This window comes from Populus euphratica, unplaced genomic scaffold, assembly GCF_000495115.2.
Source record: "Populus euphratica unplaced genomic scaffold, PopEup_1.0 scaffold565.1, whole genome shotgun sequence".
Taxonomy (NCBI): Eukaryota; Viridiplantae; Streptophyta; class Magnoliopsida; order Malpighiales; family Salicaceae; genus Populus; species Populus euphratica.
This window is the reverse complement of record NW_011500437.1, coordinates 91,634-157,609: the sequence shown is the minus strand read 5'-3', so window position 1 is coordinate 157,609 and position 65,976 is coordinate 91,634. Positions and strand designations below refer to the sequence as shown.

The following is a 65,976-nucleotide window of genomic DNA, read 5'->3' as shown; positions in this document are numbered from 1 at the left end:
TGAATAAACTGAGATAAATAAATGTTAATTTCGGTTGATAACATTAGAATGAATGATCGGGAAAAATAGTTGATTGATGACATTTAAAGTAGATAGCCCAGGTGAGTGAATGATTAACCTCGACAAACGATGTATTAAGAGAATGGTTGGATTTAAATGAGATAAATAAATGTTAATTTCGGTTGATGATATCAGAATAGATGATTGAGAAAAATAGTTGATTAGCTTTGACTGATGACATTTAAAGTAGATAGCCGGGGTGAGTGAATGATTAACCTCGACAAATGATGCATTAAGAGGATGGTTGGATTTAAAATTATGGATTTAAGAATTGGTGTATTTATATACACTGCAAGTTGTTTATACCAAGAACATGAAGGAACTACAAATATCATGCTTCAAACATGAAATAATATTAATGTTTCATTAAATTGCCAAATCAATGATTAACCTCGACAAATGATGCATTAAGAGGATGGTTGGATTTAACATTATGGATTTAAGAATTGGTGTATTTATATACACTGCAAGTTGTTTATACCAAGAACATGAAGGAACTGCAAATATCATGCTTCAAACATGAAATAATGTTAATGTTTCATTAAACTGCCAAATTGTTTTCTTATTCTTCTTCTTCTTATTATTAAGTAATTGCATTTTTGTAAATGTTTTATACTGCAGTAGGGATGTCACACCAAGAAGATGTCTAGAAAACCGAATACACAGGAACCTACTTTTATAGAGAATCATGTAGTTAAATTCTAATTCATGATATGTTTTTTTATAAATCAATGTACTTAATGTATAGCTATTATTAGATCCTTTTAGTTTAATTTGTGATGACAATTTGTAGGATATAATACAAACTCATATTTATGCATGTCTATTTTTAATATGAATTTTTAATCATGTAAACATAATATTATGAGTTTATGTAAGATTTACTTTTAAATAAAATGTTGATCATTGTTGTTGTATGGATTATATGTTGATGATGTGTGACAATATAGTCATCGATTACTGACATGATGCATGTTAAGTATAAAAATAAAATAAAATTTATTATTATTTTGGACTTGAAAAGCCAGGTTGTTATACTATTAGCTAAAACTAATTACATTGTTTAATCTTGATCATCCATTGTAAATTACTTTTAAATGAAATGTTGATTATTGTTGTTGTATGGATTATATATTGATGATGTGTGACAATATAGTCATCGATTACTGACATGATGCATGTTAAGTATAAAAATAAAATAAAATTTACTATTATTTTGGGCTTGAAAAGCCAATTTGTTATACTATTAGCTAAAATTAATTACATTGCTTAATCTTGATCATCTATTGTAAACATTATTAGCTAAAACTAAGTCATTTTTTATATTGAAAATCGTTAATAAAAATCAAGTCATTTCTAACACTAAAAATAAACAGCGAAAATTAAGCTATTTTAGACATTAAAAATCATTAGTGAAAAGCAAATCATTTCTAACACTACTTTTTCTTAGATTATGTATAAGATTTATGATAAGCCTTTTTTTTTTTAACATACTTGATCCTAGTTTTGATATAAACCTGAACCAAGCCACATCTAAATTTTCGAAGCGAAAACGATAAGAAATATTCCTATCCAATGATAGCTTGCATTCATCAACATTATTAAAGACAACCTTTTAACTATCTCTGGCCGTAAACCTTAATACTTTCCTTTTTGGTATGCTATGGTTTCCTCAAATGTTGGCATCAATTCTCATTCACCGTAACATGGTGAAACGTGTTCTAAGCATTCTAGTTCACTATGTACTTCCTAACATGGACAAGAGTAGGAACTATATACATTCCATAATCTCATCAAGTTTATGACAAGGTTATCAAATAATATACAATCAAGTCTTAACATGTACATTTTCCAAAGGTTCTCCTAACCATTATTCCATGACCGAACATAGTGTTGTCATCAATCATTCATTCCATATTCTCAGTTGTATTATTCCAATTTATCAACACAAATTAATAGCAAATCTACATTACGCAAGATCGAGTTTCATTTCCCGTTATATCCTGTTTCTCTAAGGGTATAAAGTTTCCTTTCATGGTTCTTCCTCTTGGCCGGACATTGAGCTCATTTTTTTTCCTAATTTACATATACAATTCATCATTTCTATCATAAATATTTTCACAGTATCATGCTATAATCACATATTCATTCACCTGGATCATAATCACACAAGTTCATTATATTCACCTAAGCAAAAATCAAGGCATTAAAATAACATAAATTCAGTTTCAGCTCAAACATATTTCTAGTTGCTTAGCAAGATCACTTAGGGTTTGTTTATCCCCTTCATTTCTGAAATTGTGTCCCCTTCATTTTCTATTTCAACTTTTTCATTTAGCTTTTCTGAATTTATATGTGTAATAACCCTAAGTCTTTTACTTTGAGGTTTCTCTCTCTCCCTTGTCCTGAAATCTTAAAGCAACAAACAAAGAAGTGATATGACTCTTACCACACGATTTTAAACAAGCTTTAGGGAAGGTTTTAGTGATTTTCTTTTTCTTTTTCTCTCGGTTTTTCTCCCCTTCTTCTGTTGTCCCAGCTAGCCCTATAAGTTCTTCTTTCTTTTGTGTTTTCGGTTCTCTTTCCTTTCTCTAACTCTCCTTTCACTTAAGCATTCAAAAAAGGTGGCATGCAAGTTGTTTTGGATGATTTTCTTTGCAAGAGAGAAAGCAGCTGCAGATAGGGTTGCTGCTGGCTTTGGGGGAGAGGAAAAATCATTTTTTTCCCTCCCCTTGCATTTATACCCTCTTTTAAATATGATGAGAGTGTACCCTCTTTTAAATATGATGAGAGTGTTTAGGTGTGGGTTGATCATATTCTTGTACACTTTTTTGGTTAACTTAGGACCGATTTGATTCTCATAATTCTTAGCTAGAATAGACGGCCTATACTATTTTTTTTATTTTGGGTTTTAGATAGCAAGTTTCAGAAAAAATAAACCTGGAATCAGTCTTGGTATCAATGGATGACTCCTTGAACAAAAACCCATTTTTTGTAGCTGGCTGCACATTCATTTGGCTTGTTGTTATACCTCTAACTGAAGAGCACTTGAGAAAGTACAAGTTTATCTCTGCCATTGATGCATTTAGGAAACTCCGGGATAACCCCGATGCGCAGCTTTTGGATATTCGGGAGGAGGAGCGTCTTCGCTTTGGGGTCTCCCAATCTTAAGATGTTCATTAAGAGTGTGGACGAGATTGAATTCTTTGAGAGAGACGAAGATGGGTTTTTCAAGAATGTTTTGGAGATTTTTCGAGACCCTGCAAATACCATCTTGTGTATTTTGACAAGTGCCACGCCTATAATCAATACTCTACAATTTTTTGCTTTATGTAGCTACAAGCTTTAAGCACTGCTTGCTTATTTATTTTTCTGTCATGTCAATTACAGAGTGAATCAGTACGAGTTTAATGTGTTTTTCTGCTTCTTGCGTGTAAGGTTGTTTTGATGGTGATTCCATGCGATTGGCTGAGTTGTTGCTCAAAAAAGGATTCAACGAGTCTTATGCAATCAGGGGCGGAGTCGGGCAAATAGTTCTTTTATTATTTTTCACGCTAAAATTTTTGTTTTATTAGCAATGAATGCTTGCATCTTAATTTCTGCTCATAGAGCACTGTTTTTATGTAGACTGGACGATTTAAGATTTGTTTACCCGTAATTATAGATTTCTTGTAGCCATTGCAACACTAACTAGGAGGAATATTGGATAACATGCATCTGCATGGCATGAACAGGCTTTCAACTCTCTGAGACAGCACTCAGAAAATACCACGGGTTTTGTTGATTGAATTTATTGCATCAATTTCCACCAAATCAAAATAGCAGTTTGTGAGCATGAGAAGGAAACAATTCCCAGTTTGAATCCTGCGTGGCTGCCCCCTTGAGGTAAACGTAAGGCATACAATATTACAATGTGTGTACTGAGGCCTCTCTTTTCTCATTGTATGAGCACATTTGTGTGTTTACACTGCACGTGTATTTCTTTAGTTAACTTGTAGCCTGTTCATTCTTATTTATGTGGAGGAGGATCAAGAGAAGGATCGAGAAATCTGCCTGCGGCAATTGCTTTTATTCATGGGTTTGTGTTGGTTTATACAGGAAACTCTTTTGCCACCTTCTGTGGATATGAAGCCTAAGAAGAAGAAGAAGAAAGCCAAAGTGTGGGCAATGGGCACCTTGTATGGAAATTGATTTCAGATCTCCTTACCGTACAGTGCATTTCTGACACCATGGAAATAAATATGATCCTGTAAAATAGCTGTGAAGCAAAGATGTCTGAATAAGGTGTTTTTATTGTTCTTAATAAGCAGTTCTCTAAGATTGCGATTCATACTGCAGTCCAGTTTTATACATTTCGATCCTCACAAGCGTGTATTTAGAAGTTGGGTGGTTTAAAATAATATGTTAAAATAATATTTTTTTAGTTTGTAAAATTATTTTTAATATCAAAATAATATAAAAATATAAAAAATTTAAATAAATAAAAAAAATTGATTTTTTATTGCATCGTGTTCCTAACCAATCACTAAAAATTAATTTAATTATTTTTCAAAATAATTTTTTATAAATTAATCAAAATTATATTAAAAAAAATTATTTCTAGATTTTAAAAACATAAAAAAATATTATTTTACTCAAAATGATTCTCTGTAATTAACTGCACTATGTTCGCTCCATTGCCTGGCACCAAGAATTTTAGTAGCTTTCATTGTCCTTTTGATACAGCAATGGCAATGGGTTCGCGTCCTCTTCTTCTTAAATAGACTCCTCAATTTTACAAATTAAAATCATGATTTAACAACTCATGTTTTTTCTTATTATTTTTCTTAATTTTTTTTTCCCTGTAACCGTGGATTTCCTGATATTTTTTTTTAAATATTTTTTTTGATCAAAAAATATTTAATATTACTGGTTGTTAGAGAAAAAAAAATAAATCAAGTCTTTGATTGATTGTCGCCTGCCTATTCTATCAATGGTCGTTTGTTTATATATTGCAAAAACATCTTCTCAAGTGGGCAAAATCATGAGTTGTTTTTCTTCGTCTTGGGATGGAACCCTCTCGCCGAATGATTTCTCTGTTGCTGCTCGCGTTTTTACCGAGAGATGGGAGAGGAATAACTCTTCTTCCCCTTCATGGTTTTGGGTCAATTCTCCAAAAGGACCTCCTTTCCTTGCTTCTTCTCAACATGTTGCTATTCTTTCTTTCTTATCGATTTCTTTTTAACCTTCAATTCCTCCTTTGCTTCTCTTACTTTTTGTTTGTTTTGTCTTTCCTTTCTTTTCCCAGGTGGATGGATACTTGTCTTTGGAGAACATGTGTGTTCTTGTCTCAGCTGAGGTCTGCTCTGGTCTTCATCATGTAATGAACCTCTAATTCCTGAAGTTTAACCCCAGAAATTGTTATTGATTTTTTTTTTTTACAGGATAATAATGAAGAAGTAAGTTGCACTGTGGAAGAGGAGGCTGGTTTCTCTGAGATAGAAGGGGCAGCTGATAGTGCCACACTTGTATTTCCTTCCTCCTTCCTCAGATAGTCAATGTCTATGTTACTGTTTCTTCATACAGGCTTAAGCTTGTGTATCTAGAAACTTGCTCTTGTGGAAGTTATGTGTTACAATTATCCCCCTTTTCACTCTCATCTTCTTGCCATTATCGATGTTGTTCTTGTCCTTTGCTGCCAGGTTCAAAGCAATCATCATGAAGCGCATTACTATGATTTTCATATAGTATATAGCGCTTCATACAGGGTTCCTGTGCTATATTTCCGTGCATACTGCAGTGGTATGTGCTTCTCTCTTTCTTTATGCTGATGGACATACATGTATATGCACGCACACCTCTTAAATTTTGTGAACATCTTGGTATCTGGAGTTATGTCTTCCATCTGACTCTTTACCAAACTATTCTTACGGTCACTGATCTTAAATGATCCAACGTAATCTAATTAAAGCTAATTCAACGAACTGATCAAGTCTAAATGTTGGGCTGATATTATTCTAGGCTTCAAGCTGTAAATTACAGAGGAATTAAGCCATTGTGTCCATGCTTGTTTTCACAGTGATGTCCATGAGTTGTTTGAACATGCTGATTTTTGTTGAGTGTATAGATGGAAGGCCGTTGCTGTTGAATGAAATTGAAAAGGACCTTCCAGCTTGCTCCTCGAAGGTGTTGTTGGAAACAAAGTGGACTTTCATAACTCAGGAGGTGCATTTTCTTCTTCTTTTTTCTTCTCAATTATCTTATCATAACTCTGCATTTGTGTTCTGATTTTCTCTAATTTTGTTTGTTTGTTAAATTGCTGCAAAACCATTAGATAGATATGATCCTTGTTTCTGGTAGGATGAACGAGGAGACCCTTTTTTAAGAGAGATTCCATGTTTGCACGGGTTGGGGGTACCACACATGATTTTGTATAATCAAGGAATGCATCAGTTGATTCACAGAAATCTTTGAAATTTTTTAGCTCTATCAAACTGGCAGCATTTTTATTTCATGGATATATCGCAAGTGGTTATATGATGAAATCTACACTTGTCTGGTGTCCCACGATGCGAACATTGAAGGAATAATACACATGGATTCGACGACTTTGGGCACTGACTGCATACAGTTTGCCTCTCCTGATAATGAGGAATAACATACTAAGTTTATTCAGTAGCTGCTTCTGTATATATTTTGGATATTGATCAAGCATTACATGACAATTCTTCTTGAGAAAGACTTGTGTTTAATTGTTGAATTCATGCAAGGGACTTGGAAATGGTAACTCGTTGAATGTTATCAATTCAGGAGCATCCATTCTTGAATAGGCCATGGTACAAATTACATCCATGCGGGACCCGTGAATGGATGAAGTTGCTTTGCCTTGGCGATGAGGTTGCAGCTAAGAATGGACTGGCCATTGAACTATATCTGGTGTCATGGTTCTCGGTCGTTGGGCAGGTGGTTGGTCTCAAGACCCCCCTAGAAATGGTGAAAAAATCAGTGTAATCACGGCAATGCTTCGGACAAAAAATGAACTCATAAGTACATGGCTTAAAGAAGTGCATTACTACTCTTGCAGTGAGCTTTGATCCAATTTTGACGATTCCTATGTCCCATGTGAGGCTGTTTTTCTTGTGTTCCATAGTTTAAATTCTTCATCGACATCCTAGAAATCGTTTTTTAGTGTTTGTCTATCTTGGTGACTGCTATGGATGATTGAAAGATGGCAGACCTGTAAACCTCAATTCATAAACAAAATATTTCTGTAAAGGTTTATTCAAGAATTGTCTTTTACAACTGTAAGGCTGTAGTTTTTCTACAAGAGATTACATGCATTAAGTTGTAAATCGAACACATTGTCAGTTGTCTCAGACGCAGGAGAGCAAGATTTACATCAGAAAGGTGGAGAATTCATAGAGCTTGACAAACTGGACTCCTCACCAGCAGTAGGCAAAAAACAAAAACAAATCAACTGTACCATGTGCGAGAAAATCACATAATTAAGGTCATAGGAGATGGAGTGATAGCATCACGTCTTGCATTTCTTGTGCTTTCAATAAATAGTTGGGATGTAATTTACATACATTAGAAGCCATGGATTCTTGTTTCTGTAAGGTGAGAGTGAACGAACTTCACATGGAAAATAATTCATCCATAGGGTCCTGGCATAATGCGAGGTCTTTCTTTTCATGCTAGTAGTAATCATTCTGCACTATTTTCATGTATTCGACTGAAGTGCACAAGAAATTCGATGTTACCCTCAGCACCCTTTAGAGGAGACTCAATACAACCATTGCTACGGAATCCAAAGCCCTCCACGCCTTTTGTTATCTTCTCAAGAACCTACACATTAGAAGCAAATTCATTCCATATTTTTGCTTAGCACTATCATGTAATTTCTACTCTTGTTTATTTTGTGAATTATCTCAATTGTCCAGTGAGTCTAGAAGCAAATTTATTAGAGTTTTGGCCATATAAATCATAGACAATATCATATAAGATATTACTCCAAATACATTCTGCCAACTTTTGCCATGTATATAGAAGGCCAGTAGTGATCATTCTTGTCATACAATACACTCAATGTAAGTTGGATAAAAAAAATATTGAAGACAAAAATGATATTCAGCTGACAAAAACATGTTTTAAAAAGGAAATTTTTTTTGGCTAATTATGAAAACAAAGAAAATAAAAAACAAATGATATCAACCTATGTTCACCCATTAAACCCATGATTGAATGACTAAATTATTTTTAAAAAAAAAATCAAACATACAAAAACAAAAAAAAAAATAGCAATTATAAGTTGGAAAACAGCTCCATTTTTCATTGCTAAAAAAAAGAAAAAGAAAATATGTTCGTATCCCTACCAAAAATGAGAGTGAAAAATGGATCACATAGAAAAGACTATATTACCCCTGGACTTAGTTTTCTGACCTGATTTGAGGAAAGGGATAAACATCATTTTACTATTACAATCCATGGTAAATTGAAAATCTTGAGATATATTTTTGGAAAATATATATGTTGTGAATTGAAAATCTTGAGAATCATGTTGCCAAACCCAAGCAAATGAAAGATTCAGTGATGGCCTGAGGGATGCATACCTCTTGGTGGACTTGAGAATCTCTTACTATCCCGCCACTTCCTACCTGAGAAGGGACTATGAATTATTTATTCTGGAGATGATAATTAAACTGTGTTTCCCAAGAAAGAACAATGGCTAACTCGCAAAATACAATGAAAAGACCATTTGTATCAACTCAAGCCTAAGAAAAAGGCACACTACGAGTCCACATATAGCCAGTCATTCGTAAAAGCAACTAAAGTTATTGGAAAGTGTTATTCAAACATAAAACAGCCGGCTCATTGTATATCATGTACACTACTAGTACTACTAACCGATGTAGACCGGCGGTCATGACATAAAAAAAACTAAGGAAAAAAAATTAGGATACTACTACTCCACCACCAAGGCATGTTTAATACTTCCTTCCACTTAAGTCTGCTGTAATGTTTATTACATTATGTGGCAAATTCTAGTAAAAAAATAAAAGATAAAAAAAGGGCATAAATTGGGCTATGCAAAAGGCTGCTATGCTAGTGCTCTTGCTTGATTGGAATTTGAAATCTTAAGCCAAAGCCTAAACTTCTCACCTTTATTGTAAATGGTTCTCCAAGAAAAAATAACCAGATTTAACTAATTTGAAACATCTTTCTTTAGCCATAATTGAATGGTGAAGACAATTATGAACAAAGGTAAACCTAAAGAAGTCTTTAAAAGTATTTTTTAGAGAAAAAAAGGCAAACCTAAAGCATTATTACCAAAAAAAATTAGAAAGGTTTTCTTTCAAGTGTGTCATAGATTCAATTTTCAACAATAATCTGGATTACAATTGGATAGCAGTTAAAATTTAAAAGACAGGAATATTAAAATTCTACTTTTGTTACTTGAGATCTGCGAGCTTCAAATTGAGGTTTAACCAAGGTCACTAACGTTGCCTCTTCCTTCATGACATTGACTACAGCAGGCATGACCTGAAAAAATAACTAAAGTCTTTGAAGCACCACAAGAAGGTATAACACAACATTGGACTAAAGAGGCCTCTCCCATGAAAGGAGAAAAAAAGTGTGGTTGAATGAAACCAGTCAAAAATCTGTAAATATAGCAAGAAAATATTTTACCAATGTTTGAAGGCTTACCAGGAGAATAGAGATGAATGAGAGGTCCAGAGTCACCAAATCAACTTTTTGGGGGAGTTCAGAGAGGTATCTTAAGTTTGTTCTTTCTATCACACAAACACGTTCATCTCGACGTATCTTGTCTGCCACCTGATGTGGAAGTCACTGTAAATATTTATCAACAGCCACTAAGAAACCACCAACAAGACTTTGATGTCTAAAGGTTGCATACACCATCATTTATAGAGCAACAAAAGTCATGATCTTACCATTAAGAGTTCCCTGTTTAAAGGTCAGCTACGCCATCATTTCAAGAACAAAAGTCCATATAAATTTGCTATAATGAAAAATAAAGGTTTTCATACCTGTCCATAACCTACATCAACTCCATAAACAAATGATGCACCATACTGAAGCAAGCAATCAGTAAATCCTCCGGTGGACAATCCTGAATCCAGAGCTACTTTGCCAGCTACATCAACATCCAGTTGTTCAATGGCAGCTTCTAGTTTATATCCTGCCCTGGATTAGCAAACCAAAAAGTAAAGCTCAAGACTTCAAGCCTCACAACCCTGACCAAATTTACTGCAGACTGGAATTTCATGTATTCAAATTGCATTACGAGTTGTTTCAGGGGGGGGTTAATCACCTACATACATATTTTGGAACTTCAGCAATTATCTCAACAACAGATTTCTCAGACACAGGTGTGCCAGCTTTGTTCACTACCTTTCCATCCACAAATACTTTACCTACACCAAAACATATCAAACTGTTAAACTCAAACTCCCAACATCAACTATGCTTAATATTACGATGATAAATGAAAATTGAGTTTACAAAGCAGGCTATCTCTCAGACATGACACTGTTACACGTAGTTTAGAACAAACTCAGCTATTAAGCAACACAAATTGCCATGCTCATACAGAGGGAACTAGTAATGTGCAACAATAACAACACTTTGCAGCAGACTTACATTAGCTAAAATCCATACCAGGTATTTGTTTCCCATAATATTCATGGGAGAAAAACTGGATTTATAACATCTTCCTTGTCAAAGTAACTAAATCATAGGGCTAGAGAATGTTGATAATACAATTAAGTTATTTCACCAGTTAATGAAAAAGGTTATTCGATTGCTTAGCTTGCAGCGGACTAAAAACTTGAGGTGATCACCAATTCAAGAATATGGCTAACCTTGTAATATCCATGATTGTATAAATGTTCGGCTGTATTGCTGGAACCTTTCAAGACATATTTCATCCAGCCTCCGTTTCCTGAAATTGTCAAAAGTAAAAAAAGTGAAACAATGAAAAGAATATATAAAAGAACTTTTGAGACAAGTTCCGACACTAATTGCACAACTTACTGTCCTTTCTTGATTCCTGAATACATGGTGTTTAAATTAGAAAAAAATCGTAGTTTAATGCTATTTCCTGTTTCTTATAAGCACTTAATATGATGGATAAAAGCATGAATAAAATTAACAAGCTGAGCAAGCAAGCGAAAGCAATGGGAAGTAAGCATGGAAATGCATGTATAGTATAACATGGGAAACACAATGAGAAGAGGAAGGATGGCTTAGCTTACTTTTTAGGTAGTTGAAGCTTTCCAGCCTTAGCAGGAGCAGCAGCAAAGCTTCTAATTGGACTACAGTGCATTTCTGGTTTGACCCATCTAACTGAAAGTTCAAGAAAGGAAATAACAACAACAATAATGATAATGCATGTTAAGAAGCTGCAGCTCAGAAATGAACAAGTCTGTTATTTTAGTTTTCTTTTCATCAATTAGCGAAATCAATTTGAAGAAAATCAAACACCCGTCCCATAAATAATCATCATCATCATCAACAGCAACAACATTAAGGAAAAGACTAATGGGTCATCATGATAAAAGAAAAACTCCCTTTCTTATGATGTTAATTTATGAAGCCTCCAAGTGTTTGTGAAAATTACTGACTGCATGGAAAGATGCAAATGAGTAATGCATGGGGAAAGAGCGAAAGAGAAGAAAACCTGGAGGAAATTTAGAAGCGTAGTAGTGATGGAAGTGGTAGGATCTGGATAAGAGAAGCAAGCTTGAATTTTCAGTACTACAGGCGGAGCGTGAGAAAATAATGGGAAGCTTGAGATACTGCGCCATTTTTTGCCTTCGCTGCTCCTTTCTGGCTCCAGCCACACTCTAATATCTGCGTCCTATAAGTCAGAGATGACATGTCGTAAATATTTATAAACGACGTGTAGCCTTGCAGGTAGATTTTAAAAACAGAATAAAATCGCAATATCCGCTTTCATTATATTATTTGTTTCGTAACGTATTTTTGATTTAAAATAAGTTATTTTATATAATTGAAATTAAGGTTAAATAAAAATTAATGCCACCTATTTAGTTAAAAGAATTATATATATAAATAAATAAATAAATAAATAATACTATTATTTCATTAAATGATTTATAATTTTATCATGTATAAAATAGATCATTTAATGAAATAATAAAAAAATATTTGATATCAGTATTATTTATTTTATTATGTAGTAACAGTAGTTAAATTTATAATATTTAAATTAAAAAATATTTGATGGTTTTTAATTTTAATTATTATAGATTTAACTACTGTTACTACATAATGAAATAAATAATACTGATAACAAATATTTTTATTATTATTTAATTAAATGATCTATTTTGTACATGATGAAATTATAGATCATTTAATGAAATAATAATAAAAATATTTGATAACATTATTATTTATTTTATTATGTAGTTGAATCTATAATAATTGAAATTAAAAACCATCAAATATTTTTTTGTTATTTCATTAAATGATCTATAATTTCATTACGTATAAAATCCATCCGACAAGGATTACAGTTTTCTTAGTTTTTTAAGCACGCAACAATATCAAGTAAAATATTATCAAAAACAAAATTAGAATTGCGATCAAATTCTGCAAATACTACTTCATCAAGCAATATGCTTCTAATTTTTTAAATAAAAAACAATTAAAAGAATAAAAATTAATTTTTTTACTGAGTCAGACCCGGTTCAATGCATTTAACTTTAAACTGAACTCGGTCTAACCAAAACAATAAAGAGTGACTTCACTGTTCACGTGAATAGTGGGGTCATACTCTACTAGACACTGCAGGTTTGAGAGAAGTAGTTGAAAATTGCTTTTCATAAACCTGCAGTTTAAATAAAATTTATATGGTTCTAAATGCATAATAAACTATGTTTTAGCATTACTAAACAAGTTGCTCATATATTTTGTTTCAAAGGTATATGCAATATCCTAAACAAACAATCTCTAAAATAGGTCAAGCAAATCTAATTATCCATTTTTAACTAATTATGGATCAAATTAGATAATACAAATATTATAAATAAATTAATTTTTTAAACATATTTTTATAATTAATTATCAAATATATTAAAAAAAATACTTGAAAAAAGGAACAGTTATATTAAGCATTATCTCCGGACCCACTTCAATTATTCATTGCTATTGAATAACACAACTTGATCATCAAAATTTTTTTATTTGTAATTTTATTATCTCAAGTTATATGATTTTATACATTTATTTATATTTTTATTTGCATTTGCATGCATATGAAAAAAATAACATTGAGAAATATTTTAATAATGAATTAAAAATTGAATTTTTCAAAATACAACTTTATTGATAGTTAAAATAAATAAATAAAGAATGATATTTTTTTTAAAAAAAAAGACTCCAATTGGATATTATCACCAAAAACTTCAATTTACTCCCTAAAGGTTTAGTTTACCTATTTATTTGGTAACTATTATTTTAGAATTTTACATTTTATTTCTAAACTTTATTTATTTATTTTATTTAAGCCCATGTAAGCTAAGAGAGAAGAGAGAACAATTTCAAAAAATATTGTGGAGAGAAAGTGAATGGATGTCGACATTCTATCTATTAACAAAACTTATCTTAATATAAATGGGTTTGTCTTTTCAATAAGAGTTCAATAAAGATAGTATTGTCCTTTAATCATCATGCTTGAAAAAGTAGATTGAAATCCTTAAATGTTTTTCATTTTTTTATATATAAAGATTAGAGGCTGTTTTGAGGTTTAAAATGAGTTTGTCAAGGTTTCTAGTTTTTTTTTTTTTAATGTTTTCAAGTGAAAAAAAATTAAAAATAAATTTTTAATATTCAAAAACATGATGCGATTTTTTGGTTATTGGAGGTAACCTATGATTAGTGCAAAAGATAATAAGTCAATTTATTATAGAAGTTGATTTGTCATCGATTGAAAAAACAAGTGTAAATAATGAGTAATCCACTCTTTTAAAAATCAAAAGGAAAAAAGGAAAATAGCTAAATGTGTAGTCTTATCCTCCGAGTCATAAAAACATCTCACTTTTTTAGTTTTTTATTAACTTTTTATTTAAATTTTAATTAATACATTCTCGATTATTTTTTATGTTATTTATTTTACATTATTTTTTTATTTAAATCTTGATCAATACATTTTATATTCTTCTTTAAATAAATTTTTTCACTTTTTATTAAAATAGTAATTGATCTTTTTATTTAGTTTTGTTTCATAATACTTCAAAGAGAATATTGTGATTTATCTTTAAATTTTTCCTTCTATATTTTATATAAATAAATTGTGTTCACGTGATATATTTATAAAAATAAAAATTGTTTGATTTTAGTGACTAAAATTAACTTTTAAGGTGAAATAAATAACAACAAATAAAATAAAAAGGAAAACTAAAGTTAAATACTTTCTCGAGGATTTCAGCAACAACCCAATTCTTATATTTGCTAAATAACATTTAATGATCCAATCTAATATGATCCACCCAATAGCATTGATTCAAAAAATTTAAAGGTTTCTCATTTTCTTTTTCTTTTTCATAATTTAATTTCTTTATTTGTTTGATTAATCAATCAATTATGACTAATAATAATAAGAAAATGAAGAAGAAGCATAAGGAAAAAGGAGAAGGAGAAGAAAATAGAAAAGTAAAAAGTAGAGTTAGACATGACTGATTTGATTACTGATATTATAAAGCTTGGTTTTTTTGTAAGCTATAAATTTAGAGGTTTGATTGACGTATCGATTGTAGAATTTATGGTGTAACAGCTTGTCAATCGCCATTATCATTGACTTCTGCATCTTATTTGATACCAACATTCATGCCACTGACTTCATCCTCTTCCTCTCTCTTTAAAATAGGATTTCGATTAAAATGACTATTTTTGAATTATTTTTTTCAAATAAAAAGTTATTGCAGCAAATCAGAGAGTCTCTCTTATTATTTACTTTTACTTTTTTTTTTTATAAATTAAATTCTATTTAGAATTTAAATCAATATCCTTAAAATAGTTTCAAACATACAAATTGATTTAATCCCTTAAAATGAATTCACTTCATAGGGTTCCAAATAAATTGTAAATTCCAAATGAGAAGGTTCCAAATAAGTTGTAAGTAAATGTTTCATTAAATAGACTTAATGTTACATGATAATATAAAACATCCTTATTTATTTAAGGATTGTTGTATCTTTATTTTGGTAAGTGTCCAACACAACTCTTTTTTTTTTCCTTTTCTTCTATTTTCTTTTTCCTTCTCTACCTCCTTTTCTTTTTCTTTAGGTTTTTTTATATAGATCTAGATTTTTTTTAATAAAGATATAATTTTTTATTTATATTACATCATTAGTATGTTTTGTAAGTGAATCTAGGTTTTTGTGTAGATCTAAATGTTTATGAGATTTTATTATTCTCTTTCTTTTTGCCTCATTTTTTTTTTTGTGGGAGTCTACTTCCATGCATATTAGATTTTTCCCTTTTTGAATAAAGGTTTGGTGTTTATATCTGATTAATTAAAATATTTTGATATTGATTGATAAATAAGTGATGTAGCTTGAATTAAATATTTTTGGATTCATAGGACACACAAAGATAAAATTCACAAAATAGGCTAAACAAGAACCCTAACTACACTACTATTTTTTGAATAAAATTCTTCTGCAAATATCGACCTTAACCAGAAAAAAAAAATGAACTATAGAAAAATAAGAAAATTAAAAGCCAAAATCTAAAATGAAATAAGAAAAAAAAAACATATTCTAGGCCTAATTTGATGACCTGAAATCGAATAGTTATAACCAATTGATTCATTATAAAACAAGGTTTGTAAGATTTCAAGGAAACATTTAAACTTAATCCAATTGCCAGGGAAAAAAACATCAATTTTTATTAAAAATATTATTTGACATGACCAAATCTCTTATTGGGCTTGGAGTTGCCCACTTGATCCATACATAAGTCTATTAGATTTGTATATGGTCTAATTGTAACAAATTCATATTCTTGTCATCGAGTTCTAACCATCCATTAAACATGGGAATAAATGCTACATGTTAAAGATATTAAAGGTCTTTAGATATATATGAAGACAAAGTTTGTAGGCATTATAATTGATTTTCTGCAACATCTTACAAAGACTAATCTTCCTTTCTCGAATCTTTTTACACTACTCACATGAAACAAAATATGAGTAAAAATTACCCATGTCAAGTCATCAACCTCAAAAATGACCTCAGTGGTTTGTTTTTTAGATATGTTATTAGCAAACTCATTAACAATGTAAGATCTCATTTATGTGGTTTGTTTCCTACTAAACTCTATATTAGATTCCTTAATCTTTAATTCACCACTTCTTCATGTCTATTTGTTTAAAGATGATAAGCATTGATAAAATCCAATTGAGTTCTCAACTTATTCAATAAAATCTTATATAAGTTGCTTATAAACTTGATATCTTAGTTATAAGTAATGGGCCTCAAAACCCCATATAAAGGAACCATTTTTTAAAAGTAAAGATGAGTAATCTATATAGATCCATGATTTTTCTAAAAGCAAGAAAATAGACTATCTTAGAAAATTTGTTTAATATCACCAAAATAGATTCTTAAACATGTTGGATGCAAGGCAAACCTAACATAAAATTTATGCTAACATCTAACTAATGAGGATCTAGTATGGACAAAGAAATGGGCAAACCAATATTAATGAAAGAACCCTCAGGTCACTCATATGTAATACAACTATTCATAAATTTTAACAATTGACTTGACATCTTAGGCTAATAATAATTAGATGATAATAAGGCCAATATCTTATTAGACTTGAAGTGACCATTATAATATAACTCACAAATAATATTATACTCTATAAAGGAATAATTAAGAATACTCAATTATATAAAACAAAACAAGTAACTATTAACAAACATATAATCACCTCGTTTATCATTAGTAGATGACTCAAAATAAATATATCTAAAGGATATATCTTTTAGGTATAAGTCATGAAAAGTATCAAAACCTACAATCTAGGTGTTCATGGGAAGAATAGGAGTCTATTTAGTGTATCATCTACTTTGCTAACGTTGTTAGATGTTTTCTTAAAGGAAAAAGTGAACTCCTAGAGACAGGACATCCTTTTAACATATCGATGACTCAGCTTATTATACCAATTAATGTATTTCAAGGCCTCATGATTTATAATTAGTATGAACTCTTTGTATAACAAGAAGGGTCGCTAATATTTTAATGACTTAATAATGACATAGAACTTAAAGTTTTACATGGAGTTGTTTTTTTTGAAACTTGTTAGATTTTCACTTAAAAATACCTTGAGATGATTTTTTTGGCTAAGCAAACCTTCAATCTTTAAACTTGAAGCATTATAACTCACCTCAAATAACCTATTAAAGTTAGGAAGAGCTAGGACAAGATGTTCAATAATCTTTTGTTTTACTAATTAAAAGTTGGCTTCCATTTCTTCTGTTAATTAAAAAGTGTGCCTTTTAAAGCAATCTATAATGTGTAATTAAAAAAACTAAAATTATGAATAAACTGCCTATAAAAATAGGCTAACTCATGAAAACTCTTAACATCATAAATGTATTTAAAAGTAGGACACTCCAAAATAACTTCCACCTTAGCTTGATCAATATGCACACAATCAACAAAAACAATAAAACATAAAAAAATAACGGTATTAGTAAAGAACATTCATTTCTTGTCATTTATAAATAGTTTCTCGTACCTTAGTATATCAAAATAGCTTATTAATGCTTTAAATATAATCCAATGATAGGCTATAAATCAAAATATCATCAAAGTAAACCACCATAAATTGGCCCATTAATGGCCCTCAACACATAATGTATGAATCGAATCAAATAGAGATACACAGTGTATTAGATAGTCTAAATGACATTACCATTTCATTAACTAATATTGCATATTAAATGTCATCTTTTACTCATCCTCTATCTTAATCTGAATATGGGGATAACCGTTTCTAAGGTTAGTTTTAGAGAAGACCTTAGAACTAGCTAGCTAATCTAACATGTACATCTAATTATGGTATAAGATACATATACTTTATAGTGATTTAGTAGATGGGTCTACTATTTATACACATATACTATATGACATCTTCTTTCGATACTAGAAGAACTAGGACTATATAGGGACTTATACTTTTCTTAATATGCCCTTTCTCTAACAACTCTATCACTTAACACTACAACTCTTTGGAATCGAGTCTTTATACTAAACTATTTGGTGTTATAGATTTGGCATTAGAGGTAAGCCTTAATTCAACTCTTTTGGTATCAAGTTTGTAAATTCAACCGATACCTCTTAAACCTTTGTAGAATTATCACTATAACAAATTTACTCGAAGGCATCAATTCAAAAATCACTACTTCATTATCTACCTCTTTTAAAAATCAAGATATGGTTAACTAACTCTATTTCTTATTTGGCTTAACCATAAAAAAGTATCCTCTCTTTTATAGGCATTAATATTATACACGGCACCTAGAGGGCAAGCACTTAAGCACCTTTCGATAGTACACCTTAATCTAGGACACGCATTTGCATTCAACCCTTCCATCGATCTGAGCGTGTCACCAGATAGTCGAGTTGAACCTCTTATAGTGCCTTCATCCCCTTCGGTAACCCTACAAGATGAAAACAACAAAGAGTTACACTACCTCACTTGTTGATGCGGATTATGATTCCGATTTCAATATTGATTCAAGCCCAACTCCGCTACCTTGGGTTAAAAGATTTTGGAAGGGACATTCCAGCTGGCTAGATATAAAGTTGTTTTTCGAAAACCTTAAATTAAAAAATCATTTTGAATTCCTTCTCTAAATCCTAATCTTCCACTGCCTTCCTCTGATATATAACCCTCCCTTACCATCTATTGGAGTAGTGTACTATTATGACTGGTCTAACAATAGTTGACATGCATCTATAGACATTACATCACATTAAGCATTACCAAGATACTTATGGCTTAAGAAAGAAAAAAACAAGCATCATTATTTACAATTACCTCACATTCTCTTTTAAATGAAATTAGTTTATTAGGATTAAGGTGGATGCTTATTTTGAGTAATAATTTTTTAACTGCCTCTTTTGATAGCACATTTTCATAGTTGCTAGTGTCAACAATTATGTTGTGTATGTGTGTGTATTTTAAATCATGCACATCATATGAAAGATATTAATGCATAACAAATCTTCACATGAATCATCTTTAAGAGTCAACAATTTTTTTTAGATGACTTAGGTTGAACTGCCATCACATATAAAACCTCTTCATTACCTTATCATCATAAAAATCTCTCTAGTAACTTAACTCTTTTTCTCAGGGATCATTTTTTATTAATATATTAATGTTTGTATGACTTATTACCTTATAAAGCTCATTGGTATGAAGCTCTTGCTCATTACAGTTGTAACATATAATCATAGACCCAAAACCTTGAACTAAAGTTTGCTAAAAAGTGGGTTTAGAATGACTAGTTGACCATTAGTCACTGGTGCACACACCTCTGATATTCTAGTTTACTCAAATGCCTTTATTAACTCATTTAACTTGTTGTTTATTTATGGTTAAAGCTATTTAAACATTTAAAATTATCTATAATGACTAAAAATAAAGAACATCTTATAAGGACTGCTATAACCCATTTAAGTATCGCATTACCAACCATTTTTCTGTTTTTGACAATGTTATTTTTGATTACTAGTTAGTAGAACTCTTTGGTGTACTCATCTATATATATCTCCCCTTGTCGCAATATATGGATTCATCAATATAAGGTCTAAACGAACCTAAAAGGAAGAAAATAATCTTTATCTTAATCTTTATTTCCTTCCAATAATAAATTTTAGATTTTCCTTACCTTTTATGAATTCCTTTTTACTATTCCTATTATAAAGAAGTTTACCCTTTTTAATATGATGGTGATCAACTTACATTTATCTATTCCAAATCTTTTTTGCACTAAAAACTTCATTTTCACTTTATATAACTAATCAATGGATCCCTTAACTTGTAGGATTCCTATAAACTCAAGAAGTTCTACCAAAAACCTAAGTCTTTATGGTATTCAACTCAATTATAAGGCTACCTTCTTCGCTTTAGCTTATAACATGGGTTCTCAAAACTAGATATGAAATTGTCATCTCTCATCTCATGATCTTATAGATCCTGATATGCTAAATGACAAGTTAATTCTATAATCTACCTTTATAAATCCTTAACCACTAGTTTGAGAATGTTTTATTCTTAAAGAGAACCTCCTTTACCAAAAAAAAAAAAAAAGAGTTCCCTTCCACTATAACCAATTCTACTTTATGACCTTTAGCAATGGTTATTTAATAGCATATTTGAAAAACCATTAGGATCCTTGAACTCTAATATTAATCTACATAACTTCAACTAATTAGACTAGGAATCAAAGGATATAAGAAGATAGAAAAAAAAAGGCTAAACAAAAACCTCAGCCATACTCTTAATTTTTTAATAAAAATCTTCTACCAATATAGATATCATAAAAAAGGTTTCACAATAGGTTAAATAATTTATCTCTGACCTTAACTAGAAAGAAAAAAAGAATTCAAATCAAATAAGAATCCAAATCAAATAGGAAAGTTGAAAGCCAAAATCCAAAATTACATATGAAAAAACTAAAACTTCAAAAATAATATCTTTTAAATGTAATTTGGAACCTTCCTAACTCAACTGGTTATAATCAATTGATCCACTATAGAATAGAACTTGCAAAATCTTTTGATAAAATTTGAGCATGATTCAATAGTCAAATCAAAAGTTATGTTTGTTTTTGTTAGATACGTCATTTAACAAGACAAACATCTTTTTTAGGCTTGGACTTGTCCATTTGGTCTATAAATATGTTTTTTAGGCTTTTCATGTGGTCTAATTTCAACATATTCAAATCCTAATATTCATATCTTTTAAAACCATTGGCATCACTTGTTGGACCTTGGTGGACTTCGCAATAGGGATTGAAATGTCTATCATGTAAAATTAGAAGTCACCACATAGTAATTAGAAAAATCCTAGAAATCCTAAAAATTAACAGTGATTCCAGAGATTCAGGTAAGATGTTAATTATTTCTAAAAAAAGAGTGATATTACCCTTACATCATCCTTTCTTATGAAAGGTTACCTTTACCATGCATTTTCTTCTCAAATTATTATTTTTTGATTGCCATTAATTATCCTAGCCTTTGATTTTATTTTTTATTTTTGATTATTTTATGAAAAAAATGATGTTTTTTTATACACTTTTAAAAATGATATCAGTCCCTAAAAATATGAGACTCGTTAAAGATGTTGATGTTAAGTCCTAGAAAGAAATTATCATTGAAATTGCTATAAATAAATGTAACCTGCATTTGATTTTAAAATTTAAACATCAATTTCTTTATAAATAGATGTGTAAAAAATAACACTTATTCCTAAAAAGAGAGGTTACGTTGAAGCTATTAATAACATGCATTAGACCCATACGGATGATAAAAAATAGGTTTTGAACCTGTATTGATGATGCGAGTTGGGTTTTGGACCGAACAATTAACTACGTGAGTCTTAATATAGTTTGGGCTTTAACCTATTTATTTTCATTGGTTTTTTTATATCATTTTTTTTTACAATTTTTATATTTTTTGTTTTATTTTTTTCATTAGATGAGAATATCAAAACAAAAAAATATTCAGATTTTCACAGTGTAAAAAAAAATCAATATATATGAAATTTAAACACACAAAATAACAAAAATATTTATCTAGAGTTTGAAATTGACCTTAAGGTAAAAAACACCAAAAATCACTGGAAAAAACCCTTTGGCCATGCATATGTTATGCATGTGCAACCCACAAAAATAAAAAAAAATTGGGATTTTTTGTATTAGTCTTTATTTTTTTTTTAGATTTTAGCCTCTGCATGTTAAGAAAGTAGAGAGAAAGCAATTGAAAATTAAGAAAGAGAGAGAAATGGCTTAACGGATCATATTTAAGCTATAAAAAAATTAATTGGCCAAAAAAATATTAATCTTAGTGTCAATAAATTCATGTGAGAGAGAGAAGTTCAAGAAATGTGTTTTTTTTTTGTTTCCTTAAAAAATGCTAGAGAAAATATAATGAGTCATATGAAGATTTTTAAAATTTAGTTTGTATTTTGGATTTTAAAGTGATTATAGGTAATTCAGCGTAAAAAATAAGTTTATTGATTAATTTTCTTGAGTGAAAATTAGTTGAAAAATAAGTTTTGGGAGTCCAACACTTAAACCCTAACTCTTTAGCTACCAATGGCAATAGAAGAACCAAATAGAAGATCATATATTTTCTACTAAACAACATGTCACCAATAATATTTATAAAAAAAGTTGAATAATTAACATATTATCCATACATGTATTTTTTATAAAACACAAGTTAGGTGTGCTACTGACTTTCAAGCCCAATCACATTTAGACATTATGCTTTTAGGTGAATATATGAATGTGTCCTTCTAAGCTCAATAGTGCATAACCCATATTTTTAAGGGAATTTTATATTATTTGTTTTTAAAGTTTTTCAAATAATATTATCAAGATTATACTTATAAAATTGTCTTTATTTAAAAAAAAATTTATTATAATAATAAAGACATGTTTTCATTAAAAAAAAAAATTCAAATTCATGAATAAAAAAACAGATTTTTGTTGAAAAATATATTTTTTACTAGAGAATATTGAACATAGAAATCGTTATGGATATTTATTTTAATTACTATAAAATCAAAATATTAGTTAGATCCATAATATATCAATGGATTTTCAATCAGATTCTTCCCTTTAATTTTAGCTAATAAAAATAATAAGAACTTTGCCTTGCAAACATGTGGAACTGAAATGATAAACTAAAAAACCATGTAAAGAGACATAAAACATTTGTATCTTTTTTATATAGTTTGTTCTTATGATTGGGAATCTTTTAGTAAATTCATTTTTCTATATGAAAAGAAAAGGAAGAAAGAAATCACTTGAGAAAACCTTTTTAAGTTTGCCCTAACTTTTTCATTCATTGATTTTTTTTCTTTTCTTTTTCTAAAAAGAAATCTCCTTAGCCTCACCATGTCAACACGTTTTGCAATTGTAGATAGGGCTATGGATAAGGTTACAAATGAAATCCCTCCAATGGACATTGAACAAGTTTGACACCTCACCAATAACAGCCACAAGTTTGCAAGCAATGGATACTCTTCTAGCTTAACTCAAGAGAATCAGACACCTTCCTTCCTCGTGTTGCTTACATATTTGGACACTCTATACTCCAAGCTGTTTTGACAAAAGAAAAAAGAAGGCAGTCAAATGGCCACTACTGCTTCTCCAATGGCCAGCCAGCTCAAAAGCAGCCTTGCCTCATCTCTAGGAAGGAGGCTTGTCATCCCCAGAGGCATTTCTGGAGCTCCATTTAGAGTTTCGCCCAACAAGAGAAGCTTCACTGTCAAAGCCGTTCAAGCAGACAAGGTAAGAAGTATTCTTTTCTCCTGCCTGCCTTTTCTTGTTGGCCATGTCTAGCTAGTACAATTGTTGTTTAGATGCTCCGAGCACAACCAGTTAGTTACTGACCATGTACTTCTGTTATTTCAAAAGTTATAACTTGTAGTGGAAAATTGAAATGGATAAAAAGGGCTCATGTGAAATGATAATAAGGACATCCTTTGTTCAAATCTTGCAGCCAACTTACCAAGTGATTCAACCAATCAATGGCGATCCCTTCATTGGAAGTCTTGAGACTCCCGTTACATCAAGCCCGCTGATTGCATGGTACCTGTCCAACCTGCCCGCCTACAGGACAGCAGTCAGTCCACTTCTCCGCGGAATCGAGGTGGGGCTGGCCCATGGCTTCCTCCTTGTAGGTCCATTTGTCAAGGCTGGTCCACTGAGGAACACAGAGTATGCAGGTGCTGCTGGATCTTTGGCTGCAGGTGGTCTGATTGTAATCCTAAGCATTTGCTTGACCATGTATGGAGCTGCATCCTTCGCTGAAGGAGAGCCATCTATTGCCCCAAGTCTAACCTTGACTGGAAGGAAGAAGGTGCCTGACCAGTTGCAAACTGCAGATGGCTGGGCCAAGTTCACTGGAGGATTCTTCTTTGGTGGGATTTCTGGTGTCACCTGGGCATTTTTCCTTCTCTATGTCATTAACCTTCCTTACTATGTTAAGTAGAGAACATCTACATTTTCCTTTGTTTGTTGCAACTCTCTCTGTCAATGTATATTTACTTATTTGGGATGGTCATTTGCAAATGGAAACTGCAGTATGTATGTCTCGGTGAACATCAATGTTTGATCAAGAAATTGGAATTGTTTGCTTGTTGCATGTATTTAACCATTTAAGCATTTGCTACGAACTCTACTACTACTACTCATGCACTCTCTTTTAAAAGCAACACATTCGTTTACAAATTCCACCCACTGTGATCTTCAAGCTTGAGGGTCGTTGTCCTCTCACATATTTTCTTCTCTTTCGGTTCTTATTTCTCGTCAAAGATATGTGACGTTGAGGTCATGAAATTAATGGGGATTTACATTTACACGAGGTAGAGAAAATGAAAAAGAATACTAAAAGCAAGGGATTGTAGGAACCATGTTTTAACCTGAAAAATCCAAACACAAATTTCAGCGCAAACCTAACCCAACTAACTTGGATATTTTTAAAAAAAGTTTTTTGAAATTTGTTTTTCTCTCTTTTTGTTCTTTTGCTATATACTCCCTAGAGTACCATACATCAATGTAAAAGATTAAGGAGAATCTGTTATTAGACTAGATATTTTTGTTGTTATTTTCCGAGTTCGAGGAACTATTGCTGTAGAATTTATAATAGCATTCAAGGTTAAACATGACTCCTAGAGAGTTACCAAAATACAAAGAGAATGAAAGGAAAAGAGAAGAGATTTCAACTATATTCTATGGTGACTTCCTCTAAAAAATACCAAGAATTTCAGTTTAAACTTAAGCTTAGAATTTGAGAAAGGTTGAAGGATTTAAAGGCTTCAATTATTGAATATTTTAGAGTGTTAGTTGATTTAAAACAAATTAATTAGATATCTATAATTTAAGGCTTCGAAGAACATATTATGTTTTTATAAAATCTACACACTTGAGGACTGACAAATTAAAATTTTAGAAATCCTAATCAACCAACCGACTAGGTGGTCTAAACTAGCTGATCAGTTGACTTATGGTAATGGTCAACTAGTTAACCAAACAATAAGGGTTAATTAAATCTGTTAGGTTTGATTAGTTTGAGTTATGTTCGAGATCGATCACGTGAATGAACTCAACTTTATAATTACATTTTGATCTCTAAACTTAGAGTTTTAATCTTTTATGTTACTTTGCTTTAAGTTGTTTTTTAGTGTTTTCCGTATCCATTATAAGTTTTGTTGACGTTTCTCCTAACGATTTTCAGTAGTCTCTAGTTCTGCATCCTCTTGTCTTTTGCTTTTGTTTTCTAGATGAATAAAAAAATCTTTAATATACATGTAATATAAATAATATATGTATATTGATTATATGATGAGTACAATTGATAAGTTCTTGAATGTTTATATATGTTGCTTTATTATCTGAGTACTTATTTATTTTTGAATTTATACTCATATTCTGTTGAATTAAATTCTATTTGATATGATGTTCGTTTGCTTTTATAATTATACAAATATCTATTATATCTTGTTATAGGATTTGTTAATAACTCCACACAAATATAACGTAGTTAATCTATGTGTACATATTATTTTGTATAACTAACTGATGAAAAAGGTACCATCCTGTGACAACTGATCCTCCCATAGTAGTCACTTTTGAGTATCATCTGGTTACATATTGGTATTATCTGATCTCTAACATGTATTTCATTATTTTATGTTAATATGCTTAGTGTGTGTATTTGTATCGAGATATATACGACTTACAAATTATTAATATCTAAGATGTGTATTAAATGATATTTCCTCACTTGGTTGGACTTGCCCTTCATTTTAATATTATTTCAGGTTTTTAGTTTTCATTAACAAGTCGATATTTGATTGAGAATTCCTGCTACTTTGTTTGTTGGTATGCTTTGCTTGCTTCCGCAAGGCTATTTATTTTTTTAGTTTTTAATTCAATGTCTTTAACACTCCACTATTATACTCTTTTATTTAAGTTCAGAATTTGATAATATAATAAGTATTATAAATATTTGTTTTTGTTCTATTTGTTGATAAAGAGTTTTGAAGTATCATTTGATTTTATTATTTGAAAAATATTATTTATCGAAAGATTATGAAATATTATAAAATTTTTAAATAATTTATTTTTGATATGTATATCCTGAAACTTAGTATAAATAAAATATTTTTATGACATCATTTTTATTTTGCTGTTCATTATATTCGGGATTTGAATCGTGAGAAGAATAGTGATAAATTTTTATAACTTGAGCATTAATACCAAGCAGAAACCTAAACAAACCCAGGAAAAAGAGAAGAGCAAACATTTACTATAGCTTGAAGTTATAAAACCTTGTATGGCTAAGTGGGAAATGCTGAAAATCACAACAACTGAAGCAGTAAAAGTAACTAATTATAACAACATATACATACTGGTTAGTGATTAGAATTGAGTTTGAAGAGTGATAATCAATAACTCTGACTCCTTTTTTTTTTTTTGGAATTTTGGTATCATGCATGTTTTGTTATTGTTTCATCCAAAAAAAATATGAGAGCCAGAGAATACCTATCTTCTCACTGAAACTTTATATTTTCTTTCTGGGAAGAAGTCCAACTACTCCTACTTACGTGCCATTAACGGTCTCTTTTCTTCTGCTTGCACTTGCATAGCATAACTCAATCAACAATGGCAATTCTTCAACCACAAATCCCTTTGTCTCTTTACCCCCATCATTTCCATCTCCCTCTTCACTCTCCTACTGCAGCACCTTTTCTTTGCACACCCTTCAAAACACCAAGAAAACCACTCAATCTGACCTGCTCATCCAAAGGCCAAGATGTACGCTTCTTTTTACTTTTTTTTTTCTTTTGAATAATTTGGTTGTCATGTACAAGTAATTCTTTTGCTTTCCTTTTTCTCCCTTGAATTAAAAGCAGGATTATCTGATAGATGCTCCTGTTTCTGCTGGAGATGGGTTTTCTTTCTCTGGAGGTGCCCTCCTATTCTTGCCTTTTTCGTTATAAACATAAAAATTATGAACTTGATAAGACATTGATAAGTCGTGTGTTTTTGTATCAGGGAAATATTCAGACGGGCCTAGCCCGTCCGATGAATGGTTTAAGCAAGGAAAGATTGTATGTTTTGGTGTCCTCAAATTTTTTTTTTATATTTTATGCTGCAGTATTTTTGTATCATGTAGATATATTCACAATGTCTATTGCCTGGCAAGAAAAAAAAGGGAAATGTTGTTTGATCACAGAGGGTTCTCTTCTGCAGGTGAAAGCTCATCCTGTTTCTGGCTCTGGAGATAAGGCGAAAGATCCTATATTTGGACTTAAAATGGGTGCTGCTTCTCAGGCCTCAAATGATCTTTTCAGGTGTTAAAAATCTCGAACTATGATCGTAACAGTTATACTAGTTTGTTTTTTTTATAGGGGTTTTTGTTATAGGCTGAGCTATATAATATCAAGAAATTGAGATTGGATTATTTGCAGGGCTTACCGATTGAAACATGCTCTCTATATATGATTTTGTGCAATAGATGGTTTTGCGTGGAAAGCGGAAATGCTGATAATCCTACTGTTATATTAATTCATGGTTTCCCTTCACAGGTGATCTCTTTCTTCAACGGCTGGTATTGGGAATTCAATTATCTTTATGCAACATGCATACTTGTTCTTTCTCCACACTCACTTAGAGGACTTGTGATTTTTCATACAATCTCTTGGATGAACTTGTGTTAGTGAATCGTGATATTTCAGTTTGGCTTAGCAGCAGCTAAGTGCCTGTAGGTGTTTAGTTAAATGCCTTTGGTCTAAAAACTAAAGGCACTGCCATTTTTTGGACGACATTTAGTTGTCTCTCACAGAATGTTTTATGACCAAAATTCAGTCAAGCATGACTGAATGTTTGTGATTTTCGCCGAAAATTCAGCCATATCATAATGTTTTGGATTGTTATATTTATCATTCTATAACTTATTCCATGTAATTCAATGTGTATTTTCTTCTCTTTCGTTTCTCTTTTCACCTGCATATTTATTGGATAGCAGTCATCAAAAGATTAAGAAAGATCTCACAATGCTCACGTTCCTAAACCATGCTCAAATTTGATATAGAACAGTTCAGCTAATGGTGTTTGATGCTGGTTAAATATCTGCATTTGTTCATAGTAGAAATCTATGTGAAGCTACATGATTTTTAGAATTACTTTATATGTAGCTAGCTGCTGTCCATGTTATTTTCATCTGATTTCAGACCCCATTCACTAGCATATTGTCCAAGATATGCATGTCTGTCATTGTCGTTTTTTTGACTTATAGAAGAGTTTGATGCATAGTCTTAATATATTCTGTCACAGGCATATTCATACCGCAAAGTTCTTCCCACTCTGTCCAAAAACTATCATGCTATTGCTTTTGATTGGTTAGGTAAGATCTTTTTAATTACATGTTTATTTTCAGATTATAGTGCTGATTTTACGACCAAGTATGGCAGCTTCAGTCAAATTATCGGAAATTAAATGCATGAGTGTGGCAATGAAGCTTGAAATAGTTTATAGACAATACACAGAGCTTTCTTAATGTCTTAACCACGTGGATCACAGTTACAATTTAGAAAAGTATTCTTCAAATTTAACGGTTGATTTCACTTGGAATAGCTTTCATGAAGATCTTTTTAATTACATGTTCATTTGCCTGAAGTGACCTGCTTTTTGTGAATTTATTCTGTAATCAGCTTTAGGCTAGAATTGATTGCAGTTTTGACTTCACTTCTTTTACAGGATTTGGATTTTCAGACAAGCCTCAACCCAGATACGGATTTGACTACACTATGGATGGTATTTAGTTGTACTTACTTTATCAGCCTCAACGTTGGCAGGGGGGAAGGGTTAAATATTAGGTCTTCTGCCATTGTTTCATGCTCCACTGGGTTATCTTAGGAGAAAGAAGACGCATCCTGATATCATATATAGGAAACGATGTTCATATAGTATTTTTTTTTTTGTTATGACTTTGCAGAATTTGTAGCATCCTTGGAGTCCTTAATCAATGAAATTGCCACTGAGAAGGTATCGCTTGTTGTGCAGGTGTGTTTTCCTACTTTCCATCCAAAAGCATTGATGCACAGGTTAAATCTATTCATCATGTAATATGTAACTGAAGAACTTCTAACTTTTGATGTGCTTCTCAGGGATACTTTTCACCAATTGCTGTCAAATATGCTAGCAATCTTCAGGGAAAGCTCAATGATCTAATACTCCTCAATCCCCCAGTACGTGTTTCTTAAACCTTACCATTTAGTTCTCGCTTTCTGTTCATCACTTCACGTATCATTTTCGTCATCCTAGAACTTTTAAGATCAACCAAGTACATAACTAAACGTCAAATAGTGAAATTTTCCTTGATGTTTTTAAAATAGTAATATTTTCTCCTTTTGGATTCGACAATTGACCCACACAACAAGTGCAGCCTTATCTATACCGTAAAAAACCATTTTAGAGCATCAGTATGCAAGAGTAACCCGGCCTCCATAACGTAAACTACCCCACTCCCTCCAAATTCTTGATGTGAGCAGGATTTGATTCCAAGTCTTGGCATGATGCCAAGAAACTTTATCAGCTAAGCGGTGACTTCTTTAGTTTCAGTACCGACTTTCATTTTTCTCTATTTAAATTTTCCAGTCAAGAAGCATATTGTTATGGTTGGACCATAACAAGCAGAAGAAATTCAAGAAATGAAGAGAGAATAGAAGAACTGAAAGGAAGAAAGACTCTGTAGATGTCTGCAATTTCACAAATCTTATTACTCATCCCTCACGCCTCCTTATTACATTCTCTTCTCCTTTCATAGCTATTACCCACATTTCCCATGTTCTCTTTCCATCTACAGCTACCTTCCCTCCTCTATGGCGACACATTTTTGTTTTTTCACTTGAAAACGGAGAGTATGTAAGGCTCGGTGTCTTCCAAAATATATCTATCGTTAGAATCATGAAAAAAATTATACTGTTTTCTTGAATTTTTATTTGAGGATAATTACTGAAACGTGTTGTTTTTCTTGGTTTATAAGCTCACTGCCACACATGCCAATCTTCCATCAGCCTTGTCCATTTTCAGCAACTTCTTACTGGGTGAAATCTTTTGCCAGGTAAAAAGATTCATTTTATGTTCCTGCCATTGGCATGAGGCTTGTGCTTCTGTTTCTATTTCTATCTTTGTGAGCTTGTCTATCTATTGGTCCACGACTAATTACTTCACACCTGTGCCGAAATAGGATCCTTTAAGGGCCAGTGACAAAACCTTGACCAGCTCTGGACCCTATAAAATGAAAGAAGATGATGCAATGGTATATAGAAGACCTTATCTCACATCTGGGTCTGCAGGGTTTGCATTGAACGTGATTAGTAAGGCTATGAAGAAGGATCTAAAGGCAAGTTCAATATATACATAAGATCTCCATTTTCCTCATCATCCAAGCGCTTGTTAAAATACACTTTGACTCTCTTCTTTTTGAGTCTCAAGGCCCACTTCAATCGAGTCAGCAATTTACCATTACCTCCGGCGTCTCTATGCATCAGCTGCTTCTTCGAGCAGTCAATCTCATCAGTGTTCTTTCTTCTACTACTCACCTGTGCTTTTCCGAATTTTCTTTAGTTTTTTCAACAAAAAGAAAGAGAACATGGTAGCATTAGCAGTATCAGTCTCATCTCAACCAAGAAAAAGGCTTGAATTAATCCAACCGAATGACTTTATTTGCCTGTATTTCTGTATCTTAACCTGATTTATTCCACATGACAATTCTTGCATAATTCCCGGGCTAAAAATGCACTGCATGCTCAAATGTTATCATCTTCACGAAGATTCAGTGGTATTGACATCAGTGTTAAATGCGCACATTCTCAAGATAACATACATACCATTTACTTGATGGTCTTAGATGAAAAAAAAGAAGAAGAAGAAGAAGAAGAAGAAGATTATCTTGTCAAAAACTTTTCTTCTGTTCACCATGCCAGATTTTGGCTTAGGGAATTTCTTTGTCAGGAAACAATTTAAGGCATGTATTTGAGGTTACAACCGGCCTCTACCAGTATTTTTAGTTGTAGATTTGAAACAAGTTGATTATATTGCATTTTGTGCCATAAACGTTTTATCTTGGTAAAGGGCTCCTGGAGTTTGTGGAAACCTGAAAGCAAACTAACTTACAGATGGTTGTTGTGAAAAAAGTTTATCACATGTTAATGCTTGTCCTATTCATCTTAGAGTTCCTCTTTCTTTACATCATAGGCCTATGTGGAAGAAACAAGGAAAACACTCTTGGATGAAAATTGGAAAGTTAAAACCACAGTGTGTTGGGGCCAGAGAGATCGTTGGTTGAGCTATGATGGAGTTGAAGACTTCTTGAAGAATTCGAAACATAAACTAATCGAGCTTCCAATGGTAGAAACTCTTCTCTTCTCTGGAAAAGCTCAAAATTCATTTCTCTCAGGAGAGAAGCAGCAGCATATTTTGTACCGTTTACTTTTGCATCATTTACAAATGCTTACTCATCAATCATTATTGATATAAAGTGCCTGCTCTGCCATCCTTTTTCTTTTTCCTGGACTAGTAATTTGCAATTTATTGTTTTGTTATAAAACCGGAAGACATGTAGAGATGTCATTGGAACTTAAATTGCACAATAAAAATCTTATGGAGCGAACCCTTTGTGTCAATGCCTTATAGCTGCTCTTCTTCCATTTTTCTTGTGTGTGGTTTCATCAATATCTGTTAAGCTACTCATTATTTCTTTCTTTGCTTCTGCTTATTGGGGTTTAAGAGGAGTATAATTGACTATTCTGTGGTACTTACTCCTCAGCTAATTGCTTCCGAATATTAATGTTTACTAGCCATTCTCAAATTATGTCTTCGAAGTTATTCTTTATTTATCACTTGGTTCATATTTATGAGGAATACCTTCCTCCTTCTGTATTGTTTTTAACCCTTTCTGCTACCCAAATTGCTTTGTGATTGATTCATTTGGCCTGGGGTTCTGAGCTCTCTTTCCTTGCGTTCTTATCCACTTTCTTTAGTTATGCTTCTGACTAACTTTTTTTGCATTTTGAAGGCTGGTCATCATGTACAGGAGGATTGTGGTGAAGAACTTGGAGGAATCATTTCTGGAATCCTAGGCAGAAGGAGCTGAATTTGATTCTGTCCTGTAATCATCTGTGGTACTGGTAGTTAAATGTTCAAAGAATTCAACTACCTAGTCTTTTGCACGTTATGTTACATTTTCAGCTAAAATTCAGGATAGAGACATGCAGGAGGAGCATCACTCAATCAGAGTCTGGATATGGTATCTTTTCAGAGTTAAACGCTCCTATTTGTAGCAAGTAGCAAATATATATATCAAAACATTTGTTTATCAAATTTAATGATACTACCTTTTAATCTTCTTCAAGAATACTTATTTTTCTTCAATCGCAATCCATTTCTAAAGGAATTGTTGCTTTCTTCATTTAAAAGAATCAACAGCATAGACTACGATCTCAAGCTTTATTCACAGCTACACATTGATAAGAACCTGGTACTATCTGGTAAGTGTTGTATATTACAGAACACAGTTTTGTTGTCCTTCCTTGCACAAACGAGTTCAATTATCACAAAATAAAGCTCTAGTATTTCATCTGCGTCAGTTATTTATTGATACGTGTCAGTCCAACGTTCATCATCCTTAACAGCCTTCTTCCATCTATTTTTGAACCTCTCTAGCTCAACAAATGACCATTTTTTTACCTGCAAAAGACAGTTTCCGGAATGATGAACAGGACCATGTAAAATACTTAACAAATCCAATAAAGGGCATCTTTCTGCTTTTGATGATGATATTGACACAGTTTTGGCTTCTTACTGAGCCATCCACCAGCGGGAAACTGATAGGGAAAAGTTTCCACGCTTCAGGAACAGGAGCTTACCGAAAGTCTGCCAGCAGATTGATCGGACGATGATTGTGCCTGCAAATTCAATCATCATTAATTATAACACTGGACTTACAATGAAAACTCAAGCTATAGATGATGGATGGAAAAAATGTGATATAGATGAGGCTGTTAGTTTTGTTTGCCTCTGCCAAAAAACAATCTATGAGATATGGCATCAAGGAGCATAACATCAATAGAAGATAGGATCGATAAACTGCTGAGCTCTTTTAGCATACTGGCAGAACTGAAAGGAGTGCCACGTGCTTTGCCGAGTGAACTAATTGCAGTACAAATTAACCATGTCCAACCTTTTCTGACGCAGAGCCTCCTAGTGTAGGAAGACCATAATGAACTATGTACTCGGAGTCAACAATCCCAATGCTTTTGGTTTGATCACCCTGATAAGAGATAATAGATTTTTCAAACAACGTAGATATATTTTTCATTTTTTTCCAAATAAAGGCATTTGTAATTTTAGAAGAGGTTAGTTGCCTGTGCGCAGTAACCGAGCTGAAAATCTAAGCCCCACCCATGAACCAAGTCATTCTGACAAAAATATGAAAGAAAAGGAGTAAGGATACAGTTGTTAGATCAATGCAAGAAATTATATGAAACATTACAACAATAGGAGAAAATGTTTAAATTTCTTTTGTAATAATCATCCAAAGATTAAGTTTTATAAAGATGCCAGACCTGAATCATATGCCATGTGCAGCGCCAGGAAGCTTTTGAGAAAACCGGAGCCATCATTTCTACAAATCTGCACTAACAACATTCTTATTTCTTTTCACAGCACATGAGAGACTCAACCTGAAAGAAAGGTAGAGGGGACACGCCCGAGAACCAGAAACTACCAAATTAGGAAGTAATGAATGCAGAATTTCTACCCTGTGCATGGAGGCCTTGTGCTGTTTTCATCACACCTTGTCTGACCGATTATCCTGAACACCTTCCTGTTAACACATTATTTGACCTAAAATTAAAAAAGAAATTAATGATATAGAACATTACTCCCATCAAAATCTAGCCATCATCGACAGCAAGTCTGACAAGGAAGACACGAATTTGATGTCAAAAGAAGAACGATAATAAAGCCTCCAAAAGAAAGTTTTCTTTTGTTGTTGTTGTTGTTTGAACAAATCGAGAAGCAAACTTTCTTGCAGAAAAAGTTAAACCTGTGTATTCTTGATCCACGTTTTCTCGTCGTAAGATGATGATGCACCTCTGAACTTTCTGGATCAAGTGCCGGCTGTGATATGTCAAGCCCTTCTTCTTTAATGATCGAAAGATATCTGTATTTCAGTAATTGAAGACGGAACGTTAGTTTATTGGATGATTACCAAGAGCAACACACCATCTATTAAGTTTTCCACAAATAAAATCTGTCTTTAATGTTGTTTTAGAGTAGTGAGATTTGCAAGCCTTGGTCCCACTCCAAGATTGCAATGTGTTGAGGATAGGACATTGTAGTTGCTTCTACTTTATATTAGTAGCAGAGGAAAAAGGGATTAATTTGGCAACTACAGAGGGATTAGATACCGAAGGGACAACTAAACCAAAGGTAATACATATGTCGATACCTTCCAGCATGAAAATTGTCAACTCCAAGGTCTTCGTCCCACAGGAAGATGTAGTCATACTCCGAAACAATATCCGGGTGTAAGAATCGCTTTGCAAACCACCTAACTCACGTAAATATGGCAAAATTTGTACCATCATCGAGAATTGAATGAACATATATAAAGCCAGGTGTAGAATGTATCTTAATGCTGAAAAGATACAGCTTGTTACCACTTAGTTTGATTTATGGCAGATACATGTATAGCACGATGATGCCATTCCATATCTCTCCATTCATCTATGATGCCATCATAATGGAAAAGCATCAGAACAAAATCAGTTGATGGAAACTGTAACAAATCAACAGAGAGACAAATCAGCATTTGTAGAGACTAAAGAGGCAGTGAAGAAGAATGCAATTAAGCAGGGTGTAAAAACCTTCTGGACAATTTTCTTGACGCTCAGTTTTTGCTTTATTCCAACTGCCATGGCTAGCACATGTTTTGGTTTCTTTGTTTTCTGTGCCCAAGATTGCAAATGATATACCATGTCAGATTATCTATTTTTATCCAAATCAAAACAGGATATGAAACAGAATATGCATATGGTGTCTCATAAACATGTCTGGTTCATGCATGCGCAAGCTCGACAGCACCAGGAGGTCATTTTTCTGGAACAGGACAAAATCCTATCTATACAGAAGAAATTTAAGCTCTGAAATGTAACTGGTGATATGAGAGTATGCACCTTTTTGTCGTCGCCCCATAACGATCGCATTTCCATGTCGGACATTGGAGACACAATACCTTTAGGTAGCGTCTCAGTTCCTTTAGGCCTCTTTTCAGTCTAAATGTACATTCAGAGGAAATTAATAGAGTTAATCATTACACAATAGGAAAAGGGACCGGAATTTGGACGACAAACCTCGCAAGTCTTCGGTCTTGTGTCCCGTAGAACAACATTCACCGATGTCCAACCTGAAATCTTCTGTCAAAAAATAAAAAAAACCTCAGTGTTTGCCATTTACAAGATTCAATGACACAGATACATGTATTAGTGAAACTGTTGAATCAAAAGTGAGTGACTGAAGTGAACATGTATGTACCTGATTATAATCTGCGAACAAAAGTACACTCCCAATAAAAAAACCTGCTGAAAGTAGGCATAATAAAGGGAGACCTCGGCGAAGACATAATCTATGGTTTTTAGACTCGATCTGCGAGCAAAGAAGCAAGGAAGTAAATATATGTGGAAACTCAAATTCAACGAGGTCTTGTGTATTTTCGGCAGTGTCGTTGATAAAACTACAAACAAAGTCACACAAAAACTCAAAAGACTACAGAAAGAAACCCAACATAAAAATTTAACTTTTTTCCATGATTACTAATTCACATCTCCTCATACAGAAATCAAGCTCATTCAAACCACCCTCATTATTATTCTAGTGTTAAAGCTACAAGGGAGCTGGGAGGCTTACGGAAGTTGACATGTTCATCTTCATCTTCATGCAATGAGCTTGTGAAAAAGAACAAGGGTCTAGTACTGTTTTACATGACAATAGATGAAAGCAGAAGATGAAAAAACAAGAGTGCAGATGCAGTCAGAAAAGACTTTTTTTGTTTGTTTTTTAATGAGTTACTTGGGTCTGCAAAAGTTCTATTAGAAAAGGGAACATAGAAATGGATTTTTAGCTTTAAAATAGTCTAGCTATCTTTTAAAATATATGCATCTAACATGCATTGCGTGATAATCTTTGCCTAAATCTCGTGGGAAGATCCAGATTATTAGAATAAAAAGGGGGTAAAGTTTCCTGCTTTAGAAGCAACAATCCTCATCCTTTCTATCAGTTATTGTAACACACGCCATTTTCAATAAAAATCACATTATTTTCAGTCCTTTTGTCCTCTGATCTTCATTTGAAATTCCCCAAAAAAATAAAATAATCAGAATTGTTTACTGGCATTCCTATCAGGGTGGCATGATTGCATCAGATTCGTGCACCTGAGACTAAATCTCACACTCAAGCCCTTCAAGCTTTTAAGAAACCATTTTTTATGCGATATTTTATTTTCTTCTCCTCTTGTTTTTTTTTTTTTAGAGGGAGAAAAATCTTGAATAGGAAGCAATGAAGACACAACATACAGGAAGCTCTTATTATCGTCATCATGATACAAAAATATGAGCAAAACCAGTAGATTAGCCACAAAAGAGCATGGAAATTAATAAGAGTAGAGCAGTGCTACCAAAAACAAACGGTTCCATTAACAAAATCAACAATAACATGCTTCTAAATTAAAATAATATTTTTTTTATTTTTAAAAAATTATTTTTGAAATTAATACATAAAAATAATCTAAAAATATCTAAAAATATTAATTTGAAATATAAAAAAATAAATAAAAAAATTTTGAATTTTTTTTAAAATAATTTTAAAACACAATAAATAAATAAATCTAATTTAGCATTTAGGTGTGGAAAAAGCTTTCTTAGATGCTAAGGGCTTTTCATGCCCATACTTCTGTCTGTTTTTGGTTCTGGGCCAATTTACTAGTCAATTGAAATTAAGTCCCTCTCTCTTAACGATTTTAACAGGAAAAAAAGAACAACCAGACCAAGTCTGAGGTGAGAATGTCCATATTGAAATCGAGTAGGGATATCTTACGGATACACTAATTTTAGCACTGCGAGCAAAACTGTATAGAAAATTGCTAACATGAAGCACCTTAGAGTCTAGACATCATTTATCAAAGGATGTACCTCCAATAAGCAAACCAACTTACATGACAAACTAAGTATTTCTTGTTAGAACCATGAACTTTTTTAATGTCAAATTAAAAGTGGAAGCTGATCACTTTTAAGGTTTTGAGAATTATTTTCTAACATGAAATATTAATGTGATTAAAATATATGATTAATGAATAAAATTAATTTTAAAAATCCTTGCTTGACATTTATTTATGAAATCTAAAATCATTTATCCCACGATGGAGAATTAAAAGATTTTTTTATAGTATATATAATATAAAGTTGAAAGGTCACAACTTAGCCTGGGCAAAGTAGATAAATAAATAAATACAATATTTTTTTATACTTTATAAAGTGAAAAGTTAAAAAATCATAAGCCTAAATAAAATGACTTTCATTTTTAAACATGACTCCTCAAACTAGGCTTGAGTTTGAGTTTGTTATAAAATAATTCTTTGGCTATAAAATTTTTTTTTCTAAACCATTAGTTTGTATAACTAATGAATAAAAAGTCTGAACAATCTTCTTCTTCAGCGTGAATAATTGTTTCTTTAACATAAAACATTAAATTTTAAAACTAAGCTGGCATGAAAAAGTTTATAATTGATAAATTTTTGGATTTTAAGATGGTTCATTTCTATAAATGTTATAAGCTAAATTTTTGAAGTTATGATTTTGAATATATCTTTTTGAGTAACTATAATTAATGAGAACTAATCACAATCTTTAAAACAATTCAAGAATTACATTAATAACAAATATAAGGAAATGAGAGTTAAAGTAATCATTTTGAAGTTGAGGATAAAATAAGACAATAAGTGATTTGGAAGAAGAGCCAACTCTTTTAATAAGACCTTTATGACAAATATCGATGAATAAGTTGCGAAGTGCTACAATAAAAACTAAAAAAAAAAGCTTGTTACGAAGGAGAAGAGAATTGCTAAAAAGTTCAATGATAAATGTTTTATCTATAAAAAGACTAAACACCCAACCAAGAATGATAAAAATAGATCTTAACAAAGGAACCCTAAAGAGGGAAGGATTGCCCAATCCAATATCACCCAGGTTAATAACTTTATAATCAAAGTTTCAAAATTGATTTTATCTTTTATTGTCTTTAAAGTCAATCATAAGTAGTGGTAGGTTGATAATGATTCAACAAGATATGTGTGTGTTGAGAAAAAAGATTTTTTTCACTTATAAAAAATGGATGGTGAATACTTGTACAAAAGAAATTCATCAATCTCCCAGGTATCTAAGCATTGAGAAGGTCATATTAAAGATGACATTCAAAAAGCTTCTTACCCTAAACAATATGTTTCATGTTGTTGATATTAGAAAAAACTTAGTGTTTAGTTTAATGTTGAGCAAAAAATGGTTTCACGATGATTTTTTGAGAATAACAAATTTGTACTCTCTAAAAACTAAATGTTTGTCAGAAATGAATATCTTTATGATGATCTTTTTAAAATAAATGTAATAATTGTTATAATTAAAGATGAAGTTAATAATAAGAATAATGCATCTTTTTCTTTTTACTTAAGTCTTGTGATACGTAGCATGTCAAATAAGATATGCGAATTATAATTATATATAAATGCTTATTAATCATGAATTATTACAAAGTATGGTTTTTGAAAAAAACTATCAGTGTGAGGTTTGTATATAATCAAAATTTACAAAGCCTTCTAGTTCTCTAGCATGTTACTTTAATCTTAATACATACTTACATTTTGATAAAAAAAAAGTAAATTCACAAAACTTTCTTTTCAAACAATTAAAAAAAGTCGTGAACTTCTTGATTTAATTCACTTAGACATTGGTGATTTAATTTTTTTTATCTTTAATTTGCATAAAATTTAAGAATCTACAATCAAGAATCAAGACGATTACCTAAAAAAGTCAAAATTAGATTATAAAACCCTACCCTATTGATTACTTGAATTAAGAACTAAAGGTATATGGCTAGCATGCCATAAAGATGATCTTTTTTACAAGTTTTGAGAAGTTTAATGAAGAATCAAAAGCAAAACTACTCACAAAGTTTTTATTCAAAAACCAATTTGTCTTCACACCCTAAGAATGAAAAGGTATTTATATATTTTACTTAAATAAAAATAAATCTTAATTAACTATAAGTTGAAAGTTCAACCCAAATAACTAACTAACTTAAAAGTATGTGTAAAATAACAAAGCGCAAGTCTTGTATAACTAAAATTCCAATATGCATTATAACTTCTAGGCCTTATCAAAACCCTTTCCAATATCTGGTTGCTATAAAATTTTAACTCTATAGAAAATAAGATCTTTAAAATCTTTTGTAAAAATTTCAACTTGATCCAATGCTTGAATTGAAAGTTGTGACCATTAATATAAAGTTATGTTGCCAAGTTATAATACATATTATGTAGCCCTATCTTTAAGGCTTGGTTCTCTTTTGATCTCAACTTTATCATAACCCAATTTTTCTTACTTTCTTGAAAAACTCCAAACATAGAAAACAAATCTTAAAAATATATTTTTAATGTATTTGTGTTATTTTTAACATTTTCAACATCTTTTAAAAAGAAATAAAATTTCAAAAATTTACTTTCAACACATTCAATTTTTAATGCTTTTATTTTAAAATCATTAATTTATTTTTCTCATTAAGTCGACATTGGCATTGTCTTTTTTTAAAAAATAAAAAAAACAAAAAATATTTGGATAAGGGACTAAAAGTACAAAAAAAAAGGGGGGACACAATAATTTTGGGTTACTTGAACACCAAATTTGCTTGGGGACCACGCAATTTGGAGGAAAACGACAAATTATTTTGCCTATAAATTGTGAGGGAATCTCACACACAAAAAGAGGAGAGAATTTTAGAGAGAGGCGATTACAAAAAAAAAACTATACTAAAAGAAAAAAAAACTCTTTGTAGCTCACACATACCCACGCAACATAAAAAACCCTAATCCTTTTTCTTTTTACTTTAGAAAAATGTATAAATATCCCTTGAAAATTAAAGCAAAGGTGAGGAAAAAGAGAAAGGAAAAAAAAAAGAAAAAACATAGAGAAACACACTATGAAACGACCTTGGTATGAAGGTTTGAGAGTCTAAAATGAAGGATCTAACAAGCTTTAAAAGAAAAAGACAGTGAAAAGAAAAGAAAATAAAAAGAGAGAGAAGGAAAATAGTAATCCATAGCTAGCAAGCTTAGAGAAGGTATAACCATGTAAAAGTTCAAGGGTGGAGTCCATATAACCTGCCTATTCATGCTTTCTTAATGTTTAAACCTTTTTTGATGTTGTTTGAGCTCATCTTGCATTTTTTATTTGATTTTAGTGCTAGAATAATTTGGTATTTTTTGGTAAAGATTTTTGCTTTTGTTCTTGTTTTAAACATGTTTTAGATTGATCAAGTTTTCTTTATGATATTTTGTTTTAGTTTTAGTCAATAATGTGTTAGTGAGGCTTGTATTAAAGACATGGTTCTTGGTTTCAAGGCTTATTTGATTTCATATCTTTAGCCTAATATCATGTTAATGATGTATTTAAGGTATTTTGATTGGTGTTTGAATCTATTTTGTAATAAAATAGTAAGTTGCTTTTATTTGTAGGGTTAAGGATTTTATAAACATGTTGATCAATTTGATATTTTTAATGCAAGTTATGGTTTATACAAGTATGTTTTAGCATATAAATGTTAAAAATATCAAGTTTTGAATCTAAATAGCATGAATAATTTTGCTATTTAGACACCCTTTTTATAACCTAGAAAAGATAGGTGGTTGTGAAACCATTTGTAAGTCTATATGTGGTTTTAAAAAACTAGATCATAAAGAATTATTTTCCATTTTGCCTCTAATTTGTTAGGGAACCACTCTCCTCTCTTCCTTTTCTTCTTTTTTTTCTCTTCTTAGATGTCTATCAAACTCTTGAAACTTCTAGAAAAATTTAGGAAACTTTATAATTGAAACTTGACAAAAAATGGTTGATTTGGGGTGATTCTTTCATGAATTAATCGTGGCAAATGAGAGGTTAAAAAAGCCAGCCAAGCTATAGATCTTGTAGAGGGGATTCTAGTCTTCAACTAGGATTAATCCATGCTTGATTTGGTAGCGTGTAGCCTTCCTACCATCGATTCAAAGTTAGGTATAGCACCGTTGAATTTTACTAAATCAGACAAGGTTATATTGAGATGAGATATTAAGGGTTTCTGATTGATACTTAAAAGTGCATTTTTATCAAGGTTTTATATCATTATTTTGCACTTGAAGTATCAATAACTCTTTAACTAAAACATGTTTTATAATAATATATCTAATAATATAAGATACCTTTAATTTGTGGTAAATGTTCATTTTAAATACAGACCTATCACATAAATGAAAGGATTGATTGATGAATTTAAGAACTAAAATTGAAAGGATAAAGAGATGGCCAAACTTAGAAAAAAGATGTCGGTGCAATCTAAATTGAAACACTGTTCGGTAATTGGTTCATATCTGGAGCTATAGATATCAGGTTTAGGTCTACTTTATATGGATGGAAAGGTAAGACATAGGCCTACAACTTTCATATGGAGCCCAAGATCTAAAAAGGCTATTTTCAAGTTTAAATTGTGGCAACAACAAAGAAGCTCGAATTTGTCCTCTAGCCCGAGCACTGTTCAGTATTTTGGCCATATCTGGAGTTCTAGAAGTCGAAATGGGCTAAAGTTTTTACACAAGAAAGAAGAGATAATTTCCTACAACTTTCATGTTTTCAAGTGGCTTCAATTTTGACGTTATCAATGACATTTTGGGCAGACAAGAGAAGATAAAGATTGTTACCAAGTCAAGAGTTAGTCACCTACTCACTAATTAGTCATCAAATCAATAGTTTCCAATTTTGGCCTATAAAAGGAGGCATTTGCCATGCATTTAGGTATCTTGGTTTTCCAGATCAAGATCATGCTCTTGCTTTCTCTCTTGTATTTTTTTGTATTGCTTATGCTTTGCTTTCATTAATATCAAGTTTATGCATTTCATTTCCTTTCCTTTACTTAGTTAACTTTTATCTTATTTATGTTCTTATTTTGTTTATCTATTTTTCTTTCTTTTATTATGTCTAACTAAGTTTATTATGTCAAGGTGAAAAGGTTACACTAATGGTGTAAGAATAAGTATAATGTAAACTTAATATGGACTTTAATGTTTGATACTAACATGTTTTGTATTTGTTATCTTGTTCACTCTTTAATACTTTGCTTGTTAAATGACTAATCTTGATTTATGTTGTATAACAATTGGTACAACAAATGCTTGGCACTTTCATAGCCCATACTGTATGGTATAACCGACACTTGAGCTATGAAAGGAACTTGATTTGTTGTTAACATAAGTTATAATCATGAATGCTTGACGAAATTTACAAGTATTAGTATTAATTGAATAAGATGACTAATGTAATCATGTTAACAATCTATAATCTGATTGGAACCTCCTTTTTGTGTGGTTTCAAATTGAATAATAAGAGTTTATACTATACTTATTTGATATACCATTAGTGGATCCTCTAACCTTGACATTGTTTATTATTGTTGTTTAATCCTTACGTTAATTTTCCATCTCAAAGTTCTCATCAATTTTTCTTCATCTTCTTCATCTTCTTTTTCTTTATTATTGTTATTATTATTATTATTATTACTACTACTACTACTACTACTACTACTACTACTACTAGTAGTATTATTAGTATTATTATTGCTACTATTATTATTGTTGTTGTTATTGTTACTATTGTTGTTGTTTATAATTGTTTATAATTTGTACAATTAACCTTCCTGTGGTTCGACCCCGGTCTTGCCGGGTTATTTATTACTTCGACACTGGTAAATGTCAGGAGCCCAAGATCTAAAAAGGCATGAAGCACTTGAGAGAAGACAACAATCTTTTCATTGTGTCAACTTCTACATGGTGGATGAGGCATAAACATTGAGAAAAATGACTTAGCCTTGCAAAAGGGAAGCTTCTTTGTCGAATGGTGGTCTCTATTTGTTTAGTGGTGACCAAAATTACCATGATTGTTGCCTAGAAGAGTGGTCACGATCAACCAAAATGGGAGAACTCTAACCAAAACAACATGGTTTTCCTTAAACCCTTAAAATTAGGGATTTAATAATTGGCATTAGGCAATCTCCAATTTAGTCTCTGGTTTTTTAATTTAAGCTCAAATATTCTTAATAAAGACAAAATTAATTAATTTTATGCAACTAAGCTCTTGTTAAACATTAAATAAGACCTTTCAAGTCAAATGCCTTTTTCAAAGTAGTTTTTGGTTTTTAATTTGTTCAATTTACCTCTAATTAAGCCTTAGTCTTTGATTTTCTTCAATTTAGTCCCTGAAAAACTTTGATACAGTCCCTAATGTTATATGCCTTTTATAGAAAGTTTCTTTGGTCTTGAATTTATTTAATTTAGCCTTTAATCATCCTTTAAATTTTGATTTTTCTGCAATTGCACTCATGATTTCATTTGATTAAACTTGTAAAAATTAAATTTGGTTATCCAAAGTTCCAATCTTTTTTCTCAATTAAACCAAATTCAGATTTTAAACTTAATTTTTCATCAATTAAATCCTTAATTAAATTAATTTGACCTACCAAAATTATTTTTTCATCAATTAGGCTTCCAAATTTATTTAGGTTCATGATTAAATGAAATAAGCTATTAAGAATCTAATTATGTCCTCAAATTTAATTTTTATACAAATTCATTAAATATTCATTTATGTTAGCCTTGAATTTGGATTTTCTTTCACATTTAAATCCTTTAAGAGTGAAATTGAGTTTTCAATATCATCAAAGATCCAGTTTGGTCCCTCTATCTCATATTTATGCATTTAGATCCCTCTCCACCATATTCTTACTTGTCTTTCAACATTTGTTTTATATTTTTCAACCTTCTTTCTTTTATATTATTATTTTTGTATTTTTATTATTATTTTTTATAAAATGAAATGCCTAAAATTGGGTTATGATAATTTTATTTAGTAGAATTTTGTGTTCTTGTTTATGCTGTCTTTTTTATCATTTCCATTTGTGTCATAGATGTTTTATCTTGAATTAATTGTTAGAAATTAAACTCAACCATGTCAAAGAAAAAAAATATTGAATGTAGCAATATAAACAACTTAATTACATAATAACTTGTTTCATCAAGTTTATTTGTATCATTAATTTTTACATTATCTATATCAACCATTTTGAAATCTTTTATATAAAAAAATTTCAATTATTGACCTTTTTTTAATTTTATATTTGTAGAATCAACATTAGAAATAAAAATCATAATTACTTTTTAATTTCTTGATGCATATGTGAAATATCCAAAGTTTCTTTAATATTCTCATGAACTTTAAAAATATCATGTATGTCTTTTATTTTTCCAAAGCAACATCAAGTATGTCTATTTTTTCAATTTGACCCAAATCCTCACTAACATCAAGTATGTCTATTTTTCCAATTTGACCCAAATCCTCACCAACATCAAGCATGCTAATTTTAGTATGAAATAAATCTATATTAGTTACCTATTTTTAGACTTGAAAACAATACAATCATCTTTAATTTTAGTTGATTTTAAGTTAACTACTTTGGGACCATTTCTTCAATCAACTAGTTCCTTATAAGATGATCTAGCTATTATCTTTTATGCTTGATATCTAAGAAAACAAAAATCTATCTCTTATCTTATCCATCTCTTACCTTTTGATTTTTGAACTTGAAAACATGACACGACTAAAAGGTTGATGTCTTCTCCCAAGTGTAGGAGTGTCGAAGTAATAAATAACCCGGCAAGACCGGGGTCGAACCACAGGGAGGTTAATTGTACAAATTATAGACAACAATTATAAGCAACAATAATAGCAATAATAACAACAACAATAACAACAACAACAATAGTAATAGTAATAATAATAATATTAATAGTAGTAGTAGTAGTAGTAGTAGTAGTAATAATAATAATAGTAGTAGTAATACTAATACTAATAATAATAATAATAATAAAGAAAGAGAAGAAGAAGAAGAAGATGATGATGAGAACTTAGAGATGAAATATTAATGTAAGGATTAAACAATAATAATAACAAATGTCAAGGTTAGAGGTTCCACTAATGGTATATCAAACAAGTATAGTATAAACTCTTATTATTCAATTGGAAACCACACACAAAGGAGGTTCCAATGAGATTATATATTGTTAACATGATTACATTAGTCATCTTATTCAATTAATGCTAATACTTGTAAATCTCGTCAAGCATTCATGATTATAACTTATGTTAACAACAAATCAAGTTCCTTTCATAGCTCAGGTGTCGGTTATACCATACATTATGGGCTATGAAAGTGCCAAGCATTTGTTGTACCAAGTGTTATACAACATAAATCAAGATTAGTCATTTAACAAGCAATGTATTAAAGAGTGAACAAGATAACAAATATAAAACATGTTAGTATCAAACATTAAAGTCCATATTAAGTTTACATTATACTTATTCTCACACCATTAGTGTAACCTTTTCACCTTGACATGACTAACTTAGCTAGACATAATGAAAGAAAGCAAAATAGATAAACAAAATAAGAACATAAAAGTTAACTAAGTAAAGGAAAGGAAATGAAAGGCATAAACTTAATATTAATGAAAACAAAGCATAAAAAATACAAAGAGAGAAAGGAAGAGCATGATCTTGATCTGGAAACCAAGATGCCTAAATGCATGGCAAATGCCTCCTTTTATAGGCCAAAATTGGGAACTATTGATTTGATGACTAATTGATAAGTGGGTGACCAACTTTTGACTTGGTGACAATCCTTATCTTCTCTTGTCTGCCCAAAACGTCATTGATAACGTCAAAACTGGAGCCAGTTGCAAACACGAAAGTTTTAGGCAATTGTCTCAGCTTTCTTGTGTAAAACATTCAGCTCATTTGGACTTCTAGAACTCTAGATATGGCCAAAATACCGAACAGTGCTCGGGCTGGAAGACAGATTCGGGCTTCTTTGTTGTTGCTACAATTTGGACTTGATAATGGCCTTTTTAGATCTTGGGCTCCATATGAAAGTTGTAGGCCTATGTCTTACCTTTCCATCCATATAAATTGGACCTAAATCTGAGATATATAGCTCTAGATATGACCCAATTACCGAACAGTGTTCCGGTTTGGATTGCACCGACATCTCTTTTCTAAGTTTGGCCATCTCTTTATCCTTGCAATTTAAGTTCTTCAAGTCATCAATCAATCCTTTCATTTATGTGATAGGCCTGCATTAAAAATAGACATTTACCACAAATTAAAGGTATCTTATATTATTAGATATATTATTATAAAACATGCTTTGGTTAAGGAGTTATTGATACTTCAAGTGCAAAATGATGATATAAAACCATGATAAAAATGCACTTTTAAGTACTAATCAAAACACTATCTGAATGTTTTGTTTTAGTTAGCTTTAAGGTAATTATTTTGAGACCATTTCTTCAATGAACTATTTTCTTATAAGATGATTTGACTTTTATTTTCTTCAATGAACTATACTCATTATCTAAGAAAACAAACTATCTCTCAATAATTTTCTCATATAAAACCAAGACATAACAAGTGGCTTACCTTATGTGATCAAATCATATTTAATTTTTATCCATTAAAACAAAGCTCTACCTTTCAACCTGTATATGAATAATCTTGCCATCCTTGACTATAAGATATTCATATATTTTATAAGTTTATCAAATTTAGCAACCTAGTAAAAGAATTCTTCTATATTTTTATCTCTAATAAAGCTAGGGACATTATTTTTTAAATAGAATTCATTTATCTCATGATAACTTCTTTTAGGCCCATGCATATTATAATCAACATAATTTTATTGCTTTTGTCAATTTCATCTTCATCAAATTCCTTCAAATAGTCAAGTTATCTATATGGAAATGTAGGAACATGTTTGGGGTTTAGTCTTCCCTGAGATAAGTTCTAGACACATTCCTCTCCTCTTCACTATTATTATCTTCTCCTTTCCCTAGCAATTGATACAACACTTAATTATGTTTGCTATTGAACACCCTAAACATTCAAATCTTTGTAATAAGGTTCTTTGTACTACCTTTTGAGTCATCATAACATTTTAAAAAGCTTTAATGTCTTTTTCTATTGAACATGACAACCAACTTTGATACCATAATCATATTATATAATAGAAAGAAAGAAACCAAGGTTTTATAAAGTCTAAAATTATAACTAAACTTTAGAGAAAACTCTGATTTGATAAATATTAAATGTCAATAATTCTTAATTGTTCTAAAAATAAGTTAGGCAATCCTATTTATACTAGTTCTATACCTGAAATCTAGTCCTTATAGGAGAAAGAATCTTTACTAAAAGTAAAATGACTAATATAGAATCCATCTAGCATTAAGATTTCTAAATTAAATATATAAAGTCGAATCCAATTAGCATTAATATTCCTAAATTACATAATAAAAGTAAACTAACAAGGAAAATAAAATAAAAATTCCAAAAAAAAAACTACTAAACCTTATTTGGACATGAAAATGACCTTAGTTGGTTACAGTAAGCTAAATCATTATAGAAGCACTTATAAATTTTAGCTTGGTCTAACGATTAAATTAAAAGCTATGATAATATTTATCAACAAACTTGTTTAACTCATTTATATTTCTTTTTAGATTTAGACATATCGTTATGGCCTATGATTGTACATAATAAATGTTTCATGTTAGTTGATACACATGTCAATAATGATATGGATTTTCATAGTACTCATATTAACCTTAAGCTACGCTGCTAGTTTGGCCTTACTATTAATAATACAACAAATACAATCGTCGTAACTATAAAATGAAACATAAATTAAGTCTTATGCTCACTCTATATTTGAACAGTTAGGATCTACTTGAGATTCAAAGATTTAACATTTATGCCTTGTTTTTTTCATTTAATACTCTTTCCTATAAACTACTTTTCAAACTTTAGAAGAGTTACTTAATGAAAAGTGATTTCCAATTAAAGGAAAAAATAAGTCTTTCTTTAAGCAAAATGTTTTCCTCTTCTTAATTTTGAAAAAAACTTTCATTTTCCTTAAAAGAAAATAAACCTTATGTCCTAAAGTTCCACCTTTCATAAATCTCTCTCTCTCTCTCTCTCTATCACCTTTTTTTTTTGTTATCAGAAAAATCTTTATTAAAACTTCTTTGAATCCTCTTGTTTCAAGTAATCCTCTTCCTCATATCTCTCTCTATTTCCATTTCCTCTTATTTATATGTTTTATTTTTTCCCTTTTAGTTTGGATTTTTGAGTTAGGATTGTAATGTGGATCTTGAAATCTTATTAGTTTGGGAAAGACATGGCTATTAGAATTATGTCAGATTATATGTTGACATCAACTTTAAAGAGAATACCAAAGTGCAATCTACTTCAATTGAAAATGATAGTGAAAATAGAAAATTCTATAAGGAAAAGAGGCATCTTTCTTTAATACAAAAAAGAAGTTAACATAAGAAGAGAAACCATACTTATAAAGATAATGATATTGAAAAGTTATCTAAAAAGGTTAGAGAGGTAACATTAGCACTATAAATAAGTAAAATCAACTTGATGTTAAAAACCTATATGCGAAAGTGATGAAAAATGATGGTTTTGATTAGATCACTCTTGATGATGATTTTGATCATTTGGTTTAAAATAAAATGTTGGTAAAAGCATTTATGGCAAAAAATACAAACTTGAAAAAAATTTAGATTCAAAATCTTGTGAAACAATGCTATTATAAGTCTGGATGCTAAGATAATTTTACTAGGATAAGAAAGTCAATGCTTCTTATTTGACAAGTATAATTATGTTTGTTATTTGGTCAAGTATTGTTTATGTTTTTTAATTTGAACTAATATCTATGAATATAATATCAAAACTTAATATCGATACATGACTATGTAAGATTTAAAGTGTTTATATTTATTTCTTAATGTCTATCAAATAGTTTAGTTTGTTTAAATTAATTCTAACCAAATAATTTTTTTAAACAAAAAACAATGGTGGCATTTCTATTATTATAGACGTGATTCCATACCTCAAGGTCCTCTTTGACATGTGTTGTAATAAATACACCACGATTAATATTACACTTCACAATAATGGATTTGCCTTTTACCTATATCTATATATATATATATATTCTCCTTAATTCATTGAAGATATTAACTCTTATATATGCATATCATATATAAATAACTATAGTCTAGTTGATGTCTAGCTAGCCATCTATATATGTTAGGTATTTTGTAAAGGTTTGCTATTGATTAATGACATGTCGAGAGACATAACAAGACTAATAGAAGAAAGGAAGCTTAATATGATGTCATGGTTAAAAGCGATCATCGTCCTAAAGTTGCCACAACTTTGACCATTTTCATATTTATGATCATCTCTTGCTAAAAAAATGAATTCTTGTGAGAGGTAAGTTTAGGCACCTAGTTTCGGGAGAATTTATAGTCTATGAGAAGGTTTCTCAAATAAAATATTTATTTGCAATAGATAGGAACAAATTAGAAACCATTCAAGTTAAGGCTTTCAAATAGAATAACTAGGATTCGATATACAAATGTTAATTTAAAAGCATCACACTAATTACTCTTCAACTATGGTTATCCATAAGCAAATAGTATAAACTAGTCACTTGTCACCTAATCATGGGTCAGGTCAAAATTATTTGTGATACAAAAAATACAATTATCTTACACATAGCAAGAAAATTTTTGATTTTGAATTCAAAATTTAAAGCATATGTTTAATAAAATTGACTAAAGCTTCTATATGTCAACAAATGTAAATAATGAGAATCAATAAGCAACATTACAAGATTCATTGCACGTGGCAGTTCAACCAATTACAAAAGCATGAGCCAAATGGATCAAATAGATACCCAATAAACTGATTCAGGCTAAGCTTCGAGAATTTCTTTTGAAATGGTCAAGTATGAAGTTGAGTTTAAAGAAGAATTAAGCCTTGATTAATGTGATATAAACAAGAGATAGAGTTGTTTAACTTATACTAGAGCTTGGTTACATAACTTTCTTTTAATGGTTATAACTTTTAATTGGACCATTAGATCGAGCTAAAATTTTGTCTGAAAATTTTAAAGGCCTTGTTTTCTATAGTGTTGAATTTTTATTATTGGTTCTAGAGTTATTACCTTTTAAGTTTAATTCAGATAGTATCAGAGCTTGACTTTAAAATCAGGTTTTATCTATCTATCTTTAAACTCAGTTTTATTCATGTTTTGAGTATTGTTTTTGTTGTTAAGTTTGATTTTCTCTTAAAATTATCAAACTATGGTTTTGTTGGTGTTCTTGATTCCATCTTTACCTTAATTCCTAGTTTTCTTTGTGTTCCTGATTTTGGCTTCACTGTAATTCCTAGTTTCTTTGTGTTTTTGATTCATCTTTACCCTAATTCCTAGTTTCTTTGTGTTCTTGATTTCGACTTTATCCTAAATTTTCTAGCTTGCAGTTTCATTAAAAAAAGAAAGATTTATCTATCAAACTAGTTCTCTAACAACACACACACACACATATATGTTATTTATTTTCCAGTGAAATTCATAAAAAGAAAGAAAAGAGAAAAGAGAAAAGAGAAAAGAAAAAAGAAAAAAGAAAAAAGAAATCACAAATCATAGTTGTGAAAATCAATTTATTGTTAGGATTGTGGATTTGAAATCAGTTTGAATTGAAAATGTCAAGTTGATTGAAACTATATTGATTTCAAGTTCTTAAATTCCTTTCAATTAGCAATTAGTTTGTTTGGATTTATTCTAAATTATATTCAGATTATTATTGAATTTAGGTTTGTTCGTTAAGTTTTCCTTATTCCTAGTTTCATTATCATTTTTTTAATTGTTATGTCTTTTGAAATCCTTTAGTTGAACATTATAATCTAAATTTTTTTTATTGCTTTTGTTCAATTCCTTTAAAAATTAAAGAGAGGAGTTGATAGGAGTAAAAAGGAAAAAATGTGAGACGCTAAATTACAAGTAAAGAACTAGTAAAGTGACACATCTTTGATAGTAAACATTAAAGGAGTGTGTGAGGATTATTTACTAGCATTTTTTTTTCATATTTGAAGATGCCTTCTAAAGTCGCATCATCACCTATGAAGAGAAAGAGAACAATTATTTTGTTTTGCAAGTCATGTAAAAATAATTTAAGATGATGAATGTGTTGTTCGATGAGGTAAAGGATTGAATGGATAGATATAATATCATGATTGCTAGTTCATAAAAGAGATCCTAAATGGTTCTTAATGCTAAAAGACTAGAAAAATATGATATCACACTTATATATGAGTTTGTTGATGTGAATAAAGATAGTGATTTAGATGAATTTGATCAAGCTTCATTTGACAAAAAAGATATAACTTGGCAACATGGTACTTTCGGTGATATGAGGTTTTGACATTTTAAGGATTCTAGCTATAAAGGATTTATAAGAGATATTGGGTTTTTTGATAGTTTGGATAGAAATCTCGAGAGTATTAATATGAAGATTCTTGCTTTTCAAGGGAAAAATGATCTAGAAGCTTACTTAGAGTGAGAAAAAAAAGTGGAGTTCATTTTTTTTATTATCACAACTACTTGGATTAGAAAAAAGATAAAATTAGTTGTGATTGAATTTATTGATTATGCTATTATTTTGTGGGAACAACTTAGTAAGAGACGAAGTCATTATAAGCCTATTAATACTTCGGACTAGATGATGGCAATAATAAGAAGAAGATTTGTTTTTAATCACTATTATTAAGATTTGTATCATAAATTGAAAAGCTTAACTTAAGGTTATAAAAGTGTAGAGGATCATTATAAAGAGATAGATGTAACTATGATTCAAGTTAATGTATATGAGAATAAATAAGCTACCATGGCTAGATTTTTGAATGGTTTGAACTATGGGATAATGAATGTTGTGGAGTTACAACACTATGTAAACTTAGAAGATATGGTGCATATGGATATAAAGGTAAAGTGATAGCTTAAAAGAAAAGGTAGTTCATGACAAGTTTAAAATTTTGATTCCTTTTCATCATGGAGGTTGAATTAAAAGAATGATGAGGATGCCCAAATAAAGTTGAATGTGAGTAGTAAAACAGAGACAACAAGGGTCAATAAATAATTCCCTGCTAATATTTAAATTAGATATGATTCTCGATCACCTCATAATTATGATCTTAAATTTTTTTGCTATTTAGGAGTAGGTGATATAACATCACAATGTCTAAATAAAAAAACGATGATTTTGCATGATAATAAATAGGTTGAAAATGAAAATGACAATAATTATGAAAATATGTCACCATTTGAGGATAATAGTGATAATGATGTAGAGTATCTCGTAGAGGGTGAGTCACTTGTGGTTAGGTATGCATTAAGTGTTCAAGTCTAAAAGGATGATTTGGAGCAGTGAAGAGACAATATTTCTCATACGAGATGTCACATCAATAATAAGATATGTAGAATAATTATAATAAAGGAATTTATATTAATACAACTAATAATACTCCTATATAAAAGTTAAATTTTCCTACAACAAAACATTGTACATCATATAAGATGCATTGGTTGAATGAATATAGGGAAATAAATGTGAATAAACAAGTTCTAATTTCTTTTCCAATTAAAAGGTATAATGATGATGTATTGTGTGATTGTCATATGGGTCATATACTATTAGGTAGGTTATGGAAATTTGATTGGAAGGTTATTCATAGCAAGTTCAAGAATAACATTTTATTTATAAAAGATGAAAAATCCATCTTCATTGTATTGTCAACATGAAGACAAGTGTATAAAGAACAGTGGAAATGAAAAAGAGAGAATAAGATCGAGATGAGTGAAAAGAGAGATTCAACTAAGGGGAGTGAAAAAAAAAAACAATTGGCCAAGAATAGTGAGAGAAGAGAAAAAGAAAAATTGGATGAGAGGAATGGAAAAAAAAAAAATAGAGTACTAAAAGAAGAGACAAAAGAGAGGGGCTATTTGAAAAGAAAGGAAATGAGAGTTTTGAGGGAAAAATAAATAGGCATAAGAGTTTTTATGCAAAAGAGTGATATGAAGGGTACCTTTTATATTAATGAGCTTATATTTATACCTTTTATATAAAAGACATGTTTTAACACTAACAATTTTGGTTATTCTCTTCCTAGCATTGTTGTTTCTTTGTTACAATTATATGAAGATGTATTCCTCGATGATTTCTTAATGTTTTACTACCAATAAGAGAAATAAAACATCAAATTGATCTTGTACTTGGAGTTGTAATTTTTAACCGACTAACCTATAAAAGTAATCCATAAAAGACAAAGGAGCTTCAATGACAAGTTGAGGAGCTGATGTTTAAGGATTACTTGAGAGAAAGCATAAGTCCATGTGTGGTACCAGTGCTTATTATGCTAAAAAGGGATGTGTCTTAAAGGATGTGTGTGGATTACTGAGTTATCAGCAATATTACGTTAAAGTATCGAGATCCAATTTCTAGGCTAGATAACATGTTAGATAAATTACATGGTTTATTTATCTTTGTGAAAATTAATTTGAAAAATAAATATTATCAAATTAGAGTGAAAGAAGGAGATGAATAAAAACTATTTTTAAGACTAAATATGAGTTATATAATGGTTGAGTATGCCACTTGGTCTCACTAATATATAACTCATTTATAAGATTAGTGAATCATGTTTTGCATGTATTTATAAACAGATTTTTTATATAATACCTTAGTATACAATGAAGCTTAAAGGAGCATATCAATCATTTACATTGTGTGCTTGGTAATTTGAGAATGAGAAATTATATGCCAACTTAAAAAGTGTACCTTTTTGCATGAATTAAGTTGTTTTTCATGGCTAAGTCAGTGGAAAAGGTATAGAAATGTTGAAGAAACTTTAAAAGAGTGTTCGACAAAAAAAAAAAAACAATATGTGTATAAAGCTTACAAAAACTACATACATTTTGGGTATATATAAGTAATAAAAGATTCTTAGCTCATAAATGATCTAAGTTGCATCTTGGAGGGGATGATCTACTCCAAGTCTTTTAATGGATTAATGAAATGAAATTGGAACTTGCAAATGAGTATAATATTAGTGCTATATTTAATATTTCTAATCTTATCCTTTTGATGCAGTGATGATTTAATATCAAATTCTTTAAAGAGAGAGGGAGTGATGAGAACCAGTAAGTAAAACCACATGATTCATTGCATATGCTAATTGGATCAATTACAAGGACAATTGCTTAGAGGATTAAAAAGGCATGAAACATAAAGTTGAGTTCAAAGGAGGATTAAGCTTTGATTAATGTGATATAAGCAAGAAATTAGTCTACTTAACATGTATTGTAGTTTGACTATCTCACTTTATGTTAAGGGTCATAATGTTTAATCTAACCGCTTTATTTTATATAGGGTTAAACATTTCAAAGCAATTAGACATTGAAAAGGTCTCCCAATAAGTCCTAGAAGTTGTTATATGGGTTGCGCTTTATTTATTAAGACTTGGACTTTGTTATTTTATTTTAAAAGTCATTTAAACTAGTTTATTATATCTAAAAATAATATTGGAGATGATTTCTCTTACTTGTGATTCTTCATTAAACTACTCATAACTTATCAAAGATTTTTTCTTTGTGCATTCAACTCTCATACCTTTGGTTCTCGGTTTGTTATAATCAACAAATTAGAGTTTTCATCTAATAATTGTTGTTTTTTGGTTCAAGTCATCAATGAGTTCGATTTTTTTCAACTTGATTATAGGTTTTTTAGGTTAGGATTCAATCTTAATTATATGTTTTTAGGTTCTTAACCTTCATGTTTGAATTAATAAACACTATTAAAATGCTATTTTGTACCAATTCAAGAATATGAAAAATCGACTTTGATTAAGACACCTGATGTTGTTCCATGAGCCATAAAAGTTTTATTTATTTATTTATATAGTGATATTTTTTATATATAATAAGAGAAATAATTTAAATTTTATTTAAACAAAATAATTTTCTAATATAAATTCTAACATTTTTTATAAGAAATATACCTAGATAAAAATATTTTAAATTAATTCAGGTTAACTCGTTAAATCTATAGCCTAAATTATAAACCCTTACTAGGTTTAATAACTAAAAAACATAAGAGAAGTTCTTAATCAAAATTTAAATAAATTAATTAATGCAACCTAAAAAATACATAAAAAAAGAGAAGGAGAGTTTAAATTAAAATTTTAAAGAAAAAACTAATAAAAAGGTTAGGGATTTTAGGCTTAGCAAGAAACCCAAAAGCCTAGATATGTTTGGGCCTAAAAACCCAGAATGTTGATTTCTTCCTTTTCTTTATATTTATTTTTATTTAAAAAAATAAAAAAATTATCTAGTATAGCATAAGATGTATTTTTTAGAAACCTAATTTTTAATCACAATAGTGGTTGAAAAATCAGGATCCAGTTTTTTAATCCTAAAAACTTATTTTGAACTAAATTTTCACCTAAAAAAACACTTTAAATGTTTTTTTTTTTAAATCCAATTATTATCATAAACTTGGAAAAAAATAGTCTCAAAATCAACCCAATTTTGAAAATTTTAGAGCCTCGATTTATTATTTTAGGCAAGATAAATGCCAAAACCCCTGATTTACTATTCTTGATTAAGGACTTTTGTCTATTATAAGATTTTTCATTTATATTTACGTTCAAATTTTATATTTTTTATATGAAATGCTGTCTTTTTTTTTTTCCAGAGAACTTATCCTTTTTGGTTAATTGATTCTAACAAAAATTAATTAAAAAATCAAAACAATTTAAAGGTAAAATGAAAATAAAGAAGAGTTTGCGTATAAAGTTAATATTACTCCAAAATATTAGCCAAAACTAATATATTTTGCAAAGAAACTTCAAAGTCCCTACAATCAGGCCGAGTCAGCTTAATTTAAAAATAGAAAAACTCAAATGTGAGGTTGAAACCACTTATTTTGCAAGAACAAATGTACGATTGAGAATTTTTCTAGGAAATATTTTTGCCGACTCAGCTTAAAACAGATGTTATAATGCCCAACACACACCAAGTCATTCGATAATTCACCACAAATAAATAAATTGATTGCACAAATTCATATATATTTTTGACACATTTTTTTTTTTTAATATTTATAATTTTTCTTTATAAAAATCTGTTGTGTTTCTAATATCATACCCACAACATAAACAATAAAACAAAATTATTTGAAAGTTTGTATGAATATTAAATAAATCTAAAGTTGTTTAAAAATTTATTATCAGAAAATCCTAATCTATTTTAACTTTGAATATTTTTTTTAAAAGTTGTGCCGTTATAAACCATAAGTCTTTTAATTATTCAATTTCCAACAATAATTCACATAAGTAAAAAATATTTTTAATCTCTATTTAAAACAGATAGATTGTTATATTTAGAATGCTAACTTTAATTTTGTATTTATGTAATTTTTTTATTTAACAGACAACTACTAAAAAATAAGAGGCATGTCTTATTATTTAGTGGAAAATCTAAAAAATTCTATAAATTGATAAAATATTAATTTGTCTCCTAAATAAATTCATATATTAATTTAGGATAATTTTAGAAATTAACTCAATTAAATATTTACTTGAGTTTTCTAGGTTTAGAAATATAAACCCTTTATTAATTATATTGTAATCTTTAATTTCTAAAATATATTTTAATCAAGTCATACTTAATTAAATCATCTCAATTTAATTTTTTACTAATAATTTTTATTGTGAGTGACCTATTAGGTTCTTAAAATATTGACACAAATATAAATTATAACTATAATTAAATAGAATTAAATAAATTAATTTATTTTTGAAGATAAGGTGCATCATTTAACAATATGTCATGATCCATCAAATATTAAAAAAGTCACTAGTAAATTGACTTAACTTTTCGGTGACTAGTTTTTTAGTGTAATTAATATTTTTTATTAATAATATTCTAATTTAATATTAAAGCATAGAGTATGTCTACCATGTTAAATCATGTTTATTTATTACATGATAGTTATTAATCGTTTGAGTAAATTTGTAATTCTTTTTAAATCTCATTTTATCTTAGCCAAAGATTTCTTAGTTAATACTATTTGAAAATATATAGAATTTTTTTTTTAATTTATCTAGGGTGATAAATCATCTATTGACTACTTAAGTACTTTCATATAATTCATATTATGTCCATCGTCTACCTATTTATTACCTCGATTAAAATAACATATAACATTATTAAAACATAACATTTTCTATAAAGATAACTTAGTGATTTTAAGTCTAAGGATCATTTACACAATCGTTATATAAGCTTTTTCATAAATATAGATGATCTCTCTATATAAAATTCTCATATGGGTCAGTTTAGTGTACATATCTTATGACGAACACTTGTATATTAGTTTTAGATCTTAACTTACGAGAATAACTATTTTTTTTCATTAAGAAAAAAAACATAATATATATCAGTCTTTGCAATTGTAATGAATATTCAATATTGAAGAGGGTATCAACCAAAAATATTTTAGAAATAATATTTTAATGCAATAAAAATCTCATAATTATAACAACTTTATAATTTTCTTTACAAAATATTTTTGATCCATGAATTTTATTTTTACTCTAGATTTATTAATCTAATATTATATAAATATTTAAAATAAATTAAATTTTTATTATATATATATATTTATATAATAATATCACGTATAATAATATATATAGCATATTAAGCTAATAAAATCCTATTGTGATTTTTTACAAACAAGAACAAAAAAGGAAAAAAGAAATAAATAAAAACGCAACGTTTCCATTAGAGGCAAGAATAAAGGAGCTCTCCGCGCGACCTTAGCCATTGCATTTCACAGATTGAGCAATACAGAAAGTGAAAAAAGAAATTTAGCAACAAAGCTTCAGGTCCTCTCTCTTATTCCTTTCCACCTTTCACACTTTCTATTTCACATTCGTTCTATTAATTTACCACACCCAAAACTAAGATCCAAACGTTCTCCATTTTTACGGGAATGTAAGGAAAATACAATGAGTATTCATGATCATGGGCTGAACCAAGGAATCTCGAAAAGCGTTGACATATGTTAGAATTAATTCTTGCTAATGTTAGATCAGAATCAAGATATTACCCCCTTTTACAGGTTCAATCAGATTTTCATTCTTGTACTACTGGGCTGTAGCATGATGGAGATCGAAAACTAGAGTTGAGAATGCAGGCTGTTTTACTGTGTCCTGTCTCAATAAGCCAATTTAGAACGATGGCATGAGACAGATAAACAAGTTATAGTTGCTTGATTGAGTTGTTTTTATTTATTTATTTATCTCGTTTAAGTCCTAACGAAATCTACAATACTTAAAGAACATTTATTGTTTCTCGCAGTGACATATGAGAAGTAACATTTCTTGTTTCTCGCAGTGACATATGAGAAGTAGGATTTTAGGGTGGAGGTGAAAATGAATCCCAAATCCATTCCATTTTCAGCAGCTGGTTCAGGGCTCATTAGAGGGGGATTGGGTGCTTACGGAGAGAAAATTTTTGGGTCAGGCTCTGAGTATGTACAAAGCAATGTGAGTACTTTTATCCCTGTGGATATATTGCTAGCTAGATAGGTTGGCGTAGCAAACAGAGAATTGCAAAGCTCAATAGTTCAGATGACTCTTTCATGTAATGACCCGAGTATTCTTGTTTTTTTTATCAGATTGAATTACAGCACATTAGACATCTATAACTGATTAACTTCTGTAAGAATATTTATTTTCGTAAGGTTAATGAATGTGATATCAGTACTTGGTAAGAAAACATTGCTGGGCATCAACAATTGAATGTGTTTCTTATGATTTTATTGTCGATGAGCAGATAAGCAAGTGCTTCTCTTACCCTCAATATTACTTCCAAGTGAATGGCCATTATGTCAGGAACAAATTGAAGATTGTTCTTCTTCCTTTTCTAAACAGGGTAAGTGAAATAACATAAATGCATTAAGGTTAAGAAAAACAAACATGTAAGATTGTAAGTAGTTGGTTCACTTGAGAAACTGTAATGTAGTTCTCTCTTATCTTCTTTCTAGGGCCACTGGACAAGAATAACTGAGCCAGTTGGAGGCAGGCTATCCTATAAACCTCCAATTAATGACATAAATGCTCCAGATTTATACATTCCTTGCATGGCATTTGCTACCTACTTGGTTCTTTCTGGCATCTCATTGGGCCTTTCTGGGAAGTAAGTGTAGGAACTTTGATGTAACCAAGCTTCCTAAACAGCTCTCTAACAACAATTTATTCCTGTCCGAATATGATCATATTCGCAATTCCAATTTTATGCCAGGTTTTCACCAGAGGCCTTAAATTGGCAGTTTGTTAAAGGAATGATAGGCTGGTTTTCCGAAGTGATGCTGCTGAAAGTTTCAATTCTTTCACTGGGAGGTGGGGAGGCACCTCTGTTGGACATGGTAGCATATGCTGGGTATACATTCACAGGGATGTGTGTTGCTGTGCTGGGGAGGATCACTTTGGGCTATACATACTATTTGATAATTTTGTGGACATGTCTTTGCATGGGTATATTTTTGATCAAGACTATGAAGCGAACTCTGTTATCCGAGGTTAGGAGTTATGACTCAAGCAAGCATCAGTACCTCTTGCTCTGCACTGCTTTGACCCAGTTCCCACTGATGTTTTGCCTCAGCAACACTTCAGGAACTTAGCTTTTCTGATGGCTCTCCTGGAAATATGCATCTGGTTTTATAAGGGTGCCCTTTATTTTCTCTCTTGCATCAAATATTCTGTTGGCTTTCTGTTTCAGAAAAGTACGCGAGTTATACCACCTTTTTTGGTGAACCTGATCAAATTCATTTTCTTTGACATCTGGTTTCGGGCGGGGTAAGAAAAAAAACTGATAAATCAAAAAAATCAAAAAAACTAGAAAAAAATAACTGAAAAAATCGAATTGAAAAAAAATTGAATTAACCGATTAAAAAAATCATAAAAAAATTTCGGTTCGGTTCAGTTTTGGTTTTCAAAGTCTAAAACCAATTGAACCGAACCGGTTCAACTATTCCAACATTTAAAAAAAAAACAAAGTATAAAAAAACAAAAACCCTAGACTTAAAGTGGAGTTGACGCCCCCCCTCCCTTTTTTTTTTTTTTCACTCTGCCTCTCGTCATCTTTTCTTATCCCCCTTCCCTTTTCCGTACTTCTCATTATCTTCTCACAACCCCCTCCCTTTTCTTTTTTTTTTCTCCTTGCCTCTCATCATTTTTTTTAGCCCCTCTCCCTTTTCTTTTTTTTTTCCATGTCATTCATCTCTAGTAGCCTCTCCTTCTTTTTCCTTTATCTCTCATCTCATTTTTTTAAGTTCACCTCTGCATTAATATTTATTTTAATTAAACTATATGGACAAATAAAAAAAAAATGATTTTTTGATAATTAAAATTTTAACTCCATTTTAAGTTCATCTCTGTAGTCTGCATCTTGTGGGTTTTTATTTTTTTATTATTATGTTATAATTTTTTTATAGTTTGTGGACATATTTGTCTATGTTCTTGAACAATAGAAACTAAGATTTGCTTGTAATTTATGTACACTGGGCATCGATATTTGCTTGTAGTTGGAGTTTGTGAGCACTAGGCATCGAAATTTTTTTTTCGGTTTTACCGGTTTTTGAATAACAAAAACTGAACCGAACCGAACCAAAACCAGTCGGTTTGAACTAGTTTCGGTTCGGTTTCAGTTTTAAAATTTTAAAATTAATAATATCAATTTAATTTATTTTTTAATATAAAAATCAAACCAAACAAAAAATAATCACCCTAGTTTTCGAGATCAAGTGCACCGAAGATCTCTCTTCTGTTTATTCTTCATTATTTTTCTAGTCTCTTGTAAAATTTACAGACTTGAAAGGTGAATAATCATTCCTTCGCCACTCCCAAGTACAGTGAAAATGTAGAAATGACTACCAAGTAAATAAATAGCTAAAATAGGTATTTATTTAGCTGTTCTGTTGAAATATAAAAAATTAAAAAATTAAAATTAAAATATATTTATCTAGCTAGTGGGTTGAAGTTGCTGTAACATAGGTGCAATCTCTCAATTGGCATTGCCAAGATGGGAAGTGGTGACACTTACATACACTGTCAAAATGGATTCAGGGTAGGATTGATAAAAAGGGTTGGGATTGATTATTTTTTTTATTTGACAAAAAAGAATAATAATCCGAACTAAGGATTGAAAATACTTAATTGCCTACACATTCTCTCAACTTGGCATTGCCAAGATTGTAAATGGTGGCATTTACAATAATCCAAGGGAACACGAAAGGCAAAGATAATTATCACCGTCGTTGTTTATTGTTAAACATGGCTGTCCCTGACGTGTTGATTCAATGACATATCAGGGACAGCCATGTTTTTTAAATTAAATTTCGCTTGTACGCACAAACTTCGAAGACATAATTGCACACGTTTTTTGAGCAAGCAACTTCAATTTATGGTTCCTTTTTAATTGTTGATAATTAACAAGGCAAAAGGGTTAGGCCAATCGTAAGTTTCTAGTACTAATAGAACACTTTCAAGATAATAGCAATGATCGGCTGCTTTTATTAATGGATAACCCTATGGTAAGCACAATGGTGGACTTTTTCTAATCCAAATTATCAGCACTGACAATTATCATAGAGTATCTTATCCATGAGCATTTACAGGTGTTTCACTTCTCACTCATTCGATGATCAAGTTATATAGAAAAAAAATAAAATAAAAAAAGGAAGAGGAAGGGTGTGGGAGAAGAAATATTTTCTATTTATGAGTTTTGAAAAACAAACCATATTCTTTACATAGACATATGATATGGCTTTATTGTTCTAGAAAGTAAAAAGATATTTTAATTATAGTTACACATTATTTTATACAATATATTTATTAAAATGCATTATCATTAGTGTTTTCTACTGAACTTTTTTCCAAATCGATTTGAACATTCATCAATTCAAATCGAGATAAATCATCTAAATCTAAATAAGACATGACTAGGGTAATTCTAAGATACATACATTCATATATATATATATATATATATATATATATAATTTTATCTAAAAACTATTATTTCATCCTTTTTGTAATTTTTTTATTTAAAATGATATTATTTCAATTTTTTTAAAAAGCCCACTAAAACAATATTATTTTAAAATTGACTCGTGTTGATTTGATGACCGAGAGATTAACTTAGTAATCTAATGACCTAGGCCTATAACTAGTTTAACAATTATGATCATGACTATAAAAGAGGATGCATTGAGGACTGAAATTTTAGAACCATAAACTACAATTACTATAGGAATTGTTTGACTTTGGCTTATTGAGATGGAAGATCAATGTAAAGATTAAACAATGATAACAATAAATGTCAAGGTTAGAGGATCTACTAATGGTATTTTAAACAAATATAATATAAACTCTTATTACTCAAATGAAAACTACACACAAAGAAGGTTCCAATTAGATTATAAATTATTAACATGATTACATTAATTATCTTATTTGAATAATGCTAATACTTGTAAATGTTGTCAGGTATTCATGATTGTAACTTATGTTTATAACAAATCAAGTTCCTTTCACAGTACAAGTGTCGGTTATACCATACAATTTGTTCTATGAAAGTGTCGAGTATTTGCTGTGCTATGAAAGTGCCAAGCATTTGTTATACCAAGTGTTATACAACATAAATCTAGATTAGTCATTTAACAAGCAAAGTATTAAAAATTGAATAAGATAACAAGTACAAAACATGTTAATATCAAACATTAAGGTCCATGTTGAGTTTACACTATACTTATTCTTACACCATTAGTTTAACCTTTTCACCTTGACATAATAAACTTAGCTAAACATAATAAAAGAGAGAAATATAAATAAACAAGATAAGAATATAAATAAGATAAAAGTTAACTAAGTAAAGGAAAGTAAATGAAAGGCATAAACAAGATATTAATGAAAGTAAAACATAAACATTGCAAAAAATACAAAGAGAGAAAACAAGAGCATGATAGATACCTAAATGCATGGCAAATGCCCTCTTTTATAGGCTAAAATTGAGAACTATTGATTTGATGACTAATTGATAAGTGGGTGGCCAACTCTTGACTGTGTGACAATCCTTATCTTCTCTTCTCTACTCAAAACGTCATTGATAACGTCAGAATTGGAACCACTTGAAAACATAAAAGTTCTAGAAAAATTGTCTCAACTTTTCAAGGAAAAAAATGAGGTCATTTAGACTTCTAGAGCTCAAGATATGGGCTGAAAACATAAAAGTGTCTGGGCTGCAGGACAGATTCAGACTTTTTTGTTATTGTTATAATTTGGATATGAAAACAGCCTTATAAAAACCAAACCTCACATGAAAGTTGTAGGCATATGTCTTACCTTTCCATCTATATAAAGTAGACCTAAATCCAAGATCTACAGCTCTAGATATGATCCAATTACCGAACAGTATTCCAGTTTGGACTGCACCAGCATCTCTTTTCTAAGTTTGGCCATTTCTTTGTCCTTTTAATTTCAATACTTCAACTTATCAATCAATCCTTTAATATATATCAGATACATCTCAAGAGTCAATAAAATTCCTCCTTACTCTGTCATCTTAGTAATAATAGTTTGCAAATGGTTGAGAAATAAAAAACACAGTTAGCTTTTTTTTTTTAATATTAACTACTATCTCTCTTCCCAACCAAAACAAGACATTGTCCGCAATATCCTAAAATAGAAAGATAGAGTATAAAAGACATCATTTGAAATACTGAACACTGACAAACTTGAAACATACTTAAATAAATATAAGAAACAACAAAACACAAAATAATATACTATTAAGAAAACTAAAAGACACAAGGATTCAGAAACAAAGGCTCAAATCCAATTTAAACTTTTTACAACTTTTCTTAATTGACCAATTTATACGACTCATGGAGGGATCAATTACAGGAGTGAAAGATTATAGTTGGTCAATCAATTATTCAGTAGCAGCAGCAAAAATTATGATTTGTCATGTCAAAGATGTTAGAAATTCCTGTTGACACGATCAAAAGATTGATGTTTTCTCCCAAGTGCAGGAGTGTCGAAGTAATAAATAACCCGACAACACTAGGGTCGAACTACAAGAAGGTTAATTGTGTAAATTATAGATAACAATAATACAACAACAATAATAATAATAACAATAACAATAACAATAATAATAATAACAGCAGTTGTAGCAGTAACAGTAATAATAATAGTAATAGCAAAAAAGAAGAAGAAAAAGAAGAAGTTGATGAGAACTATGAGATGAAAGATTAACGTAAGGATTAAACAATGATAACAACAAATGTCAAAGTTAAAGGATCCACTAATGGTATGTCAAATAAGTATAGTATAAACACTTATTATTCAATTAGAAACTACACACAAAGGAGGTTCCAATCAGATTATAAATTGTTAACATGATTATATTAGTACTTAAAAGTGCATTTTCATCAAGGTTTCATGTCATCATTTTGCACTTGAAGCATCAAAAACTCTTTAACTAGACCATGATTTATAATAACATATATAATAATATAAAATATCTTTAATTTATGGTACATGTCCATCTTAAATGCAGGCTTATCACATATATGAAAGAATTGATTGATGCGTTTAAGAACTGAAATTGAAAGGACAAAAAGATGACTAAACTTGGAAAATAGAGGCTGGTGCAGTCTAAATCAGAACACTGTTTGATACTTGAGTCATATCTGGAGCTGTAGATCTCAAATTTAGGTCTACTTTATATGGATAGAAAGGTAAAACATAGACCTATAACTTTTATGTAGAGGTTCGGTTTTAAAAAAGACTGTTTTCAAGTCTAAATTATAGTAGTAATGAAGAAGCCTGAATCTATTCTGCAACCCAGACACTGTTTAGTTTTTAGCCCATATTCAGAGTTCTAGAAGTCTAAATGACCTCAATTTTTTTTTAGAAAGCTAAGATGATCTCCTACAACTTTCATGTTTCAAGTGGTTTAAATTTTGACGTTATCAATGACGTTTTGGGCAGATAAGAGAAGATAAAGATTATCACTAAGTTAAAAATTAACCATTCACTCAGTAATTAGTCATCAAATCAATAATTTTTAATTTTGGCCTATAAAAGGAGGCATTTGCCATGCATTTAGGCATCTTGGTTTCCAGATCAAGATCATGCTCTTCCTTTCTCTCTTTGTATTTTTTGTAATGTTTATGCTTTACT

At 30.3% G+C, this 65,976-nt stretch overlaps 6 protein-coding genes across 14 annotated transcripts; 4 read left to right on the top strand and 2 right to left on the bottom strand.

Annotated features, from left to right (window-relative positions):
- The first annotated feature begins 4,971 nt into the window (after positions 1 to 4,971).
- LOC105114687 (ubiquitin-like-conjugating enzyme ATG10) lies at positions 4,972 to 7,325 on the top strand. Of its 2 annotated transcripts, none has more exons than XM_011011321.1 (6): positions 4,972 to 5,248; positions 5,348 to 5,398; positions 5,484 to 5,567; positions 5,742 to 5,841; positions 6,167 to 6,264; positions 6,400 to 6,799. In XM_011011321.1, the coding sequence occupies exons 1-6, from the start codon at positions 5,033 to 5,035 to the stop codon at positions 6,511 to 6,513; spliced, it is 663 nt and encodes a 220-aa protein (XP_011009623.1). In that variant the 5' UTR covers positions 4,972 to 5,032; the 3' UTR covers positions 6,514 to 6,799. The 2 variants fall into 2 exon arrangements, with proteins under 2 accessions (XP_011009623.1, XP_011009622.1); XM_011011320.1 differs by lacking the exon at positions 6,400 to 6,799 and adding an exon at positions 6,850 to 7,325 and having other exon boundaries at positions 4,978 to 5,248.
- Positions 7,305 to 11,918, bottom strand: LOC105114688 (uncharacterized). Of its 2 annotated transcripts, none has more exons than XM_011011322.1 (9): positions 11,744 to 11,918; positions 11,319 to 11,418; positions 10,926 to 11,005; positions 10,376 to 10,478; positions 10,092 to 10,248; positions 9,748 to 9,876; positions 9,496 to 9,582; positions 8,652 to 8,696; positions 7,305 to 7,887 (listed from the first exon to the last, which is right to left on the bottom strand). In XM_011011322.1, exons 1-9 carry the CDS (start codon positions 11,868 to 11,870, stop codon positions 7,747 to 7,749), a joined length of 969 nt encoding a protein of 322 aa, XP_011009624.1. In that variant the 5' UTR covers positions 11,871 to 11,918; the 3' UTR covers positions 7,305 to 7,746. The 2 variants fall into 2 exon arrangements, with proteins under 2 accessions (XP_011009624.1, XP_011009625.1); XM_011011323.1 differs by having other exon boundaries at positions 11,319 to 11,409.
- Positions 11,919 to 23,296: 11,378 nt separating this feature from the next.
- On the top strand, positions 23,297 to 24,505 carry PSAL (photosystem I subunit l). The gene is made up of 2 exons (XM_011011319.1): positions 23,297 to 23,632; positions 23,844 to 24,505. The coding sequence occupies exons 1-2, from the start codon at positions 23,474 to 23,476 to the stop codon at positions 24,333 to 24,335; spliced, it is 651 nt and encodes a 216-aa protein (XP_011009621.1). The 5' UTR covers positions 23,297 to 23,473; the 3' UTR covers positions 24,336 to 24,505.
- A 2,324-nt stretch (positions 24,506 to 26,829) lies between these two features.
- LOC105114684 (alpha/beta-Hydrolases superfamily protein) lies at positions 26,830 to 32,785 on the top strand. Of its 3 annotated transcripts, none has more exons than XM_011011312.1 (13): positions 26,831 to 27,163; positions 27,259 to 27,316; positions 27,404 to 27,459; positions 27,602 to 27,702; positions 27,867 to 27,936; positions 28,685 to 28,754; positions 29,108 to 29,164; positions 29,346 to 29,413; positions 29,518 to 29,598; positions 30,396 to 30,473; positions 30,600 to 30,755; positions 31,610 to 31,762; positions 32,430 to 32,785. In XM_011011312.1, the coding sequence occupies exons 1-13, from the start codon at positions 27,011 to 27,013 to the stop codon at positions 32,505 to 32,507; spliced, it is 1,179 nt and encodes a 392-aa protein (XP_011009614.1). In that variant the 5' UTR covers positions 26,831 to 27,010; the 3' UTR covers positions 32,508 to 32,785. The 3 variants fall into 3 exon arrangements, with proteins under 3 accessions (XP_011009616.1, XP_011009614.1, XP_011009615.1); XM_011011313.1 differs by having other exon boundaries at positions 26,832 to 27,163; positions 27,262 to 27,316; XM_011011314.1 differs by lacking the exons at positions 30,396 to 30,473; positions 30,600 to 30,755 and having other exon boundaries at positions 26,830 to 27,163.
- A 98-nt stretch (positions 32,786 to 32,883) lies between these two features.
- Positions 32,884 to 36,478, bottom strand: LOC105114685 (GTPase Der (DUF707)). 3 transcript variants are annotated; one of them, XM_011011318.1, is made up of 14 exons: positions 36,323 to 36,478; positions 35,951 to 36,061; positions 35,770 to 35,832; positions 35,593 to 35,691; positions 35,284 to 35,364; positions 35,077 to 35,195; positions 34,866 to 34,967; positions 34,461 to 34,577; positions 34,173 to 34,238; positions 33,979 to 34,045; positions 33,778 to 33,831; positions 33,594 to 33,683; positions 33,277 to 33,318; positions 32,884 to 33,098 (listed from the first exon to the last, which is right to left on the bottom strand). In XM_011011318.1, exons 1-14 carry the CDS (start codon positions 36,350 to 36,352, stop codon positions 33,078 to 33,080), a joined length of 1,062 nt encoding a protein of 353 aa, XP_011009620.1. In that variant the 5' UTR covers positions 36,353 to 36,478; the 3' UTR covers positions 32,884 to 33,077. The 3 variants fall into 3 exon arrangements, with proteins under 3 accessions (XP_011009620.1, XP_011009618.1, XP_011009619.1); XM_011011316.1 differs by having other exon boundaries at positions 32,884 to 33,100; positions 33,280 to 33,318; XM_011011317.1 differs by having other exon boundaries at positions 32,884 to 33,100; positions 33,280 to 33,318; positions 35,770 to 35,829.
- A 22,049-nt stretch (positions 36,479 to 58,527) lies between these two features.
- On the top strand, positions 58,528 to 60,581 carry LOC105114682 (protein YIF1B-A-like). 3 transcript variants are annotated; one of them, XM_011011309.1, is made up of 5 exons: positions 58,528 to 58,611; positions 59,123 to 59,274; positions 59,564 to 59,662; positions 59,775 to 59,926; positions 60,032 to 60,581. In XM_011011309.1, the coding sequence occupies exons 2-5, from the start codon at positions 59,161 to 59,163 to the stop codon at positions 60,408 to 60,410; spliced, it is 744 nt and encodes a 247-aa protein (XP_011009611.1). In that variant the 5' UTR covers positions 58,528 to 58,611; positions 59,123 to 59,160; the 3' UTR covers positions 60,411 to 60,581. The 3 variants fall into 3 exon arrangements, with proteins under 3 accessions (XP_011009611.1, XP_011009612.1, XP_011009613.1); XM_011011310.1 differs by having other exon boundaries at positions 58,557 to 58,847; XM_011011311.1 differs by lacking the exon at positions 58,528 to 58,611 and adding an exon at positions 58,848 to 59,068 and having other exon boundaries at positions 59,105 to 59,274.
- Positions 60,582 to 65,976: the final 5,395 nt, after the last annotated feature.

Bases quoted from the DNA above. Each gene is read 5' to 3' on its own strand.
- LOC105114682 (XM_011011309.1), top strand. From the start codon at position 59,161: ATGAATCCCAAATCCATTCCATTTTCAGCAGCTGGTTCAGGGCTCATT. The intron at 59,275-59,563 runs GTGAGTACTTTT...GTCGATGAGCAG, and splicing joins CTGAGTATGTACAAAGCAAT to ATAAGCAAGTGCTTCTCTTA. The intron at 59,927-60,031 runs GTAAGTGTAGGA...ATTTTATGCCAG, and splicing joins TCATTGGGCCTTTCTGGGAA to GTTTTCACCAGAGGCCTTAA.
- LOC105114687 (XM_011011320.1), top strand. From the start codon at position 5,033: ATGGTCGTTTGTTTATATATTGCAAAAACATCTTCTCAAGTGGGCAAA. The intron at 5,568-5,741 runs GTATTTCCTTCC...CTTTGCTGCCAG, and splicing joins CAGCTGATAGTGCCACACTT to GTTCAAAGCAATCATCATGA. The intron at 6,265-6,849 runs GTGCATTTTCTT...TTATCAATTCAG, and splicing joins GGACTTTCATAACTCAGGAG to GAGCATCCATTCTTGAATAG.
- LOC105114688 (XM_011011322.1), bottom strand. From the start codon at position 11,870: ATGGCGCAGTATCTCAAGCTTCCCATTATTTTCTCACGCTCCGCCTGT. The intron at 9,877-10,091 runs GTATGAAAACCT...CTTCCACATCAG, and splicing joins TTGATGTAGGTTATGGACAG to GTGGCAGACAAGATACGTCG. The intron at 7,888-8,651 runs GTATGCATCCCT...TCTAATGTGTAG, and splicing joins ATTCTCAAGTCCACCAAGAG to GTTCTTGAGAAGATAACAAA.
- PSAL (XM_011011319.1), top strand. From the start codon at position 23,474: ATGGCCACTACTGCTTCTCCAATGGCCAGCCAGCTCAAAAGCAGCCTT. The intron at 23,633-23,843 runs GTAAGAAGTATT...CAAATCTTGCAG, and splicing joins AAGCCGTTCAAGCAGACAAG to CCAACTTACCAAGTGATTCA.
- LOC105114685 (XM_011011316.1), bottom strand. From the start codon at position 36,352: ATGAAGATGAAGATGAACATGTCAACTTCC. The intron at 33,832-33,978 runs GTCTGGCATCTT...TATTTTTGTCAG, and splicing joins GCACATGGCATATGATTCAG to AATGACTTGGTTCATGGGTG. The intron at 33,684-33,777 runs GCAACTAACCTC...ATCTCTTATCAG, and splicing joins AGCTCGGTTACTGCGCACAG to GGTGATCAAACCAAAAGCAT.
- LOC105114684 (XM_011011312.1), top strand. From the start codon at position 27,011: ATGGCAATTCTTCAACCACAAATCCCTTTGTCTCTTTACCCCCATCAT. The intron at 28,755-29,107 runs GTAAGATCTTTT...CTTCTTTTACAG, and splicing joins TATTGCTTTTGATTGGTTAG to GATTTGGATTTTCAGACAAG. The intron at 29,165-29,345 runs GTATTTAGTTGT...ATGACTTTGCAG, and splicing joins ATTTGACTACACTATGGATG to AATTTGTAGCATCCTTGGAG.